Raw genomic sequence first — 62,546 nt, 5'->3', positions numbered from 1 at the left:
AGCGGTAAGTGCATATACGACCTGACAATAAATCCAGATTCGAATCCCCTCCCAATACTCCAAACAAAATAAAATAAAATCTGAAAATTTTCCTATATAAGTAAAAACCAAATATTTAAATATTGTACAATCTCACTTTTTAACAGAGAGCAAGCATAGGAAAAAAAATCTAATATTTGTCCTATATATATATATATATATAAAATGATATATAATGATAATGATAACGATAACGATTCTAGAAAAGGCATAGTAAATTTTGACATTTTTAAAGAAAAAAGATATTAGAAAATAATAAAATGCGAAAAAGGAAGAAATAACAGAGAAAATGGAGCAAAAAATATAGGTATTATATAATTTATTAAATAAAATGGTTTATTATAACTTTTTAACAAAAATTTCCTAACTAAAGTCATCTGATTAGAAAAGTGTACTTCAAATTGATTTTTTAGTGAATTAATTTCTATCCAATTCTTATACTTTGATGAAATTTTGAAAGTAATTAGATAGTCTCTCTATTTTGTTATAATTTAACTAAATGATTATGTTATAAGAAGTTTATTGAATTTTTTATTGGTCAACTAAAAAATAAATCAAAATACTTTGTGAAAATAATTTTTTTTTTTTAGAATAAAAGAAACTAAATTTTATTACCAAATTTAACTAATAATTTATTCTAAACATATAAATTGTTTGCTGCTTCCAAATGAATTTATATATACTTATAGCCTTTAAATGAGATTTGACCGCAATTCAGTGTTTTTGGTAATGAATCCATTTATTGAATTTTCAATTTTTCGTTTCAGCATTCCATTTACCGTTTCTAGTAAATTCATTTGGAGCAACTGAATTCAAAAAAAATTAATCTAGCATAATTATTTTCACTCTTCAATTCTCTTCCTATCATTATTTAGGTTTCATGAAAAAAACTTACCTACATCAATATATATGATTTTGTGTGGAAAAAGACTTACCTATGTCCGATGTATGAGCTCATTTATACATCAAATCAATTATAAACGGTCTTTTAGTTCAAACAAGATATTGCTAACTATATACTAAAAATAATAAAACAATAATACTTTTTTTTAAAAAATCTTTTTTAATTGGCTTGGTATAAAACGAACCATACACCATACACTGATTAGTGTACACAAGTCTTGTTTGAATAATATATATATTTCTATTTTTGCGTCTCTATTAATTTTTTTTATAGGCTATATGATTATTTTATTAGTTTTTATAAATCTTAGAAAAATATAATATTTTCAGGCGTCTAAACCTAAATCAATATTCTCATCTCAAGCAACCTAACCTAACACGAAAATAATAGGTATAAAAACCTGGAACCAAAATAATATAAAGTTATGGAAAACTAACCTAGCTAACCCGGAAATATAAGGTATAAAAACTTAGAACCAAAATAATATAAAATTCATATGGAAAGCTAACCTAATATGGAAATATTTGTTATAAAAACCTAGAATCAAAATCTTATAAAGTTCATATGGAAAGCTATTAATTCTCTTGATACAAGAGAATAAATAGTTAAAATAAAATCGAACACAAATTCTTCATAATCGAGCCAAGATATTACTTAACCAAACCATCTATAAAATTATTCTTACTTCTTTTAATCTGACAAAAAGCAACTGTAGTAGAGAGGAGATCAAAGAATCTAACCTTTTAAATTTTTTCCATCAACGCTAAAGTCTATTATTTATATTCAACATCCAACCAACCGCATTTTTTCTAAGAATTCTGCTTCATTTGAGTCTACAACCGCATCTCTATTAATTCAACGCATAGAAATGAAGGTTTTCATATCATTTTTAATTGTTTCATTCCCATTATTTTCAGTACTAGCTACTGTTGACAATTTTTTAAACTGTTTTCCCAATCATGTAGAAAACCCTAATCTAATCGTTGAAGCCATTTACACCCCCAGAAACTCCTCTTTCGACAATATTCTTCGTGCCTACATTAGAAACCGCCGGTTTCTAACTTCTGAAACACCAAAACCAGTTGCTATAGTTACCGCTAAGCACGAATCCCATGTCCAAGCGACGGTTATTTGTGCAAAATCAAATGACCTGCAAATCAGAATAAGGAGTGGCGGGCATGATTACGAAGGTCTTTCTTATATATCTAACGTTCCGTTTGTGATTCTTGATATGTTCAATCTCCGGAACATAGATATAGATATTGTGACGGAAACTGCATGGGTTCAAACTGGAGCAACTCTTGGAGAACTTTATTATAACATTGCTAATAGAAGCAAATTCCACGCCTTTCCTGGCGGAGTTTGCCCTACAGTTGGCGTTGGAGGTCACTTCACCGGAGGCGGCTATGGTAATATGATGAGAAAATACGGTCTTACTGTCGATAATATTATTGATGCTACATTAGTGGACGTTAATGGTAATATTCTTAATAGAAAATCTATGGGAGAGGATCTTTTTTGGGCAATTAGAGGAGGTGGAGGAGCAAGTTTCGGAGTTATCCTTTCTTGGAAAATCAAATTGGTTCAAGTCCCTAATATAGTTACAGTTTTTAGGGTTGAAAGAACATTAGAAGAAGGAGCAACTGATATTGTTTATAGATGGCAAGAAATTGCTAGTAACATAGATAAAGAAGTTTTCATAAGAGCAAAATTACATTCAGATCAAAATAAGACAATTAAAGCTTCTTTCTTTGGACTTTTCTTAGGGCAAACCAAACCCCTAATTTCTTTGATGAATGAAACATTCCAAATATTGGGTTTAGAGGAAAAAGATTGTAAGGGAGTGAGTTGGATAGAATCAACACTTTTCTGGGCTGAATTTCCTGTTGGAACATCTATTGATGCTTTACTCAATAGAACTTCTCAACCTCAAGTGTATTTTAAAAGCCGGTCCGATTATGTGAAAAGCATAATCCCGAAGCAAGATTTGGAGAAGATATGGAAAATATTAGCGCAGGTAGAGAACATGTACGTGCAATGGAATCCTTACGGAGGAAGAATGAGTGAGATATCGGATACTGAAACTCCATTTCCTCATAGAAATGGATATTTGTTTAAAATTCAGTATTATACTGCATGGACCGAAGAAAGGAATGAGGCTTCTAAGAATTACATAAATTTGTCAAGAAAAGTTTACGATGCAATGGCTCCATACGTGAGCAAGAATCCAAGAGAGGCTTTTCTTAACTATAGGGATCTTGATATTGGTAGTAACCCTAGCAATCAAACCTATTTTGAGGAAGCAGAAGTTTATGGTAGAAAATATTTTAAGGATAATTTTTGGAGGTTGGTTAATGTCAAGAAAAAAGTGGATCCTGGTAATTTCTTTAAGAATGAGCAAAGCATTCCTCCATATTATCCAAGGATCGCCCCAGCCCCAGCTCCTTTGATAATGGGGGACTAATAGGTGGCAGATATTAGGTCGTGGAAAAAACTTATCTAGATCGGTCCATGGATCAAACTAATAAAATTCAGTATTTTTATTGAAACGAGAGTGTTTTTGACCATACACTGAAAAAAAATGATAAAATCGAAACACTTTTTAGAAAATTCTTAATTTCATTGGTTTGATCTATAGGCGGGAACAAGGATTGGGTATAGACAAATTTTTTCCTTTGGTCGTACTTTAGCCGGAGAGGTGCAAATTAATGTGTGAGCTTTGTGCTATTTTGTTTTTTTTTTTTTTTGTTTTCATTTATAATAAGAGGTATTCTCGAACTAGTTTACTTAAATTGAGACCAAGTTTCCTCCTCATATCATCTAAATATATGTTACTTTTTTCTGTTCATGTTTTTGTTTCATAGAAAAATAATGAAACGTTTTTTTAAGAAATATAATTCATTAATAATATAAAGTATTACAGATAATTACTTACAAAGATCAAACATATAACATATTGTAATAGCATATAGAGTTTATGATCTTTTAACAAATGAAAAGAACTTAGAAAATAAATTTAACAAAATATATAAATCTTTTCAATGGTAATTGATTCTTTATTTGATTTTTTATAAAATTATTTTTCTGAATCTTTTATACTGGATTGCTTTTTTAAAAACGTTTTGTCTATACCTCTATAAATTTCAATCACTGTGATTGTTGTCTATCACATGCAGTATATAAGTATAAATAAGCGTAGAAATGTTGTAAAGTAGTTTCCTTGAAATGACTCTAACACCCCACTTGTGATAGAAATGAAAATAATTGAATAATTCAATTAACTAAAAGAATATTATTTTAGACTATATATATATATATATGTATAAGAAGGTGGTGTTTGGTGCAGCACATGTTATAAGAAGGGAAAACGCAATGAAAATGCAACAATCACATAGTAAATAAAGCAGAAAAATGGGTTTCAAACCCAAAACCATGACTAAAACTGGTTTTGAAAAAAAAAAAAAAAAAAATATATATATATATATATATATATATATATATATATATATATATTCTTTTTTTTCTTTATGTTTGTATAATTTGATTAGATATATTTTTAAAAAAATAAATTTTCAAATAGAATATACATAATTAAGCATAATAAAATTTTTAAATTTTTACTTTTTATAATTTATTTTTAAATAAAATGAACATGGGACGACGAACAGTTTAAAATTTTAATTTAAAAATATATATATAATATTTTATTATTATATTTATATATTTATATATATCGAAACGTATTTATTAGGTGATATTATAGAATTGCACATATACAGTTATTATGTGATATTGTAGAATTTTAGATAAATGACGATATAAATTAAATTGAAATATTTGCATATAAACATTGTCTTTTTATTAATTAACTGTCATATTTACATTAATCTTATATGAAATTTAATTTTAATATTATAAAATTTAAATAATATAAGAAAAATTACAACCAATATTTAGTATTAAAAATAAAAATCAGCATAAATAACAAGTAAAAGTGAGCAATGACATAAAAAATTGAATGAAATGAGTAACGAATATAGTTAATGTGCAACACACATCATAAAAAAATTAGTATATATAAAAGTGAGAATGGATGGGAGCATTGAGATTACCAAAACGTCCCTACTAATTTTATAGATTAACAAAAATATCATTAAAGATTTTAATTTGATTGATTGAAAAAATAAAAATAATTTAATTTTGATTGGTCATATTAATTTTCTATTAAATTCTAAATTATATTGGATAAAATAATAAATTATATTATATAATATATAAGGTATATATAAAATATAGTAATACTATTCGATTCCACCTTTCTTATAACTGGAATTGATAATTTTGAAATTAAAACCATATAATACAATATTAAATAAGGTATACAATATATATATTAAATATAGTAATATATACATATTATATGGTAATATAATGGCGGTAAATATAGTAATATATACATGTTATGGTGATATATACATATTATGGTAATATTAATACACTTTGTATGGTAATACAATATAATATAGTAGTACTATTTAATGGATACTAAATAAGATATATTTAAATATAGTAAAAATATAATATCTTGAAGGATTTTAATTTTATTGGTAGAAAAAATAAAAGTAATTTAATTTTGATTGGTTATATTATACTATATAAGATAAACATTAAATATGGTAAAAATATAATATATTAATTATTATTTTTAATAAATTTTTAATTTAATTGGTTGTAATTATTTCCTATATGTTACTTCCTCTACAAAAAATAAGTGTAATTTATTATTATTTATTAAGAAATATATTATAAGATTTATTGTTTGATATAAATAAAAAATAAAATTAACCATACGCTCGTAAACCTTAATAAAAAATTAAAAAAATAAAAAAATTATAAATGGTGCTCTAAAACAATGATTTATATATTAATCATTGTAATAGCTAATATTGGTTTCTCATATTTTAATAATATAGATAGTTTATGGTATTATATTATATATAAAAATTAAGTTAACTAAAATTTAAATTGATTGAACAGTAATTTTATTTTCATGAAAATTTGCTTGTCAAATTATAATAATATTCTATTATTATAATTATTTTCTTAATAAGTTATTTAATTATTGAATTTTTAATTTTATTATTTCATAAATTCTTCTTTTTTCTGTTTTATGAATATTTTGAAATTTTTAGTGATATAAATTGTTCACAATATTATAATTTATAATAAAAAATTGTATATAAAAATTAAATTTACTTTGGATGTGTAAAAAATCAACGAATAAAACATCGAAAATCACCGAATATAAACATGTAGGGGTGTTCGAGAAAATTAGTATAAATAAGCTTATAAATGTGGTAAAGTAGTTTCCTTGTAATGACTCTAATACGCCACTTGTGATAGAAATGAAAATAATTGAATAATTCAATTAAATGAAAGAATATTATTTTAGATAATATATTTATATGTTTATATGTTTGGTGCAACACATGTTATAAGAAGGGAACACGTAATGAATCACGTAGTACATAAAGCTATAAAATGGGTTCAAAACCCAAAAGCATGACTAAATCTGGCTTTGAAAAATAAACGGCTCAATGCATAAGTTTAGCTCGTACTTTTTATGATAAAATTCGTGGAACTCTGAATTTTAAATTTAATTTATTAAATATTTTAATTTATAAAATTGCTTTTATTAAATACGTTGAATACTTTAATTTATAAAATTAAATTAATTAAATATTTTTTAAATAGTTGAAAAATGTAAAAATTATCGTTTCACCACATATCAAATCATTATTATTTTTAGCGTGACGATGCGTGAGATTTTATAAAAAGAGAAATTGAGGGTGCTATAAATTTTTTTTTTTTTTTTTGGTTAAAATTCAAAGGTTAAATTATATATTGAGCCAAAAATAAATCATTCCTAATGAATTATATCCATACAGTGTCATTATAAAATAATAATGAGATATGATTTTTATTTTATATGATATGATAGCAAGCTGATTTATCCATATGGAAATTATTATCTAAGATTGGGACCTACTGTGGAGGGGTTGAGGCCCTATATATGTTATTTGGATGACAAACTTAATGGTCTAAATACTGTTCATAAGTTTTGTTTAGATTAACATAAATAGAAGCGGTTAATTTGTATTAAAATTTTATGTACAAATTGCTATTTTTTTATATTTAATTTTATTTGTATGCAATGAAGTGGTCTCAAAATAAAATTCAACCTAATTTATAAACATAATTCTTTAATCCCTAATTAATAAATACAGATCCTTAAAATCTTAATAAGTGCTCAAAAAGAAAAGAAAATCAAGTTATCACTCAATTTTCAACCTCTTGCTCTCAACCCCAAATCAATATTTATATACAACTATAATGAAAAATAATAATGAATTATTTATAACTGTTGGGTAAAGAAAAAAAATGAGCAGATGATCTGAATTGATAATGATAATTATTTTGGCTATAATAACAGTATTACTTACCCAGTGCATTAGAGAAAGGAATATATGAACAGACACATAAATTCTTAAAATCCCAAACAGTGATCTACAACAAAAATATATAGTTCTAGTTTTTTTCAGTTTTATAAACATTATTTTCTTTCAAGTCAAACAGATTTAGAATATAATAGAAAAAATATTAAGAAAATTAAAAATGTTTAATAATCAAGAGGTCATCTATTTATTGTAAGGGAAATATAAATCTCTTACTAAATTAAAATGATAGTAGTTACAAATTAATTCAGTAACGAAAAAGAAAAAAATAAAAATTATTATTCGAATAGAACTCTTTTTGGAACTCAAAATATAACAAAAAAAATAAATTATATTAAAAAATTATCAATTTGAATTTCAAAAATCAACCCTCCTTTAACTAAAAATATTGTAATTTAATGAAATTTGATATTAATCAACAAAAAAAAAGATTATAATCGAATCAATAAATGAAAATTACAAAGCAAATAATGCTAGGATCTAATTTTTTTTCTCTATTTTTCTAAGTTGCAAATTTAAAATAAATAAATAAATAAGTTAATTAACTAATAAAAAAGATTCCATAAAAGAAACGTTTTATTCTCTCCAAATAAATCCTCAATTTCCCCTACAAACGTACAAAAAAGGAAGAATATATTTTTTTTATTTTTTATTATCTATATGTATTTATTTAAAAAATAATTTTTAGAAATTATATCACCAAATAATAAATGTATTTTTTTTTCTTAACTACAACTACCCTGAACTCATTGGACTAAAACTAAATCTTGTTCGCACCGGATCGGCCCAAGATGGGGTAAAGTGTTCCGAACGAGTATTTACTTCATTCATAAGAATCCAACCCTCGACCTCACTTAAGAGAGAAGAGTGTCGAACCACTCATCTAAACACTCATTGATATAAAATATAATTTTCGAATTGACTATGACTAAGGCTATTTTAGGATCTTCCAAATTTCATTAAGGGCGATATCAAAAATTTCATTATTCCTCCCTCTATTCCCACATTTATATATAGTATAAAAATATATTTTATATGTTAAAGCCATAAATGAGTTTATTATGTTTTTCAAAAAAAATAATTATTGATTTTTAAATTTTTTCTAGGAAATTTCACCATTTTAAACTATTTTTACATGTCTCTTGATAAAGTTATACATACCATGTAATTGTAATAAAAAAAACGAGTAAAATACTTTCGAGTCCTTAAATTATAATCGAAATAACGCTTATATCCTTCTATATTAATATTGAGCTAATAATTATGACATCTTTAAAATATCGTTCTGTTAGATGAGCGTGTTAGATGAGCGGGTACTTACATCCCCTTTGACCCATTATCACCGATAACTTTTTAATAAAAGTATACAGGGAGAGAGAATATAATAAAACTTTCATCTTACCCTTACTTTAACACAATGTAATTATTTTTTTTCTCATTTTTGTTTTTATTTTATTTTACATGAAGACACATGGCCCTCTCCACCGTCTCTTCTTCTTCTCCTTCTCTTTCTCTTCTCTCTGGAATACCTCATCAACAAGCAGATCATTGATGATGAGAGATGAATAGTGAGAAAATAGAAGGCACTTTTGTCCTTCTGCATGTACTATTTGTATGGGAGCTCCCGAAACTGCCATGCACATGCTTAGGAATTGTTGTTATGTAAACCAGGTACGGATTTCCCTTAATGCGCCTGACTTGGATATTTTCTTTGATGCAGGTGTTTCCCTTTAAGATTGGATGATCATGAACCTTAAAAGCCAAAGGATGCATGAGTCGAGTGTTCCATGGTCAATCATTTTTGACGTTTCATGCCAACATATTGCCCTGAACCTTAGTGAAAGAGATTATTTTATTTACTAAAGAAAACTTTAATGCAGCTGACCTGTTACGCGGAGAGATGATTAAGAACGCAAACAAAAGTTTGAAATGGATTTCATGGTCACCCCCTATTGATCCTTTCTTCAAATTGAACACAGATGGCTCCTTGGTGGAGCAAATGGCATATGGAGAGGGCCTTATTAGGGACAACTCAGGACAATGGAGTAATGGCTTCATAACGGTCATTGGGACACGCTCTGTACCAAATGCAAAGTTATGGGCTGTCCTCGAAGGACATAAGATTGATAAACAGATAGGGATCTCCCATATCAAGGTGGAATGTGATAATAAAGCAGTAGTTAAACTCTTATAAGGCAAGATGGTTTCAAGCAGAGGTGTCTAACAGCTTATTCTAGCTATAAATAATATTATCCAAGATAATTGGAACTGTGTTATTAGCCATATCCATACCGAGGCTAATTAAGTGCTCATTACCCTTCTAAGTATGCTAGAAATTTTCCCCTAGGAACTCATCTCTTGTCACAACATCCATCAGGTTTGATATGGTGGCTGATTTGTATGGTATTGACCACCCTAGATTTTATTTGTAATCCTTAGAGCCTAACTCTCCATTTCAATAAAAAAAAAAAAAAAAAAGAAAAGATGATAATGATGGTATTGCACTGAAAGCAAACACATGCTTTGCTTAGAGTCTTTTCCACTCCACTTGTTCTTTAGTCTACAACTCAGTACAAAAGACCCATTTTCAACCTCCACACACGGCAATGGCAATCTCGTTATTCTACCTAAATCTAATGTCTCTTTTATTTTGTTCTCTTCTCTCTTCCTTGGTCCCATCGACAAACCCATCCTTAAGCACATTCAAATACATCTACACATACAATAAGGAAAGAGAATGAGGTTTCTCTGCTTCATGAAGAAACTGACATTGTATTAAGCTCCAACTTGAGCTAGAACCACAAGGGAAATGATGTTGAAGGTACCATGACCGCGCCCGACCAAATCTAATCCCTAGCTCCTTAATGTAGATTCCTTAACCAGCACCGTAGCAGGTCCCATTTCACTCACAGAAGAGCAAATGCTGTTGTTTACTCTTTCTCTGTCGCTAAGATTTCAACTTATGTTGTTCTTACCCCTTCTTTTTTAATCAAGGTCATTTTTATCTTTGCGCATAAAGCTAACAGTGACAATGGGTTAATGTGGATGGAGGACCCACTTATTTGATGGAATACAGTAACTTAGGGATGTCATAGTTATAAGCTTAATATAGAGCGTAAGAATTAATTGGATTATAACTCAGGGACTCGAATAAAAAAAAATGATAGTAATAAGTACAAACATACAAAACCGGGTTAGTATGTCATTTGATTTTTTTATTTTTCTAGTTCGAACTGATTTTGTCCGATTTTGAAGTCTTTTGACTTCAAATGTTGAATCAGACTGGACTGAATAACAATTTACGATTGAACTGATTAGATTGACCAGTCTTGTCCAATTTTAAAAACACTGAATTTATAACCCTTCTAGTAAGTTAGATTTATTAAAGATTTTGGTGGCCTTAATCTTACCCAAAGTCTTACCAAAGTCTTGGTGTTAGTCCTATTACTAGGAATAGGTTGTAACAAGAGAGGAGGTGATAAAATAGATTTTGAAAATTATATAAAATAGTTATTATATTTACTAGAGATAAGATTAAAATTTAGAAAAGTTAATTAATACTCTTTCATTTTCCTGAAATGTTAAATGATTTTGGACAAAATAACTTAATGATAGATAAAAGTGGACACAGGAAAAATAATTTTCAGCATTTAACCTATTTTGGATTGTTAATATGACTCATAAAATATACTTCCTCCGTCCCTTAATTATTTTTTTTTTTATTCGTTCCAAATTGTTGTTCTATTTTCTCTTTTGGAAGTAAATAATATTTAAAGTTTATTATTTCATTCTTATTTAATATGTTTTTTATCAACAATTATATTGTCACTAATTAAATATTGATAGAAACAAAAATATTAACTTTTAATCTTCTAATAAAATTATATTTATTCAAATATTTGATTAATTTTAAAAATAATTTAAGATGGATCATTTAATTTTTATGGATATTAATATAAGGATATATTAGGAAAAAATAAGCAAAATTATAATTTAACTATATTAAATAAATTTTCTTAATAAACACACCAAAGCATTAGCTTAACGATAATTACATTTACGATTTCACAATAAATTCAGGTTGGAATTAACATTTTTGTAAGCACATGTTAAAAATAAACTAGTAAAAGATCTCTGTGTATGAGCGTTGCCTATCCAAGGTTTCATTTGCGGAACGTCTTCTACGAAATATGCATCCATTTATGGAATAACGATCTATGTGTATGTCCTCTCTTTTTCAAAAAGAAGCACAAATCCATGTCTCTCATCTCTCTCTCTCTCTCTCTCTCTCTCTCTCTCTCTCTCTAAATCTATCCATCCATAGAAGCAAACCTATTTCTTCTTTACATTTTGCAGGTATTATTATAAGCGATCATCTTGAAGCTTGAGGTGTAGCTGATTGTGCAAAGCAAATTGATATTTATTATGTATAAATTTTGCTCGTTTAGATTTTGGTAGGTAATCTGGTGTAGGAAGCGTCATTTTCAGCATCAAACTCTGCCTCTCTAAACTTTTGTTTTAAAATAGTTGCATAGTTTAATACTGAAAATGGCTCAGAACATAGTGTTCCGTTTTAGATCCTGCTCGGAAGTTTCCATTTATAATCTGCCGCGGCGATCATGGTTAAATGCGTAGTGCACGTGAACTGTTTGCAAAAAATCCCTGCTGAATCTCTTTAATTGGGAAGATACAGTAGGGGATATAGTAGCTTATAGCGAGATGAGTTTTGGTTTATCATTAGAAGAATCTAGCAGGATTCACGCCAACCAGCATTATTTAATAATTAAGTATAATTATTAACAAAAGAAAAAAGAGATGTCAACACCCAGGGATTCTTCTTGTCACTGCTATGCGTCTTCATCTTAGTTGATGCTGGAACAAGAAAATTAAGAAAACGAAGCATTACTTGCAGATCATGTTAGGAAATAACATAATTATAGTACTCAACAACAACAAAAAAGTAATGAGATAAACTTACTTCTGACAGTTGGTGTTTTTGGAAATGGGGATAGTAACTTCAACCCCACATTTTTTAGGGAGTGAAGAGGCAGAATCTTCATTTATATTTGGATAGTGAGAGGCAGCAGCCTTAACACAGTCACAGGCAGCTCGCCTATCGGCTGTGGTTGGAGCAAGCGCCTTCAAATTCTTGACTCCACCACAACATGCAGCTGATGGAGCGGTGTCTGCTCCAGTCAGGAAGGGAATGCAAGGGGCCAAAGATGAATTCACTTGCCCACAATCCACTGCCTCTCCTGGCATTGCCATGAGTTGAACAAGAGCTACAGCAACCAAAACTGCAACGACTGCTCCCTTCATTTTTGCTGCTTGTTACAGTGTGTTTTTACAATTGTATGCTATATATTTCTGTGAGTTTGAGTGGGATGAGCTACGAATGTGGTATTTATAGCCTCTTCAAAGATAACAAAGCTAAGTATGTTGGTCATGAACTGATGCATAAGCATAACAGTATAGAATATCGGTTACATTATTTTGGTGTCTTCCCTACCTTGAAATGTCACTTTACACAGCCTTTAACTGTAAAAAGGATCAGCTTTTGGATAAAATTGGGTCGGGTTGAACTCCATCTGAACCCGTCCTGACCCGGTTTTGAATAGCACTTCTCAGAGTTGGGCGCTGCCGTTCTTTGCTAGGCAATTTTCCAAAATCAACTCTCAAGAGCTTTTCTATTCGCAAATTTCGTTGTTTGGATTCAAATGACATCGGTGTGTTTTTTAATTGGGGGTAATAAGGGTTTTCCTTTTTGTTGATTCTTTTGAGTTTTGATTAATATTTTGAATTTACTTTGTGTCTCTTTGGTTTTATTCTTACTATCATTACAATTGGAAAACTATAATGCTTTATCGGTTTGGGCTGGTTTTGCCGAGGATAATCAGAAGGGGTGTATTTGGTGCAATGGAGCCTATAAGAACCTTTTTGCTTAGCATAAGGGCACAATAAAATGGTGTTGGGTCTTGATTCTGTTAACTTTAGTGCTTGGAATGTGGGAAAATCAAAGGGAAAGAAGTCTGCTTACTTTCATATACAAGTATCTGCCTCTTCCATTGGGTATTGGAATATCGATTCTTTAGCTTTAAATTGTTAAATTTTTGCAATTAAGCTCGTAATTTGTTGATGCATATCTTTCTGTTGTTTAGACCTGCTTTTCTTTTTCTTTCTTTTTCTCCTTTTTGATGTTCGTTTTGTATGTTTTTCCTGTTTTCGCTAAGCTGAGAATGTCTTTTTGCTAATTCTTTAAATAAGAGTTTTTCAAGTGTATTGTGTTTTGCAATTTATCACATATTAATGTTGAATTCCTTGTTGGATAATCTGGTATTTTTTGTTGTGCAATGGAAGTTGGTCTCTTTGTTTTATGATTGGAGAATCAGTTATTAATGTTCTTTTTTTCTTCTTCTCTCTCTCTTTCCTTCTTCGTCGTTTTGTTTTAATTTTACTCTTAGAATTAAAATTAAAATTGAAGTTGAAATTACTACAAAAATTGAAATACATTATAAAATTGATGTCAATTCTCCACATCAGAAGCTGAGACGATTGTGTAATGAGAGGAGGTGTGAGGGTGCAGCTAAACCGGTGGCAACAGGCTGCAGTTGCTTTTGGTTCAGCAATTGGTGCATTGGTAGACCCAAGAAGAGCAGATTTTATAGCAGCTCTTGGAGAAACGACTGGTAAGCCTGCTTTTGAAAAAGTTCTTCAGAGGATGAAGAGGAGCCCAGAAGGCAGGGTGAGTCTCTTTGTCAAGATTTCTTCCAGTTTTTAACAGTATTACTGCTCATGGAATTGTGATTTAGGTATGTTTCTTTAGTATTTTGAATGATTGATGATGAAATCTTATATATGTCCCTTTGACTTTTGACTGTCATGTTCTTCATTTTTGTCCTGAGAGGAATAGAAATTCCAGATTACAAATCATAATCTCTCTAGGAATAAACTTTCTATTTCCTTTCTCCTGTTTAGAGAAACTAGGGATTTCTTTCAGAAATTTTACTTGCAGCTGGTGGCTATCGGTCATTGTCCAGAAAACTTAAGACTCCAGCAAAATAATTTTGGGAAGCCTCTTGCTAAAACCATCTCTAGAACTCTTTGTTGTACTTTTCAACTTATATGGATACTGGATTCGGAAATATAGCTGGCCAAAAAAAAAAAAAAAAAAAACAGAAGAGTTCTGCATGAAGATTTCTTTTGCACTTTTATGAAAGCAAATCATGTCTGATGCTTAAGTTGCAATGAGGAAGAAAAACAAACTTATCTTTTTGACAGGCTGTAGTCTTGGAGAGACCGCATGTGATTTCTGCAGAAGTTCGACACGCATGGGATTTGCCAGAAAACACATATGGTGCTGCCTATGCAAGATTCATGGGATCTACGAACTTTTCCCCAGACGATCGTCCACCAGTGCGGTTCATGGACACAGATGAACTGGCATATGTAGCTTTGAGAGCTCGTGAACCGCAAGACTTCTGGCACACCCTTTTCGACCTTCCCACCAACCTAATCTGTGAATCAGCACTCAAGGTGATAAGAGTTTGAGCAAATGTATCTGCCAATGTGTCTAATGTCTGTGGTAGGTGCCACAGCAAGATTTAGTGAGAAGCAGAGGAGTTTGTTCTTCCATCACTACTTCCCATGGGCTGTCCAAGCAGGAATGCAGTGCACAGATCTCATGTGTGTGTATTACTATGAGGAGCACTTTCATAAGGATATAAATGATGTCCGTAGAAAATGGGGTATAATTCCTACCCCTGCTGTCTAAACAAGATGTACCCTGTTTGACAGCCACCGAAATTGGTTCACTTGAAGGTCCATTACATTTTTTATTATATTATGTAGTATAATTTAAATAATGAGGAATATGGTTAGAATTCTAATTACATTGTAATAAATAGAAAAAAGTCCCTCTAAACATTGTAATCGAGTTCGTAACGTATTTCTCATTCCATTATATAAATTGTTATAGCTCACCAAACAATGATTCAGTTCAATATTTGAACTAGGAATGCACTTTTATTTTTTATATTTACTTCATTTCTTGGATGCTGTATTTATACGCAAATTAAACTTTATTGGGTCAAATTTGGATGAAAAATTTAACCGTATACTAGAATGTTCATCTCTAGCATTTCTTCATATGAATTTTTGTCAAATCGAATATGCACTTATCAATTTTCACTATGTTAGATATGTGAGTGAAAGAATGTTTTACCTTAAGCATTCATATACAAATAAAAATAAAATACAATAAATTATTGTCTATAAAATTCCAAGTTTGTCCACCAACTTTTCTTTTGAACAGCCACAAGATAAACCAGTGGCCCAGCAACTGCCTTAAGAGCAAACCCAGCAAAAAATAGGCAAACCGACCCTTCAAAGTTGAAGGTTTTGTTATCAGGTTTACCTACACTTTGTACCAAACAGAAGTTTCTCTATGTTGGGTAGCATTTAGAGTAAATATCTCAACCCTCACGAGAGCAAATGTCATGTTAAAACAGACCAAAGCTCAAACATTCCAAATTACAGCTAGAAATTTCAGGATTGGTTTAATAAACTCACTTACTGGTCAAAAAATCATTAAATGATGAATCATTATGCACAAAAAAGAAAAGGAGCAAGCGGTTCATATCCTTTCAACTCCTTTATTTTGATCTGTTTACCATAAGTCTTTTCTTCATTCTCTGTTCTTAAAGAAACAAAATGATAGTAATCTCTGCAAAAGCTTGAATACAGGAAAAATATCAGAGGTAACATTCACAAGACAGCCTTCATTGCATCTGTCGGTGGATTATTGACAATGCAAAGCCCATTATCAGAAGCAATCACTGCAATGCACCTGTATCTCTCCAGTAACAATGCAACAAATATTATAAAAAAATGTATCAGCAGTGTGAAATATTTTCTGGGAAAGAATAAAATAGTTGTACATGTGGCATTAAACTGAAACGAGGGCAGTCATGAGGAGTTAAGGTGCTTCATCTCTAATAAATATGAAATGAAACCTTTGCAATTGTTTTCTCTACCTTTTACATATAGTCAAAGTTGCGTCACTAAAAAATATATGTCAGGATATTTCCCACATTGGTCGAATACCAAATCTATAAACCACATATAAGAGTGAAAAACTAGTTAGCTAATTGGTTAGTACTAACTTTTTAGCATTAGTTGGCTAGTCTAACTTTTTAGCATTAGCACTTAAGGAGGACCAGTAAGAATCTCACATTGGTTAAATATCAAATCCATATGCTAAACTTTTAGCATTGGTTGGCCCCAATCCAAGTAAGCCCAAATGATTTAAATTAGGTTGCACTTAGGGGGAGTTTAAGAATCCCACATTGTTCAAAACCAAATTCATATATTAGTCTTTTAGTATTGGTTGGCCCAAGCCCAAATAAGTTTAAATTATTTAATTTATCTTAATAGATTCTAACCTCTAACACATTCATTACCTCGACCCTTTTAATTCAAATTTATCACATTTATGCTCGGTGCCCTCCCACTTCTCGATTCTCGGCAGGGTTTTCCCTAACCAGATGCCGTGGGGTGATAAGGGGTGCTTTACCCTAGATCATCCCTTCACCATCCCATCAAAAACAAAAAAGAGTCTCTTCTTTCGAGCTACTAGGATAACCAGTTAATTAGATGAGTTTATATTCACTTCACATTGACAGTAACACATAGACATCAGCCTAAATCAATAAAACCAATTGTGTCCTAGTGAACAAGCCTTCCTATATTGCAAGTTCCAGGGACTGAAAGGCGTTTGTCCACCAAGTATACTCTATTTAATTCTAATATTTATTTTATAGGCTGTCAATGTGTGCTCAGATGCATTTTCACATTGCAACCATAAACTTCAGCAATAATTTGAAGGCTTGCTTCTTAAGGTTCTAAGAGCTTATTATGCTCTCAGTAGAACAAAGATTCTGGATCAAAATAGAATCTATAAGGTAACCTTTTGATTGGGTTCATCAGCAGAATTACTATTGACACCATGGATTGATGTCCTGTTAAATGCAAGTTAATTTTGAGAATGGCCACATTAGGCAAAATTATCTAAAGTTGAGATAGCATCTGGGATTATTTTTTTCTCGGAAGTTGGAGCAGGCAAAAGTTTAATACTGTTAATGCCAAAATTATCATGATATGCTAATCATTGAACCCAGGATTTAAAATTTCCTACTTCATCTATCAATTCAACCATTGCAAAGACCTTCTAATTTCAAGTCCATCCATTTGGACTCATATTTTAGGACATATGACCTATCCTATATGTCATATCAAGCCATATGGATTCCACACATATTATATGAATTAAGGAAACTCAGAAACTAACGGGAATTTGGAAATGATTCCATGATCCACAACCCCTGCTACTTTATCAAGGCTTTTAGCTACTTCAGCTGCAATCACAAATACAAGGTTCATGATTAAAATAAGAAAACATTACCATAAAGAGATTAATGGAAAGAGTTGTCTTTAAAAAACAAAAACAAAGATTAAAGCAAGAAAATACCATGATCCTCAAACCTACCGAGACTTTGTATTGGAGATGTAAAGATGACATCAAGAACATTGTGACCTTCTCTTGTAACAAGAGGAAAGTCACCACCTAGTGGGCCTGCATCCCCTATAGATGGTCTCCTCCATACCTTTGGTTGCCGAAACAGAAAGCAAAAGTGGTAAAAAGGGGGAGTATTAGAATTCAAATGAAGAGATGAACCACAAAGTTTGGATATTACATAAATTGTTAGTAAACTACTATAAATCATCAAATAAGGTCATTCTTGAAAGCAGAAAAGCACTAATTTGATATTTCAGAAGCAAATTCAGTAAAATCACTGAAAGTTAGAACTTTTTCCACTGAGGATCTTCCAAGACAACAACTAAACAGTTTCTTTGTTATATTTAACTAGAAGGCCTAGGTGTTAATAAATCATGCCTTTTTTTTTCATGGTAAAAAATATCACTTTATTGCCCTGGTAAAATAACAAGGTTCCTCAGGCAGGTCTTTGCAAACAAGCTTGAACTGACAAATACAAGCAAATATCCATCACATTCCACCGTGTTAAATATTGTTAGATTGTCATTAGAGTAATATGACATAATTTCTTGATTAAGGCTTCCTTAACCAGATTCAAGTTATACACTACTGGAAAGCCTAATAAGAAAATAATAATAATAAATAAATAAAACACGAAAATACAAGGCATTTTAAGATTAATAGGCCTGCCAATATCTTGAGTCCAACGTTGTAAAATGATACTGCATTTGTGAGCAATGTACCATAACAGACCAGAAAAAACAATTTTCTTCACGAAGACAATATAAGACACACCACATACAAGGAAATTGTTAGTTTACTGTTAACTGGGGCTCAATATTGTAGGGATTTCAGCCATGTGAAAACTCAATTTAATGAGGTAAATTTTTAAAAAGAAGTTACAAGTCACTTATTGTTTTATAGATAACCCAAGAAGTAACCAATTATAAGTGAGATTCATACCTCTGCATCACCCAAAAATAGATCATCGATCTCTTCAGCAGCTTCCATCCAGTTCAGCTGAAATAAAAAGATCATGTTAATAATTAGATCACTGATCTCATTCTGGCAGTTAATGCTTTGAATTTAAATTGGCAGTTGCTGTTGCTTACAGACTGAACCAAAACTGGAATGGAACCGTCTATAACACCTTTATATTGCTTTTCTGGGATGATGAAAACGTGTTTATTGGCTGCATTTAGAATTGACTGCAAGTGAAAAGGAGGACAAACAGGAAACTTATTAGCGAAAATTTAACATCGAAACAACCTTGAGGCATCAATGCAAAATGTTTTCATAAATAGAAACATTTGACCATCAAATTCATACACACATGATTCTGAAAATGTCCATGAAACTTAAATTTTATGGTAACAGGACATATAACAATACCAGACTCACCTTTTCTTGAATGATTGACTCCTCAACTTGTGATTTTCGGCGACCAATGACTGCAATTAGTGTTTCTTCTTCTATAAGATCAGCATCATCAAATGCAAAATCAATCTACATAGCAACAACTTAAAGTGATACAGTGGTAAGGTTAAAATGCTTGTGTCAAAATCATGCAACTGAGAAGTTGTAATGACATCTTGAGAACTGGTGCAACTCAAATTCTCCCTGGAATTTGTATCCCATTCTCACTTCTTAAGTATTTGTTTCTTCATACCAACCAGTTCTAATCAACCAATCTAATCCTAGACATTTTCTGAAATCTTCCCATTTAATATAGCTTTTGGCTTCAGCAGATTCACTTACAATGCATGAACAATTTAACTGCATGTTCTTCCACATAAACAGCATGCATCCAGAACTTGTAATATTGGAAACAAGAAACTTTAAAAGATTATTAGAATGTAATCACACTTGAGAACCATCTTGGTATTGATCCAATGGAATGCCAGCCTTAGCTGCTCCACTTGCACTTGCTACCGACCTACGTAAATTTGAAAGCAAGCTATACATTTAGAAGCAAAAAGTGAAGGGAATAGTGAAAAGCTACAATACAGTTGAACACAAAAGCACAACAAAAATACAAGTGCATAACATCCACAATATTTAGATCTGAGCTTATAAAGATTAAAGATTAAAAGACAAACATAGAAAGTAGCACAGCTTAGAGTTCAGCTCATTTTCATAGGGGGAAGGAAAAAAAAAATCAGATGAGTCAGTGAACTTTGCTTCCATACTCTAAGGATTTACTGGATAGGTGGAAATATTCAAAAGGTTTGACACTTTTTCACTTTGAATTTTGTGATTTTGTTTCATATCGATTTAGCATTGATTGTTTTGATTAACGATATCAGGATGGTACTTGTATGACATAAAATAACAATTAAATTGATTTTATTTTACACCATAAGTCTATTCTAAAAACATAAAAACCACAATTACTAAAGTGAGGGGGGAAAAAGAAACACAAGCCAAGTTTGGAAAGCACTAAATCACAGGTTATATAACTTCTTCTGAGCTTTTGTTGATGGTGGAAAAAGAAGACATTGGCTCATGGAAAACAAGAAGATAAAGAAAAGACTCATCATCAATGATGGCATGGAAGAACACAACTCACATGGGTATGCCTACTATATCTTTTAAAGCACCTGTTCGAAGTTGTCGACCCAAATATTGTATAGCCATACCAGAAGCATTTCCAGATCCTAATCCAATGACCATGCCACTTTCTATGTATGAATCAACCTAGAAAGCAAGCAACAAATGAATTCTCCAGTAATTAACCACCACTGATAACCATCTAAAGAACATGAACTTGAAATGACAAAGACTAGAAAGGTGGATGGAAAAATTAAATAAGTTAAACTTGCCAAAATCCTTGATGCTGCAAGCTCAGGAAGCTTATTTTGCAGCCTAAACTACCTTTGACTTTCTCTTGCTAAATTTCACTTTTTCTCTTCATCCTCATTTTATGGATCATCATTTCATATGTTCTCTAAACTAAGAACACAACTAATATTTAGTATTCTGGTATAATCCAAGATGTTTAAACACATACACAAAGTTTGTAAGTGTAATGAAATCTTCAACTATGTAATGCAAGAGGTAACTAAAAGTAAAATTCTAGATAAGATAAATGAGGCACTGTGGAGATCAACGTATAAGAACAACTAGAGAATCATAAACTATATATTGAAAATTTAGCATTACATATGATATATTACACAAACAACAAAACAAATGCAATTGGGATAAGCTAAAATTCAAGAAAAAAAATAACAACAAATTAAATTCTTACTAAAAGTATTGAAAGAAGTAAACCCGATAGCAGAAATTAAAAAGCACCAACTCTGAATGCTTTCTCCAAACTATGCTTAAATACATAAAAAAAAATTAAAAAAAAAAATAAATAAATAAAGAGTTAAAAGCCACTTCAAACAGCAATGAAGACAGCTAGGGGTTAAAAAGGTTGCTTCCCCTTCCCCTATCTTGAACCAAAATAAATAAAGGGAAAAGTTCAGTGTCAGTGCGAATATCAGTAAAAGAATTTTATTTTCTACCATTTTAATACAGAAGGTTTAATCCCTTATCATTTTAGTATCAGTTTAGATGAACTCACTGAATTTAAGGAGGACTAAGTCATAAAATAACTTAATACATGAATTTCAACACTTTATTAATAATATGTGTAAAAGTACCATTTTCTATACGTTCTTTTTTTTCTTTCTTTCTCCACAAGAATTCCATGTGCCCATCCAAGTAGATAACCCACGTGGCACCATCAGTATACTTTTAGAAACATTTTACATAGAGTTGATACTAAAATGATAATGGTTAAATTACAAGACTACCAAATTGATAAGAGAATTACTTTGTCCCTAAATTGAAATGGGCACTAAACCATATGCTTTTCAACAATCCAACTATTCATAAAAAGCAATAATATTTCTATCTAAACCATTTAATCCCATTATCCATTATTACTCTACATTGCATTTCTCCCTTATTCCATTACATTGTTCATTGAATTGCAACCTTCCATCATAATCTTTAATTCTCTCATTACCTCACACTTATTCTTCTGATTAAAAATTCATAAATTTAAACCTGAATTCCAGTTAAACCCAGTTTCAAAGTCCTGAAACTAAACCAAAGAACAAATGTTGAAATGCATTCCCATTTTCCAGGTCTAGGTAATAATGGAAACCCACTAAACGGATCAAAGAACCCACATTGAGATCAAGCCAAAGGGGAGTTAATATAAAAAAATAATTGAAAATTTTGAAAAAGAAACAAAGAATTATGAAATTGTACAGTGTGCTTGGCTGCATGGAGGAGAGCAGAGCTGTCAGCAAGAGTGCTTGCTCTAGTGATAGGAAAAGAAATTGTTCTGCGTCTTCCAGGACTTGAACTGGAACTGAACGTGAAATTAGAGGAAGTAACGGAGAGAGCAAGTGTTGACATTAATGATGCCATTGTCGATAGTTTCGCTCCTGAAGCTCTTATCTCTTTCTTCTGGTTTCAAATGGATGTCTTTTATATAATGTATAATTCGGTTTCAGATGGTTTATATTTATTTAAAATTAGCAAATTTTAGTCCTTTAATTTTTATTTTTTTATTTATCCGTTTGATAACTGCCCAAGATTGAAATAACATTATGTAATTATGTAATAATTCGAATACATAAAATCTTCTTGAACTTTTTTATTTTAACCATTTATCAACTTCAATTTTATCAAAACCTAAGGTAATCACTTTTACATGATATTTTTTTAAAACACGTTAATATACTTTATTCCACGTGGCATTTATTTGTGCTAAACTAATTTAAACCCATTAGAAATCCTCAAACCAATTAAAAAACTAAGTAAAAACTTGTGATTTGAGTCAAACCGGATCTTAATGAACCTAAATCAGCCCCAATCTAAATCTATACTCTCCTTTCTCCCCAATTGTGCACAGCACTCCCCCTCCATTTTTATTTATTTTTTTCTGATCATCTGCTTGTGTCCAGTCATCACCAACTCCTCTCTTTCCACTTTCGACTCCTCCCTCTTCACTTTCCGATTGACCCAAACTTGTTGTCGTCGCCTCTCCGCCATTCTCTTCCTCTCCACTTTCGACCTGTGTAGCGCAACAATGGGGAGACAGTGAGTTGCAAAAAATTGATTTTAGGGGTTTTAAAGATCCAAAATCAAAATTTCAGAAACTTTATTATAATGAAATTAAGGAGGAGAAGAGGAGAAAATTGAAAAGAAGAAGAAGAAATACAATTAAAGAGATATTTGTTGAAAGATTGAAAAGGAGAGGATTAGAGAGAAAAAAACAAAAAAAAGAGATTGAAAGGAGAGGAGTAGAGAGAGAAAATGGAAAAGAGATATTAAAAACGAAAAGTGACTCTTTGAAATAAAAAGAAAAACGACTTCATTTTTACCGTGTTGGACTTTTAATCGGGTAATCACGTTTTATTTCATATTTGGTTTGAAAGGAGTTTCCTCATTCCATTGTTCCCTTTATTTTAGATAACGTTTCTATTCCTTAATAAAAGTTCTCATCTCATTCTTAAAAAAAAAAAAAAAAATCCTAACTCCTTAAATATCTACAAGTAGCGCAAGTTATAAGTATGTTCAATTTTCGCAATCTTAAATTCCAATCCAAGATTTATGGGGAAAAAGAGAGAAAGAAATACAAGGATTGAAGTGTAAAATTCACTCAATATTGGATGTGTTATGCAATTTTCCTTTTTAGGGGTGTGCAGGTAAAACCCGAACGCGTTCAATTTAACTGACTGTTGATCTTCTACGTCTGGGGTTCCATCAAGAAAGATAACAAAGAAATACAGGAGTTAGAGATATGGGTTCGCGAGGAGCCACCGTGTTGATGTCGAGGGCAAACAGAATCAAAACGACATTGCAGTCGACATTGGAAGCAGCCACTATTGAAATCGAAGACGTTTCCCATCAACACGCAGGCCATGCTGCTTTCAAGGGCAATAATGCAGAGACCCATTTCAATTTGAAGATTGTTTCGCCCAAATTCACTGGCCAGACTCTCCTCAAGCGCCACCGTATGGTTTATGATGCGTTGGCGGATGAACTTAGCTCGGGATTGCATGCTCTCTCCATTGTTGCCAAGACTCCTGAGGAAGAAGCAGCTGTTGCTTCTGCTACTGCTGCTTCCCTTAGATAACCGCCAATTTTCCATTTGGGTAATTTTTTTTTCTTTATTTCCTCTATTGGGCTTTCTGCTATTTAGTTATTTCTCTTTATTGATGTTATACACTTAAAGCTCAAATCTTTAGTGTCATAGGCATATTAGTTTGATGATTTCAATTATTAATATTAAACGTAGAACTAATTATGCAATTGTTGCATTAGTAGCTTGCACGCTGGTTGGTTTAGAGTTCGAATTCATTTGCAAATTTTACTGATTTTGATAGAATTTGACTCTTGTGTAACCAATTTTCCATAGAATTAAAAATTTAGAATTCTAAAATGAATTTTTTATCAATATTTAAATAGAATTAACAAACAAATAAGTAGAAACCTTTGACGTCTTTAAGTATCAAATCAACTGCATATAATTATAATTTAATAATTTCAATTATTACTTCTGTGTTGGACTTAACTAATTATTCTGATCTCTCTTTCAAAAGAATAAATACAACAACAACTAAGCATTAATCCCAAGCTAGTTGGGGTCGGCTACCTGCATCCATTCCTTCCATATTGCTCAGTTTTGTATTAATTCTTTATAAAGAGCTAGCATATCTAGATTTTTCTTAATCACTCCTTAACATGTTGTCTTGGGTATTCATCTTCCTTTCCTGGTCTTGTCTACTTTAAGATGCTCTTCTTCTCCCTTCAAAAGAACAAATGATGTAAAATAAGAAATGATAAATCTATAAGTTATTTTCAAAACATTCTTCTTGATTTATCTTGCCTCCTTAATCACTGTTTTAATCTATTATGTCAAATTCTTCACAGCCTAGATTTATAGAGGTAGGTTGCTAATAGCGCTTTGTTCACTATTTGGAAGGCATATGCTTTGGGATTTCTACATTATCAGCAAGAAGAGTAATTGTCAAAGGATGACCATTCACAAAGCGTCCTATCTTTGTCAGCTCTAAAGATGGTTGATAAATGCGGTTTTCTCTCTACATTTGCAGAGAGCCTGTTTTTTCTCCAACCTATGATTTTTATTTCGTGTCACAAGGGAGTAAATTTACCATTACACCAAAGCTACTCTCAGTTGTAGGATACTGTCATTATATAAAATTGTTGTAAGTCTTGAACTTTTTCCCTATTGAATAGATATCTCACACTTTATCTAATTTCTCAATTTCAATTTTCAACCATGTTATTACCTTAATCCTTTGTCTTTGTGACTGACCTCACTCATTCCATTCTCTACATTATATGAGACACAGATATTCAAAATGATTATTGTGTGAACTTTTACCCCACCAGGTTAAGTTAGCACTACTACTCTTAGGTGGTGTTCGGTATGATGTAATTGAATGTAATATGATATAATGAAAAAAATTTTAGTTCATGGCCTGTGGGTGTGAACTTTGTTGTTATGGCTTGTGTTTTGTCCTTTTTTCTAGTCTATGTACCATTGGCTGATTAATATTTGTGGCTTTGTCACTCATATGCTTTAATGTTACCTTTGCTACTCAAATCCTAGTAATTGATGAGAAAATTGTTCCCTAGAAATTACAGTTGCAGTTAATCGTTCCAAACAAAATACTAAGAAAATTCAAAATTCAGGTCTGGGAAAACTAATTTAGTTCTGTTCTATTACCAAAGGAAGCATGATTTTAGCTTTCTAGAGTAATTGGGAAGGAGGATTAATGTCAATGATTGTTGAACCTTGCAAGTTGCACCTACTGCCAGATAACCTCACAGGCTCACCTTTACTTCTTGTCAGGATCTATGAACTTTTTGGAGTAATATGTCTGGCATCTTAACTGCTAACAAAATTTCAGAACATCACTGCAGGTCTTCAAGGAGGATATGTTCAGATTTTAGATATCAAAGTTGAGGTAAAGCTTTGGCCGGAGAAGCGAGAAATTTGGCCTTATCATTATCAGTAGACCACTTTTCCTATAATCAGTAAGATTGACAGAATGGTCTCCTTCTAGTTTATGATTTTTGTTTCTGTTATGGCTTTTCTTTGTTGGCAAGATGATAGGTTTTTGTGGAAGGATAATTGAGCTGAAAAAGAAGTTTCCATGACTATTGATGGGCTTGCTATGCAGATGCTATATAGTTGGGTTGATTAGTTAAAACAAGTTTCATTTTGTAGAATGACCTAATCACATAAAATTAAAATATATATATATATATATATATCTGAAAATTAATGTCAAAAAGACCATGTAATCAAATGAGTGGGGAGCAATATCTTTGAAGTATCCACAATAAGTGCATATCAGAGGGTCCTTTCCTGTCATCAACCCAACAGGGTCATATGATCTTTGTTCAACATAATTATGAAATATTTCTATCTTTAATCATGCATATTTCTATTTCATGTTTTTATTTTATTTGACTTTTTATTCCCTTTCAAGAGTTCATTTTTTGGCATTACTGGCTAAATCATTAAAAATACTCTAAACTTTATAGATAGCTTTAATTGTACCTTAAATCTAACTTTCTTCTTCTAGTATGATGAATTTCAATTTTAGTTACAATAGTATTCTAATTTCAAATTGTATCTAATTTAATGAATAAAACATTATTGTTGGATAAATTTTTAGTTAGTTACGAGCATAGAATATTAGTTTAGATTTTTGTTTTATCGTTTTTTAAACATGGAATTTTGTTTACACTCTGATTAAATCTCTTATAAAAATAGATGTTATTCATTATAATGTCATTTTATTTTTATTTTTAGGGAATCATTATTTGTTGTCAATTGTATATAAATAAATAAAAGTATTTTATTTTTAAGATGAATAGATTATTTTTATTTTAATATTTATATAAATAAAATATAAATATTTATTTATTTATAAGCAGTGGTGGTAGGGAAAGAGTTTAATTTAGAGGAAAATGTTAAACTGGATCCCAAAAAAAAATAATATATTATTTATTAAATTGGGTATAATTTGAAATTAGGGTGTTATTATAACTAAAATTAAAGTAAAGAGTATTAAGAAAAAAAATTAAATTTAGGGTACAATTAAAACTACCTGCAAAGTTTGGAGCATCTTGAATGATTTAGCTGTCATTACTAGTTGCTGCCTTTCATTACTTCACATATTTCAGGGTTATTGGATTAATTGTTTAATATTATCTGCTTCAGATTATATAGATTATATAAAACATTCCAACGACAGTCCAACCCCTTCAAAATTTTTTGATATATCACAACAATTATTAATCTAATTAAGGCTTAATTTGCTCATTTTTGCAATATAAAATAAAAAAGGAATAGCAACAAAGGTAACCAAATGTAGCCTTAAGAGTTTGTTTTTACTTTCAAACGCAAGTTAAATGTCATAATTACTGTTGCTAGAATAAAGAATGATACTAAAATTCATAACTTCAGGACTCAATAGATTTTTCACAAAATTTGAGATATTTTTTTAAAAAAATAATAATTTACACATTTTTCGACTATCTAATAATGTTTATTAATTTAATTTTAAAATTTGGAACATTTAGTAGAATAATTTTTATAAGTTAAAGTACTTAATTGGTACAATTGCAGTGTTTATAAAAATTGAGAGTCCACAGTGTTTTTTATGTAAAATAGTAAAAGAGGCATGAATTTATGGATTGGGCGATTTATGCATTTATCATGACACCTTCATGACAGAAACAGAAGAGCAATCTACAACTATTCATTCTCCCACCAAAAATCTAATTTGATAGATAATATTCAATATCAAGACGGCGACGACGACTACTACTACTCCCAAGCCATAATAAAATGCAAAATTCGTCGTCAGAAGTTCCTTTCTGGTAAATGCTTCCCTCTACTATACTAACTAAAAACTCAGGACATTCTTTGGGCAGCCTCCTTTGCTAATACTCTCTCCTTTGCCTTGGTCTTGGCCTGAGATTTGGAGCCCATGATACCACCGCCCCACCTCTTCCGGTGTTCATCAAACTTGTCGTTAAAGTTGGCCTACATTTAATTGAAGAAACACAAGTAGGACTGTAAAAAAACAGGTAGAGCTCGAAGAACAATAGTAACGGTTTGGCTTCCTTGGAACAAAAATGTCAAAGACAACTTGCTTTTGCCGGTATAGGCAAAATAGTAAAATCGACAGAACAAAGTCTTAAAATTATTGGGACTATTAAAAGTCAAAGAAGAAATCATGAAAATGTCGTTTTTAGACTTAAGAACTTGACATTTAAGGAATGATATGTCGTCTGGTACTAGTGTTGACACATATTATTAACTATTTATTACCTTAACTGCCTCCAAAATCTTGCTGAATTCCAATTTATCTTCATTCTTCACAGATGTAAGGCACAAAGCTGCAGCTGTTTTCTTGTGAACAATCTGTTTTACACCGCAAAATATTCGAAGGAGCATAAAGGGTCAATTTTCCAAATAAAACTGCTAAGAAAGAAAGATATGTTTATGCATGGAGTAAGTGCAGAAAGTTCACCGCTCCAAGGCGTGACTTGCCCTTCACAATTGCGTAAGGGACCTCCATTTTCCGGCACAGGGCTGGTAACCAAACGACAAGCTCAATCGGATCAACATCATGTGCGATAACCACTAATTGAGCTTTGTTCTGCATGTAAGATAGAGTTCATTTCGAAGAAAATTTGTTTAGCTACACCAACATAAGCACAAGTATTGGTCATTCAATATGACAAAGAGATGCTCAAGGACTAAAAGAATTGCAAAGATATGAATCATCGAGCATAGCCAGACATATTATCAAGAATATATGAGACGGAGAACAGAACAAGGATAAAGGCTGAAATATAAAATCACTATTTCAAACATATCCTTGAAGCATAACCTAAACAAAAGAACTCTCAGTTAAGCTATCGAACATTGGTTATTGTGCATTATCACTTATTATCTAGTGGGAAAGGGCCAAGAGCACGACATATATCAAAATGGATACCTTACCTGCTCAATGAGGTAAGTAACGTGGTTAAGCCCATATTTAGCAACAATGGGTTTCTTTGATTCCACAGTTTTCCCTTCAGCCTCAGCTTGTGCTCTTTGAAGAAGCCTTTCCTTCTTAGCTGCCTTATCCTCAGGTCTATATTTGAGCAATAACTTGAAAAGTTGTGTGGCTGTAATATAAAACAAAAAATTGGACAAGTTAAGAAAAGACCATCGGCAGTTATAATAACTCCAACCAAATACCAAAACATTCAAGACATTTATATGAAATACACAAGTGTTTTCCACAGTTTCTTGCATGATCATAAAAATCTTACCAAGGTTCTTATCAAGTGTCTTTGTGAACTGATTAACAGCTGGAGGAACCTTCAGACGCTGCTTAAGTATCCTCCTCTGCCTCTGAATACGAACAACATGAGGCCACTTGACAAATCTAGTCAAGTCCTTCTTTGGTGGCAGTGCACCACCAATTCCAAACTGCTTTGGTCGCTTTTCAAACAAAGGGTTCAGAACCTTTTCCTACAAGTATCAAGTTAAAGCATAAGTTACACTAACAAAACAAATGCGTATCAACCGACAAAACCGAAGAGGCCATGTAGAGATAGAACGGCGGGTGAAGGATAAAGGGAATAGCCATAGCAAATATTTACCACCTCTAGCTAGCTATAGAAATCTAGAAACTAATGTCAATGTACACCCATAAAATTAAAAGAATAATACTTCCTCCCACAATAATAGTCCAGTTTGACTTTGGCATGAAGAATAATACTCCCTCCCATAATAATATACTCTGTCGTCAGCATGAAGCTTAAGAAAAGTTTTTTTGAATAGAGTAATTTCACTATTATTTAATCCTTAGTGGAAAGTGTCACAGGAGTCAATAAGAGAATTTGGAGGGTACTGTTGACAAAATAAACTCCTGGCTTATTAACTTTTAACTAAAAATTGGAAAATGGACAATTAATTCGGGACATCCCAAATCAGTGATGTGCTATTTTGGGACAAATTTTAAAGAGATAAGGAGTGTGTGTAGTATGTTAGAGAGAAAGAGAGAGAGAGAGATTACTCACAGGCTTCTTCTTTGTCACTACCGAGGGCTTCACAACTCTTTTAGGAGCCTGTAACAAATACGAGAAAGGGGAAGAACAAAACAAGCAGACAAATAAAATAAGAAACAAAACTAAATGGACAATCTATATAGTCATGCATTAAAAATAGGTATTACATTGTAAGAACAATTATTACATCTCAACAGAACTGCTCAATGCTGATCAATGGCAAATAGCACACTATCGAGCATCCAGATTACCAGTGTTCATACATCTAACTATTCCAGCATAATAACCATTTCCACCTATCAAAATGCACAATAATGGTTTCCCAAGAAATAGGCCAAAAACCATGACCAAACAATTAACAAATGTTTGCAGATTCTTTCAACCCCATGGTTCATTTAAATACGAGATAACATGTGAGCAGCCAAACCAACCCAGACTCTGAGATCCCAGCTAACTTTTTTTGGTGTCAAGGGAATGTCTGCCCCTTTCAAATTTTCTTTTTCTACCTCTAAAAATAAAAGGGTAAAGCAAGCATTTTAGCTGAATACATCTACACTACCTATATTGATTTCACTTAACACTTTTCTCACATCCAATTTCATACTGAAATTTATGAACTAAAGTCTGTTGAAAGGATAACAAACAACTTCTTTTATTTTAGGGGAACCCAATCTGTTGTGGAGATATGACACAATGCCACCATTATTAACATCAACCATTGTTCAAATAAAATTTACTAACTTTTCCATTAACCAATTCCTGCTACAAACATTGAAACCGAATAACTATAAAAAATCATATAGTACTGTTGCTTTTAATAGCTTAAATTGAGAACAAAAAAAATCAAGAATATGCAGCACAGAAGGAATAGCTTGATAAATGAAAACAGCCCAAATGAATAAAATGACTTCGTTCTCAGTATCAAAACAATTTACAGAACCATCAAAAAGAATACCCATTCCGCAAAATGAGATACCAAATGTCAGATAATGCAGTGAGTTTGTAACACAAACAAACAAATAAACAAAAAGGAGGAATATGATGGAGAAGTAGAGCGAATGGTACCATCGGTTTGGTAAGCAGTGAGATGGACCAAAAACCCTAACTGCTGTTAGAGGAAAACCAGAGGATTGCGGCAGACTCTAGGGTTTTATTATATTTTTTTTAACAAAGAGGACTAGTTGGACTTCCAGTCAGGGGTGGCCAAATTATGGTTCCCAGAACCGGAACCGGTGGTTCGGAACCGGTCTGAACCAGAACCAAAACTGGTGAGAACAGGAACCTGTCTGAACCGGAACCAGACCCAGTGGCTACGGTTCGGTTCTGGTTCCATCATTTTTGGAACCGCGAACCAGCGGTTCTAAGAACCGGCCGGAACTGAATGGAACCGCCGGTTTTTTCAATCGGTTCGAACCGGCGGTTTCAAGAATATTTGAATTCTGTTTCTAACTGATAGAACCGGCTGTTTGACCGGTTTGAACTGGCGGTTCCAGCAAGCAACAGCTTTTTTTTTTCCTTAAATTTTTTTGTGAAATTCCCAAATTACCCATCCTAACAATTATAAATAACTACATAACGGCTAGTTTCAAGGGTATTTGTGGAAAATGATTTTGTGGATTTATTATAAATACTTCATTCCATTTACAATCTACTCACACAAAATTATCTCTACTCTCTCTGTTTTATATTATTCTTCTCTACTCTACAATCTCTCTAATTTTCATCATAAATTATTGTCCAAAAAATATTGCAAGATAATTTCTTCAAAGTCCAATCTCCAATTATTTGTCCAAATTATTGTTAATTAATTTCTTCAAATTCCAATCTCTAATTATTCTCTTTAATTTTTTTTATTCAATTTTTCAAATTACATATTATTTTCATATAATGGGAAGTAGAGGCAACTCAACTTCCGCTAAGGGCAAGAGAAAGATTGGAGAAACACAATATTCATCTATCCCTACAAACGACATCTTCAATTTCACTCCCTACTAATATAATATAATCTTGAGGGATATCCAAATGAAAATTTGGAAATTCCAACTCAAGAATCTGAATTTAATGATGAACAATTACAATAAGAGCAAGAGCAAGAGCAAGGTACACAAGTTCTTCGAAGAGCAAAATAAAGTTCCGACATATTCGTCATTCATTTCACGAAGAAATTCAAAGGCAACAAAATGTTCGATGTAAGTTGCAATTATTGTGGAAAATCTTATAAATTCGAACAATCGGACGATTATGGATCATTTTGGAAGCATTTGGAGGCAAAATATCCAACAAAAATAGAAATTGATCGGTCTCAAACACAAATTTCCGGGTACACATCTTCTAACATTTCTTTATTTCAATATTCTGAAAAACAACAAAAAGAAGAATTAGCTAAAATGATTTCTATAGAACATTTATCTTTTAGTTTTAGTGAAAAAGTAGGTTTTAATTAATATTATCAAAAAGCTTTAAATCCTTCTGCTAAAAAATTGCTAAGAAATACTGTAAAACGAACTATTATTTCTTTATATAAAAAAGGAAAAAAAGAGTTAGAACTTTTATTTTCTGAAATGAAAATTCGTGTTTCAATTTGTTATGAGATTTGGAGTGATTATTGGCAAATACATTCTTATATGGGCATTACATGTCATTGGATTAATGATGATTGAAAAATTCAAAAAAGAATTATTGCATTTCATGCTTTTGATGATAAACATATTACAAATAATATTTATAGAATAATTGTTTCAATTTTAGATGAATATAAGTTGACAAAATTTTTTTTTTCAATTTCATTTGATAATGCTTTTGCTAACACTAAATCAATTACTGAACTTAAATCAATTTGTGAACCAAATATTGGTGGCAAATTTTTTCATATAAGATATGCTTGCCATGTTTTAAATTCATGTGTACAAGATGATTTAAAAGTTCTTGAATCTTATATTTTTCCAATTAAAAAAGCTATTTCATATTTATGTGGACATCCCTAAGTATTGAAAAGTTGAAATAAATTTTGTAAAGAAAATAATAAAAGACTAAAACGTTTTTCAAGGGATGTCCCAACTCGTTGGAATTCAACATATGAATTATTGAACGAGTTTTTTTTGTATAAAGAATTATTGTGCATTTTTATTACTAACAATATTGAAGAAAATAATTTATATCCACCAAATTGGGATATTTATGCAAAAATTTTAGATATTTTAAAAATTTTTAATGATACTACCTATAAATTTAATAAGATTTATTATCTCACATCTCATTTATTTTTACCTATATGCATTAATATTGTTAGTGCACTCCAAGAATTTGAAAATGATTTTATATTACAAAATTGTGTTTTATCAATAAAAAAAATGGTTATCTTATTTTAAAAATATATCATCACCTTATCTTATTGCTTGGGTATTTGATCGTAGATGTAAAATTGAAGTTTTATCTGAATATTTAACTTTTTATTATGAATTATTAAATCTTTATATAGAAGATAATGTTAATATAAATGTAGTATTGCATGAAGTTAGACAAAATATTGTAGAATTATATAGTGAATTTGTTCGATTTTTTAGTTCATCTACTTCTTCTAATTCTTCTCAATTCAATAATCAATCATTTCCAACTGAAAGAGTAAGTGTTGGTGTTGCTGAATGTATTTTACTACAAAGACCAAAAAGATGGAATCCGGTTCTTTTTCTGAATTTGATAATTATCTTACCACTTCTTTCGAGTTTAGTGATAGTTTTGCAGATAATAAATTTCTAATTCTAGATTGGTGGAGTCGTCACGCCAATACATTCCCAACACTTTCTCTAATTGCAAAATAAGTTTTAGTAGCTCCGGTCTCCACTGTTGCGGTTGAACAAACTTTTAGTCAAGGAGGAAATATACTTGATGAAACACGATCTAATATGACACCCGATTCACTATAAGCACAATCATGCGCGGATGATTGGAGCAAGACCGAAATAAGAACACAAGAAAATCTCAAAGAAAATGAAGATTTATATGATCTTTACGATGGGTCCTCAACGAGAACATCAACCAATGGTGGAAATAGCAACTAAGGTAAAAGGAGTGAAATTGGTACAAGGTAAATAAGAACCACGTGAGCTTTGATTTCTCTAAACCCCAAGATGATACGTAGACAATTTATTTTTTTTTTTTTAAAAAATTAAGTCCAAGCCCTTTTTTTTAAATTAAGTTGCAACTTTTTTAAACAAAAAATAAATTTAGTTTAAGACTTTTTTTAAAAAAAAAAATTAAGCTCAAATCTTTTTTAAAAAAATAAATTAAATTCAAGCATTTTTTAGTTTTTTTAAGTGTATTTTTTTTTAGAAATTATTTCACAAATTTTTTATTTTAAAATTTGAAAATCGGTCTTCAAAATTTAAAATTTAAAATTATACGATTCTCCGGAAAATCGATCGGATAACCGGCCGGAACTGTCTGTTTTGGACCATTAATGAACCGGAACCGAAATCGGAACCGTTCGGTTCCAAACTGGAACCGAAAATTTTCGGTTCGGTGCTGGTTCCAAAATTTTTAGAATTGGAACCGACGGTTCCGGAATCGTGGCCACCCCTACTTCCAGTGTCTAATTTTAAAATATTTTTAAACTTTTGATTAGAGTTGGATCATAATTAATGCTATTTTCGGCAATAATTTTTCTCGTATTTACCATTTTATTATAACCAAAGTAAAATATTACTTCTCTTATTTTTAATGTTGAATAACCTAGTAACAACTATTAGGATATCAAATTTTGTTAATTATGGCCTAAATTACTATTTTTGTTAATTCTATTAATGTACTCCATTTGTTCTTTTTATATAGAGAAAATTTATAATTACATTATTTTTTTATATAGAAATTTATTTGTTTTGAAAATTTTTGAAAAAATGTTAAAGGAAAAAGACTATAATGTCTTTACCTAACTTTGTTATCTACATTAATTTTATGAGAAAAACGAGATAATGATACACAAAACAAGGGTTCTATTAATGTCTTTAGATTTCTAAAGTATAACCGAAGGTGTATTATCTTCCCATTCAAAGTATGTACTCTACTTTTAATTATGATACACATATTTATTCATGTTTTCACATCATTCTTCAATATAGGAGAGTTAAGAATGTACGAAACGAATTTGGGTAAAAATTTTGTATATAGATATATAATATAATCTATAAAATTATTTAGACACACACCAGTTTTAATAGAAATTCTTGTGTACCCTATTTTGTATTTAGACCTTGTCAATTTGTGCGTGAAATTTATTTATATGTAAGCATATTGAAGAAGTTTAAGGTGATGTTTCATGAATCAAAAATTTTGGCCCCCTACAATTTGTTCATTTTTGCATGCATATTTTTTAAAATGCACAAGACTTAATGTCAAGAGGAAAGTTAAACATTTGAAACAAATTTCAATTTTAGGAAATTTTGATTTTGATTAATTGTAACATAATTAGTTCAACCATTTCCCTCTAATTTTGCCTACAAAATATATGTTAAATGCACCCTTAGAAGGAGGAAAATGTGAGTTGGTTGCATTAAAAATAAGACGTAATTAAATATGTTCCAAGAACAAATTAGAAAAAAATGGATAATTTAGTTAAATTACCTTATTAATCTTTGTGTAAATTTTATTTTCTCTATATAAATAAAACATTGTGAATAACATTTATAGTAGTATTTATATGTTGAGAGAATGTTTCATTAAACACTACTACCTAACATTTGGCTTTTAATAATAATTAATTGAATTTTTGAAAATTATTTGATATCTCACAACTGATCAAATAATTATTTTTACTGAATATTTTTTTCTTTAAATAACTATATGTTTTAAATTACTATATAATAGCTAATCAATGACAACTTATATCTAAGGGTGAGCAAACGGTCGGTTCATTTCAAGATCAAAAAAATACAAACTGAAGTTTTTTGTCAACAGATCGAATCGAACCAGAATTCCTTTTTAAATCGAATCGAACAGAATTAAATCAGACAGTTCGATTAATTTTGATAAAATTTTGCCATTTCGATTTGGTTTAAGCCCAATTGATGGATTTATATGAAACATACTCAAATCAAATAATATATTCCATTCAAACTGAATAAACTGACAACTGAACCTCTCTTGATTTAGCTGATCGAACTGAATCAAAATGAGTTTGTTTGATTTTTGATTCGATTCGGTCCATAAATTTGCACACCCTTATTAGTATCTATAGTTGACAACTACTATAAAAGCGTGTAAAAGAATAATGTTGTCGAATAGGTTTGTTGACAACTAGCAAATAATAGTTAATGACCGGCAGTTAATAACTAATAATAGAAAAGTTACTACCAATCAAGGTCATTAGACTAGTCCCATCATCAATTGAAAGGAAAGCAGTTAATAACTAATAATAGAAAAGTTACTACCAATCAAGGTCGTTAGACTGGTCCAATCATCAATCCAAAAGGAAATAGGTAAGGGAGAGCATTGATCAATTTGAGTAATATTTTTAATCGAAGTAAATTAACCAAAATTTTTTTAATTTAATTTAATCGAATTAATTTTTTTATCGAGCTTAATTGAATCATTTTGGCTGAATTAATTTTGATTGCACCAAAGTAAAAGAAAAGAAAATTAGAGTAATTGATCGAATTTAACTGAAATTTTTTATTAACCGACTTTAATCGAAATAAATGTTAATAAAAATTACTAATTACTTAATCAAAATAAAAATAAAAATATTTTTATTTTTAATTTTATTATCTACTTAATCAAAACGACATAGATTTATCAGTTAATTTGCTTAATTCAGTCTCCTTAACTTTTAACCAAAATTTTAACTAATAATTAAAAATTTAATTTTTTAAACCCGAACTTTTAATTAAATATTTATTCACCGAATCAGATTGACGGAATTAGCCGAAACCAATGCTCACTCCCAGAGACAGGGGGAATCATCAATCCAAAGGAGACAGAGGGTTAAAGGTTAGGAGGTTAATCGAGCTCAAATTATGATCAAATTGATATCTAATTGAAAATATATTAAATATTATGTAAAATAATTTAAAATTAATAAATTATATTTGTAAAATAAAATAAAATGAAATTAATAAAATTTATTAAAATAAAAATATTATAATAATTAAATTTCACTATATTAATAGTTTGGCAACAAATTGTAAATAAATATTATATTATAATATTTTGAATAAAAGTAGTTTAAAATTTTAGAGATAATTATATTTTTAGTATTTAAACTTTTATTTTTTTTTTCTATTTTGGTGTTTTAACAGAAAACGATTACGATTGAGTGTTTTAATTCGTAAATTTTTGTAATTTGATGTCGTTGGATGACGTGTCAAATCGAAAAAATGATTCTACACATATGGGATCCAATTTTTATTATGTGACAGGTTACTTGATTAAAATGTTGAAATATTTATCAAGTAAGCCTTGGTGACATGAAAATATGGAGAAATCACCATTATGACCTCCATTTAATGCTTTATAACAACTTCCTTCTCTCTCTTTTGGAATACAACAGCTCATATATAATATTCAATATTACGAATTACAAATCCAATCCATTTCGCTTTTATGAACATAATTCAATAATGTCTTTTTTTTAAGGCTTTGTAATTTATATTAATTAATCTAATACTCTCTCCGTCCCATGTTATTTGCATAGTTTGACAAAATTCACCATATTAAGAATTTATTCAATAAAAATTATTTTGTCCTTTTTATCCTTTAATTCATTGAAGATATTAATAAAAGTCTATCATTTAATGAATGATGACAAAGGTTATCATGGAAAAAATAATTATTTATATTTTGGAACATCCAGAAAAGGAATAACAAGCAAACAAAATAGGATGGACGAAGTATTGTCTTTCATCTAATATTTGAAGAATTCAAGAAATCATTTCTTTGTTAAATAATTTAGTTAGAAAGAATAAAAAATTCTTATATTGTGATGAACTATGACTCGTCAAAACATTTCCTTCTGGAATAAATAAAATCCCAATGGCAAAACATTTCCCATCATCAAGTTAGCCTTCTTTCCACAGTACACAAACTGACCAGTATACACTCCTTCAGCAGCAATAAAGAGTTGCTTCTTGTGCTTGTAGCGAAATGGGTGGCAAAAAGTGACCTTAACGAGTAGCGCTTCGCAACCAAGAATAATCTCAGTAATAGCTCCCTTTAGATAACCATTTCACTCTCCAAAATCGAGAGAGCGGAATGAGCAGGGCCTTTATGGTGGTGGGTGTGGGACTTGAAGACGGAGCTTGCTCCCTTGCGCATCTCGGTCTTTAGCGTTTGAAAGCGATGCGACAGCAGAAAAGTTGGGTTTTCTGGTTGCGGGAATTTTTATAGTGAGGATTTATGGAGGAGCAGAGTTAAGGGGAGAGAGAAAGAAAACATTGTTAGAAAGCATTAAATGGAGGTCATAACAGTGATTTCTCAATATTTCCATGTCACCAAGGCTTACTTAGCAAATATTCCAGCTCCTTCTGGCCAAGTAAGTTGCCATATAATAAAAATTGGACACTATATGTGCTGAGTCACTTTTTCGGTTTGCACATGTCATCTCGAGACGCCGAATTACAAAAATTTATAAATTAAAACACGTAATCATTACCGTTTTCCGTTGAAACACCAAAATAGAAAAAAAGTAAAAGTTCAGACACTAAAAATATAATTATTCCAAAATTTTATAATAATAATAATTATTCAACATTAGTAATATTTTTTTTAAAATGTAATTCATTAATAATAATATCAACAATTACAAATAAGCATATAGATCATACATAAAACTTTATTGTTAGTAGTTAATAGAATTCGTTGATCTTTTAATAAAACAAATAAATTCATATCCTTTTGCATAATGAAACTAAAACTAAAAAGTATAACATTGGATTTTTTCGCTTGGAGCTGATCTTGACAAAAGATATAAATTTTCATAGCAACAACTAGTCTGTTAATTGATTTGGACGCCAAAGTAATAACTCTTTTGGATCTTCTATAACTGAATTGCTTTTTCAATAATTTGCAATATATAATGAATACAAATGAATTTCCGCCGCTATGCGTTGATAGCATCAATTGAGGAACGAGCCGCACTACCAGATTCCATCGATTGAAGATCCATACTTGCAAATCAAGATCTAAAGACTCCAATCAAATAAAATTAAATATTATAGGTTTATTTAGTAATAAATCCTCACAAAAGAAGGGACTACCCTTACAAAGAAGAGACAAAAAAAAAAAAAAAAAAAAAAAAAAAAAACTCCAAACATGGGACAACCAAAAATAACAAAAAAAAAAAAAAAAAGCAAATTTGTTATAAGAAAAACTGATATGAATTTATTAAAGCAAAAGAATGTGAGGCGAAAGAGATAGTAGAAAGTAGGAGGTAGGGATTACCACTGATAAACAACGACAGCCTCAAACTAAAACTAGAGAGAAGTATATTAATAATATTGGAGTGATTTTCAATAGATTTTGTACATGATAAATTTAATAAATAGAGTTTTTTAACTTTGAGAATATTGAATAATATCTTTTTTTTTCTAAATATGAGAGAATATTTAATTTGAAAAAAAATAATATTTTATAATATGAAAAAAAAACCTATCCAATAAATTGCTAGAGTAATTTATTGAGAGAAAACATAATAATTGAGAGAAAATATAACCATTATAAAATATTTGAATATATAATTTATTTTAATAATTTGACACAAAAACTTGCACAGGTTTAGTAATAAACATCTTGTGTAATACACCGCTAGACTGTGGGTTTAATTCCCACAAAATGAATTTTAGGAAAAAAAAACATTAACCACTTAAAACCAAATCAGATTTCAATCGGTAGACTTGGCCAAATCCATTTAGTTTTTATTCTAAAAAAAAAAAATCCATTTAGTTTTTATCGATTTATAATCGAACTTGGACGGTTCAGTTGGTCAACCATTGGATTTAAATAAATTTAAATAAAAAAATTGATCGGTTCATGATTCAATCAGTTGAACTATCCAGTTAAATTTGAGTTTAAAAATAATAATACTAATAGTTAAAGATATTAATTTTCAACATGTCAATTATAATTTAAATTTTCGGCATGTGGTTTGGAGAAGAAATCTGCACTGAAAATAGGATATAAGAAACTTGACAAACCCAACCTTCCTTCAATGATTTTGAAATTTTCTTCAATAAGAGACTATGAATTTAGTGAAGCGTAATGATTAAATTATTTTAAACCAAAAAAACAGATTGAATGTCTTTTGCGTCAACTGACAAAAATATAAAGGTAATACTTGAACAAGGAAAGATATATGGTTTACTGAAACCAATATCTAACTAGAAGAATGTAGGTTATTTGCAGTATAAAAATGATATATTTGATGAAGAAATGGAAGCTAAAGGCAGTGGATTACTTGTTGATGTCTTACGGAAGCTATAGATGCTGATGATAATTTAACAGAAAAACATTATAATGCTTCATACTGCTTTTCAATACCAGTTTTAAGCCAATTGACTTGGTTTGTATTTTGACTAAAGGATAGATTTTTTATTAATTAATTTCATTGAGTTCCAAATATCAAAAAAAAAGAAAAAATCTGAAAAATATTTTTTTCCTGAAAACAAATAAGCCTTAATTATTTAAATTTTAAATAACTAAGTAATATTTTCAAATTATTTTCATTCAACTTTTAAAAAGGTGTTCTCTAGAATGATAATTTCAAGTTTAATATCAATTAAATTTTTTGTTTTTTTTTTAATTTTGAGAAATGAGAAAATGATAATTCATTGATATATACTAAGAAATTATGCATTGGTGTGAAAATTCTTTCTATGTATAAAAAATTAAGTAGAGAACTTTTGAATACTGATTAATGCTCAATAAGATAATTTTTTATATTTCACAATAAAAAGATCTAACATGTCTTAATAAGGTCAAAAGAAAATGATTGGGAAGCTATTTCTTTTAAGTATCCACATAAAAGAAGGGTATAATGGAACATTTTGTATAGTGCTTTGTCCTATAGTTTGGCAACATTAAGAACCAGTGGAGCAAAGAGGGTCTTCTCATCAACCCAACAAAGTCATGCGATCTTTCTTTAATACCTTTATATGAAATTAATATTTATTTCTTTAAATTGTGCAATATATATATATATATATATATTGTGATATTCTAGATTGATTGTTTATACTAAATCAATTTCAAACCAACAACCAAGATCCCCTCCCCCAATATTAAGAAAAATAATTATTTTTTATTCATTTAAAATATTCTACCTAATAATTTATGGAATTAAAATTATTTAGTTCCAAATGAATTATTTTGAGATTGCAATTATATCAATTATGCATTTGCAAAATGATAATTCATTGATTTTCTTCAACTAATTAGATTCATGTGTTGAATTTTGATAGAGAGTTTTGAAATTGACACCTTGTTATTTAATTGTTATAGATTCATGATTCATGAATCTAAGCTAGTGTTATGAATATGGATATTTTTTTTTTCAAGGTCCATTAATAATATCTTAAACTATATATATATATATATATATATATATATATATATATATATATATATATATATATATATATATATATATATATATATATATATATATATATATATTCAACTAAAAGTATTTTAATGATAGAAAATAATAAGGACAATAAGATTAAAATTCTAACTCATAATTCTTTTAATATTTGATAAAAAAAGGGATTTATTATCTACGCGTTGTGGCTTAATTCGCAATGCATGCTGGACATTTGGGAAGAACTCTTAGATTTGATCTCCACTAAACACATATGTAGGGAGGGATGAAGAGCCTTAATCGTGACTAAACTCCAAGCCGAATTAGGGTTTCCCTAGTAATAGGATCCGGATACCGATGGTTTACAAAAAAAAAAAAAAAAAAAAAAATATATATATATATATATATATATATATATATATATATATATATATATATATATATATATTAAATAGAACATTGTACATATAGCACTACAAAAAAAAAAATGCGATTTTACGACCGACAGAATATGAGAAATCGGTCGCTAAATGACATCAGCAATGATATGTATTGGTCGCAAAAGTGCTTGTCGTGAACAATTTTGTGATCGAATTATTCAACGATCGCAAATTAGCGACTGACTAGTCAGTCACAAAATGCTAACTATCGGTCACTATTTTTCGCCATGTTTTCATTTTCAAAAGCCTGTCGCAAATTGGTCGTAGATTGCATTGGTCGCAATTACTTAAAGCGGTCGCAAATCGGTCGTAAATTTTGAAAGTGATTGGTTGGTGATTTGAATTTAACGGTTATAATTTTGGTTGCAGTTCGGTCGCTAATCGGTCGCAAAATGTAATTATAGGAAAAAAACAATAATTGAATAATATTAAAAACCAATATTTTTTTGCACCTGTAAAAAATGCGCATATATATACATCACAATCACAAGCATCATCATCAAGATCACAACCAATAATAATGTAAGAACGAAATTGTTATTGTAATGTACTATACAAAATATGAAAAAATCACAGAAAGTTAAAAAGGTCCAAAATCAAATCTACGAGGTCGGTCCTCTGCATGATCCAGTGTCGTAACATCGGCAGGAGTATCTACTGGATGTGTTGTAGTGTCGGCAGGAGTGACCAAGGTATCGTCTGCGGTATCGGGATCAAGAGGAGACGGTAATGGCTGATGTAGAGCTGTAGAAACATCTCGATTTGTAGCAGGTAGAAGATTAGAGGAAGAAGTGCTAACACCATGTTGATCGGACATCCGCATGACATGCGCTCGAAGCTCTGCAACCTGTCTCTCCCGCTCATCAACACGAGCTCGCAATGCACTAATCTCCTCGGCACTGTGGTCGTGAGGAAGTTGCAGAAGCGTCAGATGCTGAGCTTGAGCCACAGTAAAACTTTGATGCCTGAGACCCGATGCCATATGCTTTCCTCTTCTTTTTTCCCCCTAAAGCCTCCAAATAAAGTGCTAGCTCATCAATTCTTGACTGAGCTTCAGATCCAGCCTGAGAAGAAACAACACGCTCGCGAGCTATACTGTAATTCTCCTGAAAACAACAAAATTAATTGATCAATGCAGTTGCAAGCTTTATTATATTGAACTTGTACAAGTAAGAGAAGACTAAAAGGCAAATGTAAATATTCTTCACTGTTACTTACATTGACACCCAACGCACGTCTGTCGACAAACGTATTTTCATCATGGTCCTTTGTGTGAGTGTAAGTGAACACCTTCATCGGTGTGGGCTTACGACCATATTTTTTGGCCTTAATGAATTTAATTATACATGAGATATTAATATGGTGTCATTTTATTAAACATCAGTAAGTGTAACTGTACTAGTTGACTCACTAATAATTGAGATGTCTCTATAGTAGATATTGATCCGCCTGTGTGTCGGGAATGTCTTGCTCCGTCACTGCCAGTCTCACTGCATCTGTTTCGTGCAAATATGTCACACTTTCTCTTGAACACAGGATCCTCCCAAGCCTTCTGCCAACTCGCCCATATCTCCTGAGACACGCACTGCTGCTTCTTACCGCTTTTTCGCATCCTATAGGTGCAGTTAGCATACCGTAAAGCGCATAATTTCTCCCAAGCCACTTTTAGCATAGCCGTAATGGCCTCTTCCCCTATGAAATGCTTCTGTAATAATGAAAAATAAAATTTCAATAAATAGATGTAGCTTGATTATTAATTACATTGAATGAAGATATAACTTGAACCAAATCGTACCTAAAACTCTTCCCAATAAAAGTCTCTCGCCTCCTATGGTACGGCACCCCATATGCATCCATCTTTATCAAGATGTAGCTTGATTATCCTCATAATTTGCCTTGATGCTTGAGAGGATTGATATATGCTGAGAAAAAAAAAACATAAGTGAAATATAAGTAGACAAAAGCATCAAAATCTGAATAAAACCAAGTTCAAAGGAAAAAGTAAATAAGTACTTACTGTCCCGCTACCAAACTGAGCTTGTTACGTGGCTCTGATGAAGCTGCAAAAGAAGTGACAAATGCTATCAATACAGATAAATAATTAATATATAACTGAAATGACAGTAAATGACATTTATGATTACTTGGTGCAGTAGGTGACTGTGAAGCTAGTGAAGACTCTATTGGTCCAAGAAGTGGGGTAGAAGAGGAAAGAACAGAAGGAAGTGATGGTGGCACAGGAGGCTGAACAGAGGATGAAGCCCCCGACGTACCTGAAGAAGGAGGAGGAGGGATAGTCCCTCCTCGTCCACGTGTACTATGTCCTCAGCCACGACCTCCACGCGGACCACTGCCAGACGCATCTGAATCAAATGCCTTGCCTCTACCCATCTGTGCTACAGATAACAGAACCTACATATGTATGTATACAATTATATGAATTATAAAACATGTGGTAAACATAGTATACAGAAAGTGAATAACACTAAAATTATTCATTAATAATATTATATATACATCTATTAATTTATTATCCATAATACATAACGCATTAAGTATTTCTGTCTTCATCATCATCTGCTTCCTCTTCTTCTTCTTCTTCTTCTTCTTTTTCTTCTTGATATTCGTCTTCTGAGGTACCCATGATGATTTGATCTTCTTCCTCTTCATCATATGATGCTCCTATTTCAGCATAAGTTCCGCTTTCATCATCCAATCTATCTGTTAAATCTTCAACAACTTGCATCGGTTGTGTATCAACTGCAACTTCTTGAAATGTCTCAGATACTGTGAGTGAAGCAGATTGTTTGGTTTCAACTACATGAACAACTGATCTAGGCTTGATTTTACATACTGTCATCCAATCATTACGATCTCATTTCAATGATGGATATGGGACATAGTACACATGTGCAGCTTGCATCGCCAACACAAAAGGTTCGTACTTCGTATATTTCCTTTTTTGATTAATATCCACAAGATTATACTTAGGATGAACCTTCATGCCAACGATTGGCCTAGGATCAAACCATTCACATTTGAATAAGATTGTGCACTTGATTGGTAGGGATGGATATTCTAACTCCAAAACCTCAACCAATTTGCCATAAAAATCATTTGACACGTCACTGTAGTTTGATCCCTTTATGAAAACACCACTGTTCATTGTCTTTCTACTTGTCCCATAACCCATGGTGTGAAACTTGTAACCATTTACAAAGTAGCAAGAGTAGGCATTAGCAACCGGTAGAGGTCCCCTCGCTAAATCAATAATGAATCTACTATCAATATCGCTTCCCGAGCTTCAAGCCTATGGGAAATAGGAATGACACAAGTGAAATCTAAGAATGTACACATATATGTTGTGTAACTAGAAAGTTACTTACATAACATTTGAACCATTCTGCAAATTCAGAGTCCAGTTTTGCATCAACTGTAGTATAAGTTAAATTAGGATTTTGAAGCCGTAAAAGCTTAATATATTTCATGCTTATGAACAAACAAAATTATCATAAATATGATAGTTACTAAGCCCTAGATTGGGTTTAGACTCTCTAAAAGATTTATACTTACTGTACAAATGGTGTAATCTCTTTGCAATTCAACAAAATATAGGTTTGTGCCGCTCGTAACTCTGCATTAGTCAATCATCTTTTTTTTTTTTTTAATTTACCAATCGTACGCCCAGGATAGGTGAAAATTGTTAGATTTTCTTCTAACTCAGATTCTATTCGATCTCCTCCATCATCATTACGTGACACTCTCCAATGCTTGGTGTAAACATATGGTTCGAAGTAGTTGAACAGAAGGTTGAAGCTTCTTGCACCAAATATGCATTGCAAATTGATCCCTCGACCTTTGCCTTATTGCGCACATTCTTTTTAATTTTCTGCAGGTGTCTGTAATTGTACAAAAACAATATGTAAATATGAGTTGAAATAAAATTGTAATGATTAGAATGGGATGTTAGTGATTCACCTCTCAAATGGATACATCCATCTATATTGTATCGGTCCTGCTATATGACATTCATAGGGCAAATGAACCGGTAGATGCTCCATAGAATTAAAGAAGCCGGGTGAAAAAATTTGCTCCAGTTCGCATATCACTACTAGGATTTCTCGCGTGAATTAGTTCATATCATCGCATTGGATAACAATCATCATCAATTCCTGAAAAAGAGACTCAATTCTATCATGGCTTCTCAAATTTTCCCCGGCAATAATTCCCAGAATGCCACAGGAATCAATCTTTGCATGAAAACATGACAGTCATGGATTTTCATGCCAAACAATTTGTATTTCCGCATTTCGACACATCTACCCATATTTGAACAGTATCCATCTAGAAACCTTAATGATCGGACCCATTCGCATAATAATTGCCTTTGTGGTTTATCAAAAGAATAACATGCCTTTGGAAACTTACCAGTAAGTACAAATTGCTCGAGTTCTGGTCGACGACAAATTTCCTTCATGTCTGCTCTCTTTTTTGTATTATCCTTGGATTTCCCCTCAATGTTCATGACAGTGTTGAACAGATTTTTAAACACAATTTTTTCTATGTGCATCACATCAAGGTTATGACGAATAAGAAGTGAACTCCAATATGGCAAATCCCAAAAGATGCTTCATTTTTTCCATCCGCTATTCTTGCCAATTCTACCATTTACCTCTTCTGCACCTAACTCTGTAACTTTCATAAGCCCCAGATCTTCAATTTCTTATAATATTTCAGCTCCAGACTTCACAGGCGGAGGGGGATCAGCAATAGTCATGTTCTTTCTAAAGCATTATCGATTTCTCCTCTAAGGGTGAGATTCTACTAAGAATTTGCGATAACAATCAAACCAACATTGTTTACCTCCATTTTTTAGTGTAAAGTGTTTTCCATGCAATGAGGACAAGCCAATTTGCTTGTCGTACTCCACCTAGATAACATTTCAAATGCTGAAAAATTATTGATGGTCCAAAGCAAAGCAGTTCGCATTATAAAATTCTGATTGGCTGAAACATCGAATGTTTCAACCCCATACTCCCATAAATAATTAAGTTCAGCAATCAACGGTTATAGAAACACATCAATTTTGTATTTCAGATTATTAGGCCCAGGTACAATAACACACAAAAACATGTATTCATCATTCATACACATTGAGTGTGGTAGATTATATGGTGTGACAATGACAGGCCATGATGAATATTGTTGTCCTGATTGGCCAAACGGCTGAACCCCATCAGTACAAAGCGCCAATCTCACATTTCTCATATCAGCAGCAAACACAAGATGATTGTTATCAAAGTGTTTCCAGGCTTCAGAGTCTAACGGATGAGTCATTATATCATCCTCATATTCATGCAAAGCATACCATCTCATGTTTTCGGCTGTCGCCTTAAATGCATATGACCTTTACAGGCGAGGAACAAGAGGGAAATAATACATCTTCTTGAACGCCTTCTCTCTTTAAACTCTACCAGTCCTTTGACCTCGCCGTTGATATCTTGCGAGATTACAAAACTTGCATTCTCTTAATTCAGAGTCAACACCCCAGTATATCATACAATTATTTCAACAACAATCAATCAATCTTTTCCACAGGTAATCCTAAACTCCGAACTAATTTTTTTGTTCGATAAAAATTATCAACCATCGAATGGCCTTTAGGCAACATTTCTTTTGCTAACTACACAAAATCATCGTAACACCTTTCTGAAAAATGGTGCTCCACTTCCATGTGCAGTAATCGTGCCACAACAGATAAAACTGAATGATTCTTGCATCCAGGCCACAGTTCACTGTTAACAGCACTTAGCATGTCAAACAATTGTTGTGCTGCATAGTTTGGCAATTCCTCCATATTATCCCAATGAAATTTTGCTATACCTGCATCGATTACCATATCATTGCATCGATTACCATACTGAAATTGATAAGGCTGATCTTCCAAACTTACAGGAACAGAGTGACCTGACCCACTGGAAACTCGAGGTTCACCATGATGTATCCATTCGTAATAATTTTCCACAAATCCATTTTTACATAAATGAAGTTTAATTGTATCGATATCTAAGAAGGCTCTATTTTGACACTTTTTGTGATTACATAGACACCTTAACTTATTACCATCCATACAATTGGGATTACCAACTGCAAACTGTATAAACGATTCCAATCTTTGCAAGAATTCTTGTCTTAATATCCCATTGACCCCGTACCTCTATTACATCCAATCTCGATTAGTCCGCATTTTTTTACCTAGTTAACACTCTGTTTATAAAGGGCAAATTATATGTAATTGCATTAGTTCTAAATCATCCATAAAACATGCCAAAAGTAATGTTCCGTTTACATTTCTAACTTACTAAGGTTAACTCTCTCTCTCTCTCTCTATATATATATATATATATAAACTTACTGTAATATCAGTAAGTGTATGATTTTTCATATTCAGTTTTTAAAAAAATTTTGACAGTACTTCAGCATAACATAATCAATTCTCAAGTCAAAACACACTAATATAAACACTTCTATATCATCCCAACATCCACCAAAGTCAAAATAGCCACTACTAAGCCTCCAACTCAAACGCATCATTCATGTGATTTCTAATCAAATGAAAACACAAATCAACATAAACTAATTTAAAAAAGAATTAATTTCAATACATAATATAGAAGTTGGTTTTTTAAATTTGATTAGTATAATTTTTGATTACTATTAAATCACACTCATTAATTTTTTTTTTTTTTTACAAATTACAATTATTTCAATACTATAACTAGTGTTATAAATTACAGTCATTATTTTTTTCTTTTTTTTTACAAATTACAATTAACGAAATATTGTCATTTTTGTTTTACTCTCTTTAAGGCTTATCTTCTAGTCCTTACATAATTACTAGAGAGTAGAGACCCATTATATTCCTTTAATAATTTTAAAAATAAAACTTAAATTAACATTTTCACATTTTTATTTTGGATTATATTTTAAATTTGAATCAAATATTAGATAATTTCTAAAGTCAATAACCCAATGCAAACTATGTTAATTGAACCAAACTATATATAAATACTAAATAAATACCAGTTGTATACTCGTACTATATACTATTATTATAAATACTACGTATTATTGATTATACTAAGTAATTAATAAAATAAGTCATTTGTTTACTAAGTAATTATACTAAGTAAGTTAATAAAAGAAAATAAATGTATAATATTATTTCAATTTTATTCATTACTAATTTTTTTAGTTAAATAATTGTTATTTCTTAAAATAAGTCATTTGTTTATTTAACTATGTATTTCTTATATTATTTGCAATTAATATTTACTAAGTAGTTTTAATTTTCATTTAGTCACTACGAACACTACAAATTACACTACAAACACAACAAATTACACTACAATTGCATTCTGATTGAAACAAAAAACAAAGAAAAAAACAATAATAATAAATATTAAATACAATAATAACTACAAGAACGAAATTGCATTCACATTGAAAACAAAATCCACAAAATAAAAAAAAACCAAAAAAAAAAAAAAAGATAGCAAGTGGTGTACCTAACCAGGCAAATGCGAACGAAGGAGGAGAAAGATTCTCCGGCAACCGGCGCTGCAAGAGAGCAAAGAAGGAGGCGGCTGGGCTTGGAACGGCTGCGACAGAGAAGAGAAGGGGAAGAAGAAGGAGCTGTGCTTGCGCAAGGCGACCAAGGGCTTATAAAGCACTATTTTTTTGCGACCGACCCAATACATTAAAAAATCGATCGCAATTTTTAATCACGCGATGTCGTTTTGTGGTCAGAAAAATTGCGACCGACTTGCGACCAATACAGTGGTCGCAAAAAGTTTCGGTCGCACAACGAAAGCTAAATTTGGCGCTGAACTGCAGCGTGCAATTTTGGAATAGGCTTTTAAACGGTCGCGAATTTGTCGCAAAATCTGTGCATATTAGTCTCAATGGGGTCGCAAAATGAAAAACAAACTGGTGACAATTATTAGTGCCAGAATCAGCGCGAATTAAACACTAACAACTAATACTAACAGCTAATAGCTAGTAAAACAGTTGACAGCTATTACAACAGCTAATAGATACTAGAATCGCTAAAATTGACAAACAAAACCATAGAAGAAAGAAAGTAACTAAAATGATAAGTGAGAATATTAGGAGAAAAAGAAAATATGTAAATTATCACATAAAAATTTATTTTCTTATGGGGAAAAGGAGAAAAATGGACGAAAGAGATGAACAGTATGACAAAAACAAAATTTAGAAATAAACTTATTGATTTTCTAAAATATTATGATAAAATAGTCAATTTTAGCATTATACAAAGGCAAAATAATTATTTTCTCTTATTACAAATTAAAATTTAGATATATTCATGTATGTTAATAATAAGTTCAGAAATCTGAACTTATTTGGTCAATTGTTGTTAGCTTCTTTGAATTATTAAACCATGTTATTAAATTTTGTACTTCTCAATTTTTTGGAACTACATATCTATTCTTTACACTTAGAGAATACAAAAGTGCAGTGGTGACGCCACGTGTATCAAAAGAGGGATTTGTTGTTTACGTTGAAAAGACTAGAGTACACTTTCGCATTATTAAGATAGTATTATTATAGAATATAAAATATTAAATCATTGAAATTATTGCTCATATTAAATGTATTAAACCCTATTCTTTTTGTCTTAACATTGAAACTTTTAATCATTAAAAAATTTTGACATGAAACTTCCGACCAATGATGAAAAGTTGGAAATTTAGGCTATCAAATCAATAGATTTCTCAATTGTTTTTGTTAAAAAAAAAAAAAAAATTGTTCTATTTGCATTATGAATTGAATACAACTTTATTATTTAATTGACATTTAATAGTTTTGTCCAGTGATATATATTGTTTATTTGATACATTGAATTTTTATTTTTATATGATTTTTATCTTTAAAAAAAATTAAAGTATTTTATTATTGGATTTCATGATATTATTGCTCTTATATTTATTTTTTATAAATTAAAATTAGATAGATAAAATAATTATTTATCCTTATAATCCTATCTCAAAAAATAAAATTATTAGAAAACCAAATAATTTACCAAAACAAAAGGCGTTGAACTGAGGATGACGAAATCATAACGTGGAATAAAAGTAAATCAATACATGGTTTTGGAAGCGTTGGAATTTATTCAACTTGCATTTATCAAGAGTGCCTTGATTTAAAGGGATAAACAAGTCAAGTTTTATTTAGTCTAAAAAGGAGGGGACGAGAATAAAAACAATTTAGGAAAAGGAAAAGCACATACGACAAAAAACATAATAAAAATATAAGAAATTAAAGATTGAAAGAAAGGGGAAGATAAGGTCTTGAATGCGATTAAATAAATCAGTTTATTTGTATAGATTCCCGTGTGTATCACAACATACTTTTTCTCACTTATAGATATTCCAAGAATGTCTCCAAGTAACGTGCTCTTTGTAAAAGTTTTATACAAAAATCTAACAATATCATGAGTAAATGTAACATTTACAATCTATGGATTTTAGGCCTAAATGGCCCTCTTAGTAGCATTTCTAGCTATATAGTGACTTTTTACATCTTTTGCCAATTCAAAGTTAATTTCATTAGAAAGACCTGAATTATATGGGTAATTATTTAATAAGGTATCAACTTTAATTTTTAATTTCAAATACGTAATTTTATATTTTTGTAACAATAAAATGTCTTTTGACGTAATTAAATTTTTTCATTAATCAGAATGCTACGTATTTAATATATGGCTTTTTTTAAATGAAAATTCATTTAAACAATTATTCTATCTCTCCACCTTAGTCGACCTTCATCCTCTCTCTCTCTCTCTCTCTCTTTCTCTCTCTCTCTCTCTCTCTCTTTTCAACTCATTTTTATCTCTTTCAAAATTTAATTGTTTAGTTCTTTTTCTCTTCACTCTCACCTGCTCCCTTCTACTCACTGTCATCACCATTAACACTCTTATCGTCACTATTGTCATTGTTACCTAATAATGCATGTTAACTTCACAAGAAAATAAGTGCTCAAATCACTGACCACTTCAACCAAGCTCCTAAACTCGAAATTATCACCGCCTCTGTTAATGCTTCCATTAGAAAATATTAAAATCAAAAAAGACAAAACCACCGTCAAAAAACACCATAAGAAGGTGAATTTCCGGTTCTTTAGTCTAGCAGAAAATAAATTTATGCAGATTATAAACTGCAAATTATCAGAATAGATTTTTGATTTATAACAACATCATTGCCAAAATCAATATTTTTCTACTGAACTTATAAACCCATTTACAATTAAAACAATCGAATCCAAACTTCGAATAAATATTTATCAAGATCCTGAAACAAACACATCTAAATCAAAAACAATTTTTATCTTGGAGATATGCGGTGGAAAATTAAATTCCAGATCTTGTTACTTGAGATCTTTATTAAATGGAGTTTTTTTCGACTTTTTAGTTTTTGGACGTTTTAAAATCTTGCTCCTTGAGAACGATGGTAGCAGTGCACTGACTCTTAGTGTAGTAGTGATAACAAGTTAGGTCTCTTCAATCTCCAATATATCGCCAACTTGATAATTTAATTTTTTTTTTTTTTTCCTTTTGAAGATGGATAGTTGAAGAGAGAGAAAATATATTTTTTCCTTTTGAAGACGAATAGGTTAAAAAGAGAGAAAATAGGTTCAAGATGGATAGTTGAAGAGAGAGAGAATAAGTTGAAGATGCATAGGATGAGAGAGAAAATGGAGTTGTGGAGAGAGAGAGAGAGAGAGAGATGGTGAGGGTTGGCTATGACTAAGATTATTTTAGGATATCATAAATTTCATCAAGACGCTATCGAAATTTTTATTATTCCCCATATTCCCATTTTTATATATAATATAGATAAACATCTAAAATTTTTATTATTCCCCATATTCCCACTTTTATATATAATATAGATAAACATCTAATAACGATAGAATATAACGAAATGGAGTCACTTGATAAGAATGAGAGCTCTTTAATTTCAATGAAGAGATTAAAAATAATATTTATATGTAGAAACATTACTATTTCATCCCTAAGATATGCCCAAATTATTTAAGTAGCCTTGTTGTTTGATCGAATATCCAAAGCATTCTTAAGATTTGGTTCCATCATCCTAAATAATTCTTCCATTCAGTTTTAAGGCTTTTTACTGTTCAATTAGCGGAAAAAGGAAAAGAGAGATTAGATGATTTTTTTATACATGAAAAGTCTAATGGACTGAAATAATATTGTGGGATACACAGTAGTGATATCCCTCCCTTTTGAATAATGTTTACAAAATTTGTGATAATTTCTATGGTGGAAAGAACTCAAATTCAAAATCTTTCACTCTCCACATCTTCTATAAGATGTGATAAGACCAATCAAGTGATTGGTAGATGAGAGGAGTAAATCACAAAGTTGCACATGCAACGCCTTTTCTCCTACTTTCTTTCCATCTTCCTTCGTTTCTTTTTTTTTTTTTTTTTGTTTTTCTTTCCTTTTATGTTTTAATGATCTCTATGGTTATGGATAGGAGTCCTTTCTCTTGCCTTCTCTTTTTCTTCCTTTCTCTCCTTCTCTTTTCTTTTTCTTTTTTTCTTTTTATTTTGATGATACCCGATTTTGAGCGGTTCATTTTTTTAAGCTTTTTTTTACCAAAATCGGTTTATTGGGACACTTCTAAAATTAACATCTCAAACTGATTCTAGTCTAATTCTTCTCGACCAATTCCAGTTTGATTTTGATCTGAAATCAATTTATGGCTAGTTCGATAATCATGGTAAAAAAAAAGTATATTTTGATTTAAAAATAAAAAAATATATACGAATATAATTGATTTCTCTTATTATTATTTTAGCCCGATTAATAATAATAATAAGAAGAATAGGAGGCTGGTACTTTCAAAATCGTAGCTCAGTGGTGATCTTCTTTGATCCCAATCACCAAAAGAAAAAGAGCAATAATGCGGTGAAAAGGGCCCCAGAAGTGCATGGTAATGGAACTAATCAAATAAATTTAAATAATAATAATAATAAAAAAAAGAAGCTTGGCTTGGCAACAAAGCATGTACCGGCCAGCAAATTAGTGGCTTGATCTTCTATTCCAAGCAAAATGGAGCGTGCCACACCCATTGTAGACAATTCAAGTAATTGATGGGACCCATTTTAATAAATGAAAATGGCGACCTCGCCGAACAAGATATTGCGCCGCCTGGTGGACTCCCACCACTTTCACTACCGTCCGCCACCACTTTGGTGTTTCATATTGCAGTGACACCTTTCCTACTACCCCCTATCAATTTCATTAGGTAACCTCTACTCTCTTTTGCCCCATCATTATACATTTTTTTCTTTTTATTGAATTTTTAGAGCTTTTAAATAAAAATATCATTTTGCTGCATTTAGGTATAATCAATCAATTTTTTTTATACTAACTGTTTTATATTTCCATATTAAGTTATATCATAAAAATCTAGCAGAATATAATTTTATTGAATTGCAACCATAATACATTTTTGTTGAGGCAAAATCAAAGTTTAATTATTCTTATAATAAATTATACTAATGATACTTCAATTTGTTATTTTTTAATTATTAAATTTTTATTTTTATTTCGATAAGGTCACTCACTGAAATCCGATCATCTAAATTGCAAATATAGTACTAAAAATAAAATATGACACTTTAAAAATATTATTTTCTCATAAATTTGGAAACTACCTATATTAATTTATTTAACAAAAGTATCATTTAAATGAAACAGTTATAGAAAATAAAAAAGAAAAAATGTTCTACCACCCTTAGTTAGTACTCCCTTTGTTCTAAAATATTTATCCATATTTTCAATTTTAAATGTCCTAAAATATTTATCCAATTGATTTAAAAAGATATTTACTTTTCCTTTTATGCCCCTCATTATAACTAGTTTTAAATTTTAGAAATAACCATTTTATTTTAAAAGATGACAATTATGAAAAAGTATAGAGATTTTATATAATGCGGCACTATAATTATTTTATTTCTTAAACTATAGGAAAAAATTTGAGACAGAAGGAGAAACATTTGTCAGCATGATTTGTTTACTCTCTAAAAATTCAAACTGAATGTTATAATAATATTATAAACTCTATGACTATATCATAAAGGTTCAAACTCGAGATACTTTACTTTTTCGTAACAAAATTTGATATTATAATAGCTATCACAACCGTAATAAAACAAAATTTGGTACTATAATAGCCATCACATCCGTAATAGGAACATTGCATAACCTAGATAGCTCTACTCGATGACATTTCTTATATAAATATAAGCGGTGCAACGTTGAAGACGGCAACACAGACAAAACTTATAATCCGAACGGGATAGTTCAATGGCAAATAATATTTACTCTGAAAACGGATAAAGATTAATTAAATTTATAGATCGTTAAAATATATACGGATCTGGATATCTCGTGTAAGTATTAAAAAAAAAATAGAGACAAAAATTATTATCTAATAAACAATTTTGGGCGGTTACATTCTTTTTTTTCAAAACAATCATTATAGAAAAACTCAACTTCACTCGAATATTAGCAAAATAGACTCTGGAGACTTCACTATATTTCAAATTTTAAATCATCAAACTAGGTTAAAGCCAAAACTTTTACTATAATTGAATATTAAAAAACCAATATTATAAGACACCAATAATGAATTGGCAACAAAAAATTTACTGTTATGAAATCTCATAAAGGAGTTTTAACTGTACATTTAACGCAACCCCACAATTAAAAAAATAAAATTAATTTCTTGTCCCTAAATACTTGTCACATTTTATAGATTTCATAATAATAATTTCATTTTCATTTTTACCCTTTATATATAACCAACAGTGATTACTTCACTTTTTTAATAATTTATTATAATCAATTTACTCAATAAATTATTGTAACTTAGACAAGTATCTGGGAACAAAGGGAATATGTCGAGCTTTTTATTAGAAAAAATCAAATTGTATACAGATGTGGAATATAAATCAATATGTTTTTATGTTTTTATATAATAAGTTCAATAATAAACTACTTATATAAAAAAAAAAAAAAATACAATCTTAATTTAAAGTATTCACTTAAGTTGACGAAACATAATAGATGTGTCATAAGCAATCGTTTGCTCTACTTGGTGGCTTTTCATGATCATTGTTCAACTCTATAGTCAATTTATAACTCCGATTTGATTGTTTTCAAGTTTCTTCCTTTATCAAAGAGGAGATTTGCAAACCTGAGAATTAGATCTAAAAATAATTAAATCACTATAATAGTGATAACAAAAATAAAAAATTATCAAAATAATTAAATCTGAAAATAAAATCTCAAAATATGGATAACAATAATTTCAATATATGAGCAATAATAATTCAGATCTACGTTAACAGATACAAACCTGAGAATTATTCCGGAAAAAAAAAAAGAGGTTAACAGATACAAACCTGAGAATTATTCCGGAAAAAAAAAAAGAGGACAAGGGTGATCACAGATGATATTTCACCAGTGACAGCTCATACAAAAGGAAAGAAGGCTTTTAGATTTTTTTTTTTTTTTTTTTTTTTTTTGGAGAGAGACGCCTTTCGTTTTGGTTATAGAATCTGCAGCTCTAGTTTATGAAAATGCGGCTGGACTCAAGCACCGGTTCGGTTTGAATAAGCATCAGCTCAGAAATGATTTTGAATCGAATTAAACTATTAAGATATGAGCCAATCTCCGGGTTTATTTTCAAAACTATAACAAGTTGGTTCGGATCGATTTCAATAAAAAAAATGTTGAAATCACATTGGAACTAGAATGGAGGAATTGAAATTGAAAATTTGAAGGATGAAGTTTGGTTCAGTTTTGAAATATCACCGGTCTGAACCGTTGGTCCAGCCCTAAATGGGCCAAACTTTGAATTCTAATGTACATATAGATTTCCAGAACAAAGGCTCACTAACTGCTACTCAAGGAACAGCGCCGCTTTTGAAAGCGACCTCAGAGCACATTTTATAAACTAAAATCTTCGCTAAAAAAGGGATCACCGCGAAGTCAGTGTCGCAGGTCGGCACAACAAAATTATTTTGATTTAATACCAGTGATTAGCTTTAGACTGTAGGCTGTAGACAGTGTAATATTACTATTAAATATTTTGCAAAAAATACAAATAAAGTTTATAAATTTTTTATATTGTTTTTTATTTACCTGATTTCGGATAATATTCAAGTTAATTTATATATTAATCTGGATTAAATATTTCTCCAAATAAATTTAAAAGCACATCTCACTATTTATAATTTTGTTTTATCAGTTGTTTGTTTATATTGAATTTTGAATATCGAATCTGAATAATTTATTGAATTAAATCATTAAAAAATTATTGAATTTGAAAAATGATATATATATTTTTTTAATTGCAAAAAGTAATTTTATTAATCTGAATAGAATAGTTCAGTGACAAAAAGCACTTCGATCCTCTGTAATACAAACTCTCCGGTGCTCAAAATGTCAAGACTCTCTTTAAACGCTCACGAGTAAATCCAATTAAAAAAGAAAAACAATAAGCAACTTATTGGTAGCTCACACAAATAAACTTATTTTATTATTCTAGAGGTTGAATGAACTGTCAAATGATGGGAGGACACTTTAAAAACCTATTTCATAATTACAGTTTTAAATCTATTTCTGCACATAAATTCAAATCATAAAATATTATTACAAATTATTTATTTTTTTAAATTTCAAAAAAATGAAGTTCTCAATTATTAGGGGATGGTATAACAGTACCAGTAAGTAAACAGTGAGACTGCATGAATAATATATCAGTCAAATTCATATCTGTCGGACGGTTTAAAGATCATGGAACGTAATACACGGTGAGGATTGAATCAAAAAGTGCAAAAGTTGAAAGGAAGTTAATCATTTCTCTCAAAATAAATTAAAAACATCGTCTAGTACAGAGTATTAGTAACTGGTCTGTTCTTGCCGGGCATTTCTGTTCTAAATATCCATAGCCACCAGCAACACCTCTCTCTTAAATGCCACTGATCTTCTTCTCTCTTTAAATCAAATCTCTGATCTCTCTCATTTTCATGGAAAATAGAAATTTCCCATTAAGATCTCTTCTATTTGTATTTTCCATTTCCATTTTAGTGTATTAAAGTTTTAAGCTTTTGAATATATAGATCTTTCCATTTCCATGGCTTATCAGTTTCAAAGCTCCATTTTTAGAGCAAGTAAGTTTGAAGCTATGATTTGGGCTTCTAAGTTGGTTCTGATTTCTGCCGGAATTATATCCACTGTTCTTTTATTCAAAGTGGCCATAATTCCATTTACGTTTCATCTTATTCTGTCTGTTATTCCTAGCCTTTGGATCTCCCTCCGTAGCTGGTTATCTCCACCCTTCATTTACATCATCCTGAACTTCATCATAATTACCATTGCTGCCACCACCACCACGGACAAAACATCTTCCACTAAAACTCATTTGCCTTCCTTAGACAAAGCTCAAGAAGAAACTGTCTGGCAAGATGTCATTCAAGAAAACAACACAAAATCAGCTCAAGAAAATCAAACCCTGTTTCCAAACGCCGTCGTTCAAGAGCATGACGCAATTGAAGAAAATCGGGATCTTTGGCAAAACGCCATCGTCCCAGAGTCTGATTCTGCTAAAGAAGAGAAAGAAGAGAAAGAAGAGAGCTTAAAACCAGTAGAGGATTCGCTGGAGGACACGTGGAAGTTGATTATGGAAGGACAAGGGAAAGAGAAGTCACCCCAGCTGAAGAAGAGCGAGACTTGGCATGTACCACCGCGGGTAGTGGCGGTGGCTGTTGCAGCTGATGAGGAGGAGGAGGAGGAGGGTGGTGATAGTGATCCGGTGGCTTGGGCTAAGCGAGAATTAAAGAAATCAGATACGTTCAGTGACAGAGCATCGTTAAGGAGAGAGAAATCTATGAGTCAAGATGAGTTGAATCGGAGAGCGGAGGAGTTTATTAATAAGTTCAATAATGAAATGAGAATGCAACGACAAGAATCCGATCAACGGCGTTTCATGGCTGCGGTTAATCGTCGTGTTTAGTTTCTTAATCTTCAATTAACTAAATAATTACAGGTTTATGCCTTAATTGTGGTGTGCTAAACCAAAGGAGAGAGGGGTCTTGTTTAGTTGACTCTTAATCCTGCTTCTTAAGTCTTAATTTTGCTGTAAATGTTAGAAATAATATATAAATGGATATTAATGTTTGTTCTAAAAAAAATTTCCCCAACAAATCAAATTCAAATGCCTTAATTAGTAAAAGATGATAAAATTTCGCTAATGCATCAAATTCAAATACCTTAATCAACAAGTTGGTAAGTGACCTCAACCTTCGTAAATGAGAACACAAGTTTGATATCGGGGAAAAGAAGCGCACTTTATGAGAGGATAAAAAAATCTTTACAATTTATAGCCCTAGAGATTATATCGAATCTTTATACCAAAAGAATCTATTACAAAAAGGATATTTTTGTAAAGTTATTTATTATAATTATAAAAGCGAGAAGACATGAATTATAAATTAAAATAAATTAATTAATGAGTTTTGTTGGATTGTGCCTAGTTTGGATTTGACTCATTGATAGATTAGTTGAAGTTCAAGTTTTGTTCATTTAAGACTATCTTAACTTTTTATGATAGTGTATAATCAATTGTAATTTTTTATAATTAACAGTGGTTGATAATTATTAATTGTTAAATATTCATAGTGATGTAACCATGCGATCCACAGATGTAAATTTGTGTTTTTTTATCGTCTTAGATGGAAAATATTTCAGAAAATTCATGTGAAATGCCCACCTATTCATCTCTTATAAATGAAAATACAAAAACATAAAAAATACATAAATTATAAATACATTGGAGTAATAAAATATCTATAATATTAATATTTTTAATCAATTTAGGAAAAAAAATGATATCGTGAACCACGACCAGTGAACAAATTAATATTCATACATAAACTAAAATCACAAAGATAATGAAGAATGCGCATAAGTAATCGAACACCGTTCGAAATTGCCAACACTCACATTATAATAGTTAAATGTTATAGAAAATTCAAAGATTCAATAAAACATTCCACAAAAAGAGCAATGGAGGAATAATCATGTATGTTATTATTGGTTCATAGTAAATTCATTTAATTACTCCAACAGTGATTCACATTAGGTTTGTTCTTTTTGTTTGGAAAGATCAATATCAAATACTCTTGTACTAAGATATTTCTCGAGAGAATTTGCGCGTGAATATAAATTTATATCAATTTTCATTATTGAAATATATTATATTTTAATTTTTGAAGTTTAGAACCTTTTAAATTCTCAAATTATAAATTATATTATTCTAATTAAATGAGGTATTTAAAGCTTGAATAGTAAAGTTTAGAACCTTTAAACCTCTCAAGTTACACAAAATTTAATTAGTATAATAAATTATTGTTGTAATTAATGGAATATTTAAAGATTTATTTAATTATAAAACTTAGCGCTCATCTATTTTTCCATTACCAACTTGGCACTTCAAATGGAGATATGTAAGCAAATTTGCTGTTATTTTATATATTTATGTAGATTGTTTGTCAAAAATTTTAGTAACGTCGTAGTTGCTATTGAAATTATTACATTAACATGAATATATTATTTTCTAATTTATTTTTTATATAAATAAAAATTATTAATTAATTTTTTATAATAAATATATAAATACTATTGTTAAATAAAATAATTATATAAAATATTAATTTTAAAAAAGAATATTGTAAGTATTTATTTTTATAAGGTTAATATATACATATAAATGCTGATTAACAGCTAATCAGAATTTATATAAAATATCAACTGGTACTAGTTTTTTTTCTGTTTTATTTTCTATTTTTTATATAATAATAATATTATTAAGCTATTTATAGCATTAAAAACTTGAGAGTATAATGATGTTTCAAATTGATAAAATAATAAATTGATGAGGTCATAATTGATGGTACAAATTAAGTTAAAAAAAAAATCCAAAGAGCTAATAGAAAAAGAGAAGAAATTTTACTATGTAATGTGAAAATTTTAAATTGTGCACGACAACTACATGAACCTTAGAGAGTTAGAAAAACAAAATCAAGAAAAAAAAATAATATATTACAGTTTAGGACAGGAATAAATACCATTAATAAAATTGAACCTGCTGTCATAAAATATTAGATGCTATTCCTAACTCTGTTTGTTATATAACCAAACTAAAACCGTTTGGTTTTTAGTTTTTGGTTCCATCATTGTATATAACTAACTGAATTAATTTTTAAATTTAAAATAGTTAATTTGATTTAAAATAACCGATCTAAATCGAATTAAACTGATTTAATTCGGTTTAAATAAATTATTATATTATTCGGTTTCAGATTTATATACCGTCAAAATATATTCGGATAAATCGCTGATTCGATTTGATTAACTAAATACTTACTCCTAAATAGTGCTGGGAATTTGTAAAAAAAAAAAAATGTGGATGAAGAAAATCCCATTTGAAAATATTAAGCTTAAACTAATAAGCTAGAGACACGTACAGTTTGGCGCGAAAAAAAAAAAAAAAAAGGATTTGAAGAATATTCCTAGTTATATTGTAGATTTAATTAATTTGGGAATTTATTATTTGAACAATTATATATGCAATTGTTCTTGTTGTTGCATTTTGTCCTTTACAATGGTGATCCCTTTTTTTTTGGGGTGGAAAAAGCAATTATTATAAATCCAACAAGCAACAACTTCTTGGGGACATTGTTTGAAACTTTGAGTTGTCACTTCTAAGTTCTATCTACTTCTACTTCCCTCTAAAAGAAGCTTTTGCTCATTAGCCTCACCACACAAGTGTCAGGAAGGGGAACCCCAGCCCTGGCTCCACCAAAAGATACCTTTCTTTTTTCCCCCCTTTTCTAATTTCTTAATCTATCTACCAACGTTAGAGGAGCTTTCTTAAATATAACATTATTCATGAAACTATACTTATGTTTATAAATTTCTTTTCCAAACATATTAATTAGTATTAATTTTGAAATTATTTTGGTTGATGAGTTTGTTTTTAAAAAATGTTTTAAAATTTTAAACATTTGACTTATTCAATCTGTTATTTTGGTTTATCACGATGTGATGCTGCTGGTGTTGTTTATTTTCACTCTTGTTTTGGTTAGTTGTTCTTATTAATCTCTTTTTTGTACCAAAAAAAAAAATTATGATTTATAAAGTGAGCATACAATTTATTCGGTTCAAATTGAATCGGTTGTATAAATTGAATAAGTCGATTTTTTTTATAAAGAAAACCAAATTGAACTGAATTATGAA

At 30.4% G+C, this 62,546-nt stretch overlaps 5 protein-coding genes, 1 long non-coding RNA gene and 2 pseudogenes across 14 annotated transcripts; 4 read left to right on the top strand and 4 right to left on the bottom strand.

The window, feature by feature from the left end:
• The first annotated feature begins 1,811 nt into the window (after positions 1-1,811).
• LOC105636947 (berberine bridge enzyme-like 17) lies at positions 1,812-3,407 on the top strand. The gene has a single exon (XM_089726861.1). It carries the CDS (start codon positions 1,812-1,814, stop codon positions 3,405-3,407), a length of 1,596 nt encoding a protein of 531 aa, XP_089582987.1.
• Positions 3,408-12,121: 8,714 nt separating this feature from the next.
• On the bottom strand, positions 12,122-12,777 carry LOC105636948 (non-specific lipid-transfer protein A). Its single transcript, XM_089715786.1, has 2 exons — positions 12,437-12,777; positions 12,122-12,330 (listed from the first exon to the last, which is right to left on the bottom strand). The coding sequence occupies exons 1-2, from the start codon at positions 12,775-12,777 to the stop codon at positions 12,321-12,323; spliced, it is 351 nt and encodes a 116-aa protein (XP_089571912.1). The 3' UTR covers positions 12,122-12,320.
• A 206-nt stretch (positions 12,778-12,983) lies between these two features.
• LOC105636949 (ubiquinone biosynthesis protein COQ4 homolog, mitochondrial-like) lies at positions 12,984-15,445 on the top strand (annotated as a pseudogene). Its single transcript, XR_016318596.1, has 2 exons — positions 12,984-14,200; positions 14,737-15,445. The product of XR_016318596.1 is annotated as a ubiquinone biosynthesis protein COQ4 homolog, mitochondrial-like (transcript).
• Positions 15,446-16,000: 555 nt separating this feature from the next.
• LOC105636799 (NagB/RpiA/CoA transferase-like superfamily protein) lies at positions 16,001-23,496 on the bottom strand. Of its 4 annotated transcripts, XM_012220147.4 has the most exons (10): positions 23,398-23,496; positions 22,277-23,087; positions 20,580-20,707; positions 19,877-19,946; positions 19,412-19,516; positions 19,123-19,218; positions 18,974-19,030; positions 17,984-18,119; positions 17,804-17,870; positions 16,001-16,303 (listed from the first exon to the last, which is right to left on the bottom strand). In XM_012220147.4, exons 2-10 carry the CDS (start codon positions 22,436-22,438, stop codon positions 16,222-16,224), a joined length of 903 nt encoding a protein of 300 aa, XP_012075537.1. In that variant the 5' UTR covers positions 22,439-23,087; positions 23,398-23,496; the 3' UTR covers positions 16,001-16,221. The 4 variants fall into 4 exon arrangements, with proteins under 4 accessions (XP_012075537.1, XP_020536074.1, XP_012075539.1 ...); XM_020680415.3 differs by lacking the exon at positions 23,398-23,496 and having other exon boundaries at positions 16,001-16,311; positions 22,277-23,325; XM_012220149.4 differs by lacking the exon at positions 23,398-23,496 and having other exon boundaries at positions 16,001-16,311; positions 18,002-18,119; positions 22,277-23,325.
• A 41-nt stretch (positions 23,497-23,537) lies between these two features.
• Positions 23,538-26,481, top strand: LOC105636800 (protein BOLA1, chloroplastic). Of its 5 annotated transcripts, XR_016322986.1 has the most exons (3): positions 23,538-24,171; positions 25,002-25,245; positions 25,954-26,481. It is a non-coding gene; the product is annotated as a protein BOLA1, chloroplastic (long non-coding RNA). The 5 variants fall into 5 exon arrangements; XR_016322985.1 differs by lacking the exon at positions 25,002-25,245 and having other exon boundaries at positions 25,967-26,481; XR_016322988.1 differs by lacking the exon at positions 25,002-25,245.
• Positions 26,482-27,743: 1,262 nt separating this feature from the next.
• LOC105636801 (large ribosomal subunit protein eL8y) lies at positions 27,744-31,314 on the bottom strand. Its single transcript, XM_012220150.4, has 7 exons — positions 31,193-31,314; positions 30,140-30,187; positions 29,387-29,588; positions 29,070-29,239; positions 28,594-28,722; positions 28,392-28,484; positions 27,744-28,103 (listed from the first exon to the last, which is right to left on the bottom strand). The coding sequence occupies exons 1-7, from the start codon at positions 31,193-31,195 to the stop codon at positions 27,972-27,974; spliced, it is 777 nt and encodes a 258-aa protein (XP_012075540.1). The 5' UTR covers positions 31,196-31,314; the 3' UTR covers positions 27,744-27,971.
• A 14,385-nt stretch (positions 31,315-45,699) lies between these two features.
• Positions 45,700-47,506, bottom strand: LOC149493078 (uncharacterized; annotated as a pseudogene).
• Positions 47,507-58,134: 10,628 nt separating this feature from the next.
• On the top strand, positions 58,135-59,455 carry LOC105636802 (uncharacterized). Its single transcript, XM_012220151.4, has one exon. It carries the CDS (start codon positions 58,384-58,386, stop codon positions 59,260-59,262), a length of 879 nt encoding a protein of 292 aa, XP_012075541.2. The 5' UTR covers positions 58,135-58,383; the 3' UTR covers positions 59,263-59,455.
• Positions 59,456-62,546: the final 3,091 nt, after the last annotated feature.

This window comes from Jatropha curcas, chromosome 10, assembly GCF_041381405.1.
Source record: "Jatropha curcas cultivar XTBG-Jc1 chromosome 10, XTBG_Jcur_1.0, whole genome shotgun sequence".
NCBI classification, from domain to species: domain Eukaryota; kingdom Viridiplantae; phylum Streptophyta; class Magnoliopsida; order Malpighiales; family Euphorbiaceae; genus Jatropha; species Jatropha curcas.
This window is presented reverse-complemented; position numbering and strand designations above follow the sequence as displayed.

Coding starts and splice junctions, on each gene's coding strand:
- LOC105636947 (XM_089726861.1), top strand. CDS start 1,812: ATGAAGGTTTTCATATCATTTTTAATTGTTTCATTCCCATTATTTTCA.
- LOC105636948 (XM_089715786.1), bottom strand. CDS start 12,777: ATGAAGGGAGCAGTCGTTGCAGTTTTGGTTGCTGTAGCTCTTGTTCAA.
- LOC105636799 (XM_012220147.4), bottom strand. CDS start 22,438: ATGGCATCATTAATGTCAACACTTGCTCTCTCCGTTACTTCCTCTAAT. Junction 19,219..19,411: donor AGTCAATCATTCAAGAAAAG/GTGAGTCTGGTA, acceptor TTTCACTTGCAG/TCAATTCTAAATGCAGCCAA. Junction 17,871..17,983: donor CGGTAGGTTTGAGGATCATG/GTATTTTCTTGC, acceptor TTGTGATTGCAG/CTGAAGTAGCTAAAAGCCTT.
- LOC105636801 (XM_012220150.4), bottom strand. Junction 29,589..30,139: donor TAGTGACAAAGAAGAAGCCT/GTGAGTAATCTC, acceptor TGATACTTGTAG/GAAAAGGTTCTGAACCCTTT. Junction 28,485..28,593: donor GCAAGTCACGCCTTGGAGCG/GTGAACTTTCTG, acceptor GGTGTAAAACAG/ATTGTTCACAAGAAAACAGC.
- LOC105636802 (XM_012220151.4), top strand. CDS start 58,384: ATGGCTTATCAGTTTCAAAGCTCCATTTTTAGAGCAAGTAAGTTTGAA.